The sequence below is a fragment of the Eublepharis macularius genome, chromosome 6 (genome assembly GCF_028583425.1).
Source record: "Eublepharis macularius isolate TG4126 chromosome 6, MPM_Emac_v1.0, whole genome shotgun sequence".
In the NCBI taxonomy this organism is placed as follows: domain Eukaryota; kingdom Metazoa; phylum Chordata; class Lepidosauria; order Squamata; family Eublepharidae; genus Eublepharis; species Eublepharis macularius.
This window is the reverse complement of record NC_072795.1, coordinates 113,759,335-113,830,926: the sequence shown is the minus strand read 5'-3', so window position 1 is coordinate 113,830,926 and position 71,592 is coordinate 113,759,335. Positions and strand designations below refer to the sequence as shown.

General features: G+C 42.3%; 2 protein-coding genes across 7 annotated transcripts; one reads left to right on the top strand and one right to left on the bottom strand.

The window, feature by feature from the left end:
• The first annotated feature begins 17,781 nt into the window (after positions 1-17,781).
• Positions 17,782-36,332, top strand: LOC129332333 (core histone macro-H2A.2). 3 transcript variants are annotated; one of them, XM_054983381.1, is made up of 9 exons: positions 17,782-17,918; positions 20,462-20,700; positions 23,792-23,898; positions 25,585-25,785; positions 27,461-27,571; positions 29,865-29,964; positions 32,387-32,476; positions 33,629-33,803; positions 35,626-36,332. In XM_054983381.1, the coding sequence occupies exons 2-9, from the start codon at positions 20,529-20,531 to the stop codon at positions 35,789-35,791; spliced, it is 1,122 nt and encodes a 373-aa protein (XP_054839356.1). In that variant the 5' UTR covers positions 17,782-17,918; positions 20,462-20,528; the 3' UTR covers positions 35,792-36,332. The 3 variants fall into 3 exon arrangements, with proteins under 3 accessions (XP_054839356.1, XP_054839357.1, XP_054839355.1); XM_054983382.1 differs by having other exon boundaries at positions 17,782-18,090; positions 23,795-23,898; XM_054983380.1 differs by having other exon boundaries at positions 17,782-18,090.
• Positions 36,333-47,267: 10,935 nt separating this feature from the next.
• On the bottom strand, positions 47,268-70,480 carry AIFM2 (apoptosis inducing factor mitochondria associated 2). 4 transcript variants are annotated; one of them, XM_054982058.1, is made up of 9 exons: positions 70,412-70,480; positions 69,658-69,865; positions 65,333-65,448; positions 64,143-64,262; positions 62,800-62,892; positions 61,596-61,704; positions 53,235-53,387; positions 50,118-50,318; positions 47,268-49,144 (listed from the first exon to the last, which is right to left on the bottom strand). In XM_054982058.1, the coding sequence occupies exons 2-9, from the start codon at positions 69,830-69,832 to the stop codon at positions 48,990-48,992; spliced, it is 1,122 nt and encodes a 373-aa protein (XP_054838033.1). In that variant the 5' UTR covers positions 69,833-69,865; positions 70,412-70,480; the 3' UTR covers positions 47,268-48,989. The 4 variants fall into 4 exon arrangements, with proteins under 4 accessions (XP_054838033.1, XP_054838032.1, XP_054838035.1 ...); XM_054982057.1 differs by lacking the exon at positions 70,412-70,480 and adding an exon at positions 70,264-70,396; XM_054982060.1 differs by lacking the exons at positions 53,235-53,387; positions 70,412-70,480 and adding an exon at positions 70,264-70,396.
• Between the last annotated feature and the right edge of the window lie 1,112 nt (positions 70,481-71,592).

Here is a 71,592-nt window from a genome sequence, read left to right as displayed (position 1 = left end):
GGTCCCGCAGGGGCCCGATCTTCAGTGGGAGAGTGTTCCACCAGGCCGAGGCCAGGGCAGAAAAAGCCCTGACCCTGGTTGAGGCCAGACGGATGTCCTTTGGGCTGGGGACCACCAGGAGTTGCTTGTCTACAGAACGCAACACCCTGCAGGGGACGTAATGGAAGAGGCAGTCCAGTAGGTATGCAGGTCCCAGTCCGTGAAGGGCTCTAAACACCAAGGTTAACACCTTGAACCAGATCTGGAACTCCACTGGGAGCCAGTGCAGCTGGCACAGCACAGGATGAATGTGCGCTTGGATTGGCGTTCCGGTAAGGATGCGTGCTGCTGCATTCTGGACCAGCTGTAACTTTTGGGTCAGGCCCAAGGGCAGCCCAGCATAGTGAATTGCAGTAGTCTAGCCTGGAGGTGACCATTGCATGGATTACTGTGGCCAGCTCCCGGGGCAAAAGATAGGGTGCCAGTTGCCTGGCCTGTCAAAGATGAAAAAAGGCAGACCTGGGAATGGTTATGAAATAGAGGAACAGAGAATGTCTGCCCAGATGATCTCAAGGTGGACTGTGTCCACTATTCAAACCTCGTATCAGCAGGCAAAGATTCCCTGTCCCTTGCAGGTGAGGGCACATTCTACTAGGTCCCAAGCCTCATCGTCCGCGCTGTTGAAAGGAGTCCTGGGTGCAAATATATGAAAGGCAGCCACCTGGTCCTCTTCCGATACCTTCATTAAGCATTATGCAATAGATGTCAATGCTTCTCAGGATGTGGCAGTTGCTAGATCTGTGTTACATTCATTATTTATGTAAAAAATAAAATGAAATAAAAAGAGAAGTGGGAAAAGGATACCCAACTGAGGAAATGATACACAGATGTACAGGTGAAATAATATTTTATAGCTATGTTCCTTTTTATGATTCTTATATGGTTTCTTGCCCTGTTCATGTGTTTTTAGATACAAATATATGATGGTCTACGAGGTACCTGTTTCTACCAATAAACGTTGTGGGAGAGTTTCACCTCGCCTCCTGCTATATTTTCGTGTAGCTTGGTAATCTCCCAGTGTGGGGATGGACAGAAGAACTAAAATGAATACAAGGTTGTACATACCTGTAACTGTTGTTCATTGAGTTCTTCTGTGCAGACACACATCCTTCCCTCCTGCCCCGCTGTGAACTCTCAGGTAATATGTTGTAGCAGTTCGTGGTGGCTCAGGAGAACTGAGGGGAGGTGGGGCCGCTCCCAGAAGATCATGAGACTGTTTAGGTGGGAAACAGTCACCCAATGTGATCTGTAGGGGGCGGCCCCTAATGGAGCTCTATAGAAGCTAGAAAGTTTCTCCGTTGGCTGGCCTGCGCTTGCGCAACTCCCAATGTGTGTCTGCACAGAAGAACGAAAATGAACAGTTACAGGTATGTACAACCTTGTAATTGGGCTCAGAATCTACTTCTTTATCTATTTATATTCAAGGTATTACATTTAAAACTTATTCTCATTTTGCTTCTACATTGCAATACATTTATGTACAATTTTTTGAAACTTTTCTCATTCTAAATTTATCTCCTGCTTACATAATACACATTCCATCTCTCCTTAAATTTTGTGATTGATCTGTTTCTCAGATAAATGGTTAATTTTGCCATTGCTGCATATTCAGCAAATTTATTTCCCCAGTTTTCTAAGCTTGGACAAATGTCCAATTTCCATTTTGCTGCATAAATGATTCTGGCTGCTGTCACCATATATTCAAATATTTCTTCCAAAACTTTTTGTAGTTTATTAAGCAATATTCTTAATAACATATTCTTAGCTACCATAGAGAATCTAAATTTTAATATATTCTGCATTTTCCCATGTATTTCCTTCCAATACTTTTTGATTTTTTGCAAGTCTACCACATATGGTAAAAAGCTCCATCTATATATCTTGACGTTTTCAACATTTTCCTTTGTAGCTTTTGTCTACTTTTGCAATATCCTTTGGAGTAATGTACCATCTGACAGTGCAATCCTAAGGTCCCGTTTCACGCCTGTGGGCGCGCATCAATGTACGCGCAACACCACTTGCCTGCTTCCTAAGGACTTTCCCAGGAGAGCTGGGCCAGCCAGCTGAGCACAGTAAGGCGAATTCAGGAGTGAATGAGCCATCATTACCCAGGCAACACCACCAAGATCAACCAATTGCAGGGCAGCAACAGTTGACAGTGCCGTGAGTGGCAGGGGAAGGCATAGACAGTTCCGGACCACATTTCCCATCCCCAGCTGCCATACCCTGCAGCAGTTGGGATCAGTCCCCAGGTCCTGAAGAGGCGGGGGGGGGGGCGGTTCTTCAATAAATGACAGGAATGCCCATTGGAAACCACGTGAGAGGCCAGAAGGCCCACTGGAGGTGATGGGAGCGACAAATTCCCACGGACTTGCTGCAGCACCATTTTAACAGATCACTGCATCACAAAGATGCAAGGTGAACTTGGGTTGGACCTTAAGAGCCATGTTCCGGTCCTGGGGAGATGCCGCCGAGAGTGGACTGATGACCTGCGGGACCAGAGAAACTGCTCCATGGGCCGTTGTCCACCCTGCCCCCCTGTGCCATATTTCCCAAGTCCATCCCTGCCTCCATAAACAGCAAAAAGGAGGGTGGTCCAGCCTCCTGGAGGAGGAGCCCCAGAGATCCCAAGATGTTGCCTCCTGGCAGCCATCCCCTTAATCTCATTCATCTCAGCCCTGAGCCAGGAATCATTCACCATGATGTGTGAAAAGACATCTCTACAGGGAGTTGAAGAAGGCTACTGTCATCTACATGCAAGCAAAAAGACAGTTTGTTATTTTTCAACACATATGTTACGAAACTGGAAAAGGCGAAGAGGTTGTCTGGACATGTGTTTTGCCAATGTCCCTTGGCTGGAAAGGGACCAAAGGCAGTTTGCGCAGCTGTCAGAGCCACAAAATCCATTCCTCATCTTGCCCTTGCCCGGGCAAGGTTGAAATGAGGGCTGCCTTGGGGAACTGCTCCTTGGGCTGGACCTGAATGGCACTCACGGAGGATCACCGGGGGCTGGAACAGCCATGCACCTTGGTCTCCCTGACAAGTTGTGACCTGCCTGCAATGGAAACAGACACATGTGTAGCAAGGGACTCAGCCCAGTCCAAGGCCAAGGCCAGTCTGCAACAGTCAGGGAGGGTATCCATGGTTGGGAGCAGTGGCAGCAGCATCTCCAGTGTCACAGGAGCAGCCCGCAACCAGATGATGCATGACCCTCTAGTGAGAAAGCGCTCTGCATCAGGATGGTCTTATTCTGTGAGTGAGAAAGTCAAGGAGCTGAGCACCCTCCATCAACAGGGACAAATACCCAGTCAACCCAACCTGTGGACACCCTCCTCTGCTGGGAGGGGCCCTGGCTGAGGGAGTCTGAACAGAGCCCCCAAATGGGTAGTGGGTGCCCCCCCCAATGGCTGTGTCAAGAGCAGTTTTCTGGGCAACTGCCTCCATAGCAGGAAGGTGCTGCTGCCCTCCCCCACCAGCGAGCCTCTCCTGCAGAGGCTGGCGTGCGGGAGAGTTCAGGTGAGAGAGGCAGCTGACACAAAGCAGCAAGCTGGAGTAGCCACTGCTCCAGCTCCTTCTTGCATATTAGTGCTCCACCACCCCTTCCTGAGCCAGGACTCCGGAGTCAGATAACCTGCAAGAGGACTTGAGTGGTTGTTGTTAGTCAGACTTTTTGGACTTTGCTCTTCTCCCCTTGAGCGAGTGGAAAGTACTCCCTATTTTCGACTAAATCCCCCAATGCACTCGTGGCCCACCACAGTGAGCATCCACTCTCCCACCTTGTGCTCTAAGTCCCCGCAGCAAAGGGCTGCCTGGCACAGCCTCTGGCTGCCTCCCTACTTAACTTGGCTCATGGGCGGCACAGCCATGGGTTATGTAGGGTGCCTGTGGAGCTGACTGAGTGCACAGAGGGAAGGCTTGTCCACTGCGGGGGCGCATGTGGATTGGTCCCTGCAGTAGTTGCCTTCCTATGCCCTATTGGGCCGCGTGGGTGGAGCTGGGCCCTAGAAGGGGCTCCCTGAATTTTCCCATTCAATTGGTGCCTATGGGCTTTGTCTCTTTTTTTCATGGTGTAACTTTCTGCTGCTGCCGGGGGTGTTCCCAGGCCTGGGGCAGCTTTGGAAACCAACTAACTCATGGCCCATCCCCTTCCCCACCCCCTCCGGTGCCAGCAGTGGCCTGGCAGCAGTAGCATGTCTCGAAAGATAGTATTTCTTGCTCATCTTAATTGCTTTCTTTAACATTAACACTCAGAGGGGGTTAAAAGGGGAGGGGAAAGATGTGGCATATTATCCCCCTCCCCCAACAAGCGGCTGGCTTTCAAATGAATTCTAAGTGTAGAGGCTGACTTTTTTCAACGGAATCTCTGGATAATAAAACACTTAGAAGCACAGAGTTAAACGTTGGATTTAGAAGACTTTAAGTCTGTTATTATACTGAATTTATGTGGAGCATATTATTCTTGGTGACCTGGAAACCGTGGATGTTCACACTATAGACTCTTCTAGATCTGTTTGCTTAACAAGCCCCCACTAGTTTTTGCATTTTTTTTTCTTCTGGAAAGAAATCTACATCCCTTTTTTTGGTTGATTGGAATTTCCTATTTTTTTCTATCTGGATTTAAAATACTTACACACCACATTATCTTCTACTTGACATGAAGTTACCATAAAAGGAACTGTTTTTCCGAAGCAAGACTGGCGAGAGAAGTTAACTCTCTGAGTGCCTGTTTTTGAAAGGAGCCTTAAGCTCCTTTGTCTCTGATCCTTTATTGCCGTCTACTGGACGTTGATATATAAACTTTTAATTAGATGTTAAAAATTGACTAGTATGCTTCTTTGGATTGAAGGGGTGCTTTCATTTTAATTGGTAAGATACTTGTAATAATTGATTATTGATTGTAATCAGGGCTCATTTGGAGGGGGAACGTGGCGAAATGGCATTCTAGAACATCTGAAAAGAGGTCAAATGCGGTTTGGCCCTGCCCATGTGATTCCTTTTCTTCCCCGCTGCCTCCCTGCTGCCCGTATCTTTAGCAGCAGGCAGCAGCGGAAGCAGCAGCAGCAGCTGCAGCACCACTACCACCCTGTCACCACCTCCTGGATTCCCTGGTAGGAACCCAGGGTGGGCGCAGCCGTGCGGAGGGGTGGCCGTGGGGGGGGGAAGGCCACATGGCCCATCCTCTAGGCCTGCAAGCAGTGAGAGCTGTGCAGAGGAGAGTAAGCTGCTTTGAATTCATTCTGCTTTATTTTCATTCATGACTCGTGAGTGAGTGAGAGTGAGTGAGTGCAAGCCGGGCTACTGGGGCCTGGTCTCCAAAGGAGGGTAAGCTGCTTTGAGTTCATTCTGCTTTATTTTCAGGAAATACCTGGAGATTTTGGGGGAAAGGGGCCTGAGGGGTGGGTGTTGCCTTCTGACATGCTTCTGGTGATGTCAGGGGGTGTGGCACATGCTAATGAGATATGCTAATGAGTTATGATGAGCTCCTGCAGTTCTTTTTCTACAAAATGACCCCTGAGTGTAATAATTGATCATTGAGTATTAGTAATTGAATGATTATTGAAATAATTAACAGTTTGTTTTGAAAAGTCACCAGGCTATATAATTTGATTCTGCTTTGAGGTAATGAGTCAATTAGGGAAGAAACCGACCCCCCCCCCTCGGTTCCTTCACCAATGCAATCCAAACCAGTGACAACTATGTTGGCTCAAGAAACGTTAGTAGAACTAGAGTAATCTACAATCTATGTTTCAGACAGGAATGGGTCAAATACAGAATACGTTAACCCAGGTCTCAGATCAAATTAAGAACTTGAATACAGAAGTTTTGGACCTAAAAGGGAAAATAAATGAGTTTCAAGTTCAAGTAGCTGAAAATAAATGCATAACTCAGGATATTGCTGAACAAATTAAAACAGCGGATATGAAGGCTGAAACAGCAATACAAAAACTAGATAAAACAGATTATCAACAAAAAAATTGCCTGGAACACTTTGGTTGAACTTGAAATGGAAAGAGCAGCTTGGATGTGGGAATGCAGTTGCAGCATTGCCTAGTTCTAGGTTTGGTCCAGGTTCAGACAGAATTATCCTAGATGAAGTACAATATAAAGGGGATGAATTTTACCTGTGGGATTGTGAAAACCAGGGATGGGGCATACATAGCTGCACTCATCAACAGGATGCTGGTGTCCTCTGTGAAAGTATGTTTTTTTTTAATCTGCTAAAATAATTGTTATATCCTGGAAATCTTTTTGCTTGTGAGTAAATATGGAAGACCATTGACTGTTTGACACAGTGTGCATACACATGTTAACTGTATTGTTTGGGTAGTTATTAGTAACCATTTCACCATATGTTTGGGCTTCTGATGCATGGTAAAACTTGGAGCATTATCGAGTGTTACATAAGCATTGTATTGTTATTCTCCCACATCTTATTCCCACACAACACTAGTAGTATCTGAATCCAGTAGCACCTTAAAAACTGACAAGATTTTCCAGGATATAAGTTTTCAAGAGTCAAGCTCCCTTCATCAGATACAAGTAGGAATGGAGATCCCCAAGTTCTTATATCCAAATAAGAAGGTTGGAGGGATACTGCAAAGAAGGGAGTCAGATTTTAAAGACACAATGTAAAATGTCACCAGCTTGATTAAAGTAGATTATTTAACTACAGGTGCTAATTTTCTGCATTTCCTCCCCTGCTCAAATTAAGGTGACTGAAGTTTGTATTGTACCTTTACATCCGGAGTCCCTTTTGACTGCAATGATGATAGGGTGGAGAAATGTAAAAGACTATGGATACAGAATTTAGGTAATGATATTGATGCAGTACAGTGGAATAAGATATGGAAAGTAAATGTTAAAATAACTAAATCTGCTGTGTTTAAAGAGAATTTATATAAGATGTTCCATAGATGGTATCTAACGCCAGTTAGACAGGCTAAAATGTTTAAAAATATGTCAAAGAAGTGTTGGAAATGTAAAGAAGGTATAGGGACATTTTTTCACATGTGGTGGTCCTGCAAAGAAGTACATAGATATTGGATAATGGTACATAAGTTATTACAAAATATCTTACAGATAACAATTCCTTTGAAACCAGAATTTTTTTTATTAAACTGTATGTCAGATATAAAGCGAGAGCAAGAACATTTAGTAATCCATATAGTAACAGCGGCTCGAATCTTATTAGCAACCTATTGGAAACAACAAAGAATCCCCCAGCAAGAAGAACTAATAACTAAGGTAATGGAGACGGTGGAAATGCATAAATTAACATTGTTAATGAAAGGGCAAATGGAAGAAGACTTCTCTGTACCATGGGATCCCATCTACAAATGGATGACAAATAACTATAACCGGTAAACATAAATATGATACTAAGATTAACTGTATAATGACATAATAGAACTCACAATTGATGTAATAAGATGGAATATAAGAGATAAAGAAATAGATAATAGATATCGACAAGTAAAATGGTAACTGTCTCATGTTTGTATATATATGTGTGTTGGAAAACAATAACAAAATATTATTTTTTAAAAAATGGAAAGAGCAGCATATATGCTAAGATTCCAAAATGAAGATCAGGCCAATTCTATTAACAAGGATGGTGCCAGGTTGGTGGTCGATCAGAACCACAACAGCGAACATGAGGCAGTAGTCAATCCTACTCACAAGCCTACAAAGAATGGCTGTGTCTTCTTCGATATAAATAAATCCCTGGAACATCTAACAGCGTCAGATTGACTGATAGAGGACCTTCCATCCTCAAACATCAAGATCTTGTCATGGAATATTGCCGGATGGAAGAATAAGTGCCTTTACCCGGAATTTAGATGGTTTCTTAAGGGGTTTGATATAATACTATTACAGGAAACTTGGGCTCAGTGTGCGATTAATCTAGAGGGCTATATAACATTTTCCCTTTTAGTCTACAAATCGAATTTGTATGGACGATATAAAGCAGGCTTAACACTACTCTGCTCATGCAGGTCTGATTTAGAGGTATTACCTCTTAAGGAATGTGGTCATCTGGCTCAAGCTTTCATACTGAAGGGTCTGGAAAAGAATTTAATAATTATTAATGTATATATCCCTCCCAGTACCGATAAACAAACTGATTATTGGGACTCTATCTTAGAGTTCCTTGAGGATCTTGAATGGAGATTTCCAGCCCTGGATATGATTGTAGCTGGTAATTTAAATGCTAGAGTAGGCAAGAATGGATTAGACTTGGCAAAGAGTCTAGGATTAGACCCAGATGAGGCTCTCCCTACCCGTATGTCTATTCCGAGACACTCTAAGGACACCCATATTAATGATGCTGGAATACGTCTAGCATGTTTGTGCATTCAGTTCAATCTGGTAACACTGAATGGTTCTTTCTGTCATGACCTTGTGGGGGAATTTATCTTTGCCGCTAGACAAGGGTGTAGTGTGGTAGATTATATGCTGATCCTCCCATCTCTTATGGGACAGGTGAGTTCATTTAAAATTGGGGAACGCTCAGAAAATGATCATTTCCCCCTGATACTGGCTCTTGGCCAGTTTCTTTCCCCCAGGAGTCAAGACACTGATGGGGATAATTATGGGAAGGAGGAAAACAGGATTCCTAGAATACACTGGTCACAAAAAGTGGCTTGCAAGGCTGTAAGATTTCTTAATTCAAACATTCTAGCAGAATCCATGGCTCTGTCAAGGAAGTCATCCCACACTTCAGAGTTAGTTTATTTATGTAATAGAATCATGAGTCAGCTTGTGGATGCCCGTGGGACGCAATCAGCACAACGGCAAGGTCATAGGGAGTTAGGTACACCAGGGTGATTTGATAATGAATGCTTAAAAATGAAAGCCCAGGTGCGTGCCATATACAAGCAGTATAGAGAATCAAATTTATCAAGACCACCATCAATCTATTTTGAGCTAAAGTATCAATTAAATCAAACCCTGAAAAACAAGCAAAGAGCTTTCATACAGAAATGTTGGGATCTACTTCTTCAAGCCACAATAAATAATGACACACAGAAATTCTGGGCATTAGTCTCAGACTCGCTGGATAAGAAGGTGGCCTTAAATCGGTCCTTTTACTACAAATAAGTGGCATGATTACTTCCTGTCAATCTTCAATAAAAGTGGAGTTAGCTTATCAGAGGAAACTCCTCTCAATCTGGGTGATTGTCCAGAATGGCCTCCGGTACAGGCTGAGGAGGTAGAATCCCTGACTGAGCACCTAACGCCAGGGAAAGCCCCTGGGACTGATGCAATTCCACCTGAATTGTTCAAGGCATTCCCAGAGTGGTGGGCTCCCTTTTTGGCCACTCTGTTCACTGAAATAGACAGGACAGGGTTAATGCCAGATGCCTGGAGAAATGCAATATTTGTGCCAGTATTCAAAAAAGGGAATGAACAACTCCTGAGTAATTACAGACCCATTAGCCTCCTGTCAATTGCAGGGAAACTTTATGCAGGACACTTAGCGAAAAAAACTAAGTGCTTGGGTGTCAGAGCGGAAAATTTTGGGACCAGAACAAGTTGGATTCTGTCATGGGAAATCTACTCTAGATCACTGTGTAGTGCTAAACGATCTTGTGAATAAATATAAGGAAGTAAGGAGCTCCAAACTGTTTGTGGCCTTTCTAGATCTCAAGGGTGCTTTTGATTCTGTTTCAAGAGAACTACTTTGGAAGAAGCTTATAAGTGCTGGGATTGATAAGAGATTGTTATTTTTGATTAAAAAGTTACATCAAAACACTACGTGTCGGGTTAGATGCTCTTGCGAAGGAGATCTAACCCCCCAAATTCCAATAAATACTGGGGTAAAACAAGGCTGTATTTTAGTCTCACTATTATTCAATCTTTTTACAAATGATCTGGCTCCCTTTCTGGAGGATATAGATGGCCACACTCCATGACTCGGGCCAATCCATGTTCCACTGCTTTTATACGCAGACGATGCAGTTTGACAGTGCAATCCTAAGAAGAGTTGCTCCAGTCTAAGCCCATTGAAATCAATGGGCTTAGACTGGAGTAACTCTCCTTAGGATTGCTCAGTTACTTTCTCCCCAATTGGTTTGAAAAGATTATTATCACGCTTTCATGATTTTTGCGAAATATACAAACTGACCCTGAATTTTGAGAAATCAAAAATCATGGTTTTTGCAAAAACATGGAAACCTTTAAAATGGAATATAAGAAGTAACAGGATAGAGCAGGTCAAACGCTTTCGTTACCTAGGAATCTATTTCAATTACAGAGCTAGTTGGGTCCCGCATAGGAGGGAATTGATAAAATCTGTGAACTGCAATGTACTTGCACTCACTCGCTTCTTTTTTACCAAGGGTAATCAATTTGTGCCCGCAGCTATCAGAGTATTCAATCACAAAATTAGTGCAGGACTGTTCTATGGTGTACCGATATGGATTATGGCTTTCAACAAGGAAGTAGAAAGAGTACAATCCACCTTACTACGGAAAATATTGGGCCTTCCCATGTGGGTGTCTTATGCGGCCATCTGCCTTGAAACCAATCAAAGACTCCTTGAGACTAAAGCATGGATCAATACTATCAAATTTTGGTTACATCTACGTTTTAAGAATAATGAGGATAGCCTCATCTTTTACATGCTGATGGAGTCTCAGTCATCCATGTGGCTTAACAACATAGGGGAAAAATTAACTCAATAGGGATTAATATTGAAGATTTGTTTTCCCTCACAGAAAAATCAGTTTATGCACTGATCAGACAAAGACTCCTTGACATCGAGATTCAGAATCTCAGGAGTCTTGCAATAGGCAGATGTTCACCCCTAGGCTTGGGAGTTTTACCCCATGGGTATAGGTCAGAGTATCTCACCTGTTTAGTGGCCCCACATTATCGCAGAGTTTATTTATTAGCTCCGTTTAATGTGCTACCTTCTGCGATACTTTATGGGAGATTCCATAAAACGCCATATGCTAACAGGTTATGCACTTGTGCTCAGCGAGACATAGAAACCCTGGAACATGTCTTTCTGTATTGTACTTATTACTGTGATATACATTCCACACTCATTGGCCCACTGTTGAGAGAGCAAATTGGAAAATCTGATAAATGTAAAGTTATCTTCCTATTGGATACTCGGAACCAAAAAGTTATCAAAACTGTAGCTAATTTTTTGTATCTTGCATCTACGAGGCGAGTTGTGTATTTGTAGACTGAGTTCTGGTTGTGTCAAGTGTTTTTGTTAGCATGGATGTAATGCCAATAAAAGTTGCTGGTTGCTGATTCCAAAATGTACGAGAACAAAAAGGGGAAGACATGGTTACTGAAACGGCAGAAGCCCTAGCAGAATTTCTGGAAGAAGAGCCTGAGGAGATGCAAGAGAAATTGATTTGATAGATAGTTAACTCAGTATATGCAAAAAAGAACAACTTACCAAGAGAAGTCCATGTTAAATTAACAAAACGTGCAATCAGCGACCATATCTTAAGAACAACATGTGACAAACTGTCGTAGACCAGCCTAAGCTGGGCTCTTTACGTGCTGGCGATTCCTCCTCAGAGGATGAGGGGCTGGAAGAGCCAGCGTAGCCAGCAGAACCCGCCCCCCCCCCGCAGTCAATTAAGAGCCATCCAGCGACCAGCAACCAGGTCCCTCGGTGCAAGCTAGAGAGGGAGAGGGGGCGTGCAGAGAGAAGGAACCGGCGTCTCGGAGATCCAAGCCTCTCGAGCCAGCAGCAAGGCAGAGGGCTCGAACGAGGGAGGCTGTTTGGGAACGGCAAAGGAGTGCACACCTGCAGGTGCAGCAGCGGATGAAGCTGGACACCGAGGGCGAGGCAATCAAGTGAAGGACAAACAGCTGGCCCTCGTCCTCTTACGTCATCCTGAGTATATAAGGAGAACGCTGGGCAGGGCTCAGCGTGGGAGCAACATCGTTCACCACTCCTTGCGCCCAGCAGCTCAGCTCCTGGAAGCTTCACCTCTGCCTCATACCCTGCCCTCACTTGGCTAGAGCTCCTGTTTCCTGACTTCAGCTTTGTCCTCGACCACTCCTTACTTGTCTCCATATTTGACTGACGACACGGCTTTCTGACTTTGGCTAGGCTTTCGGATTCCCGTTTGCTCGCTCCTCTGACGGACTGACTTTCTGGCTCTCAACTCCGGTGTGTCTTGGACTGTCGCTCACTCTCTCCCTCTCCCAGCCCTGCTCGTGACATGTTGCTCCCACCCCAACAACAAGCGGCATGGATGAGGGATCTGCTGCTGCACTGGTAGTGAAAAACCAAATGCTGCAGCAGAGGGTCAACCAGTTGACTAATGCAGTGGCCCAACTTCAGCAACAGTTGTAGCAGCAAGCCCAGGCAACACCACCACCCCCGCCGGCCATGCCCAAGTGCCTGGTAAGCCCACTGGAGAAGTTCATGGGTAGTGTGGAGGAATTTCCCACCTTCCTTGCCCACTGTCAGGTGTACATTAGCCTGCGCTCACGAGACTTTCCAGATGAGCGGACCAAGGTGGGCTTCATTCTGAGCTTATTGAAAGGCCAGGCTGCCAAGTGGTCTACCTCCCTGCTCCTTGAGTCATCGCCGCTGTTACAGGTCTACACTGGGTTTGTGAAGTGGCTCCAGCAAGTCTTTGTGAACCCAGTCAAAGCTGAGAGCGCCAACAGGCGTATCCGACACCTCCACCGAGGCAGGGTTCAGTGGCAGCCTACTCCGCAGAGTTCCAGCTTCTGGCCCAGGACCATTTGTGGAATGAGGCGGTGCTAATGGGCCAGTTCATGGAGGGCCTGTCTGATGAAGTCGCAGATAAGCTGGCCTGGACTGAACATCCATCCACCCTCCAAGGCTAGTGGTGCTATGCCAGCGCATCAACCAGCGCCTGGAAGCCCAGAAACAGGTGCCCAGCAAGGTCTTACGGCGGATCGGTCCTCCCAGGCTGGTGCCAGTGAACCCGGGAGTGGTAGAACTCAAGAACCCCATGCAACTGGGAGGCGTCCCACGGAGAAGGGATGGCGACGCACCCAGGGGCTTTGCATGTACTGTGGATGGGCTGGCCATTATGCCAACACCTTCCCAGAGAAGCACCTTCAAGAGGTAGCAGTAAAAGCCAGGCCCCGGCTCACGGCAGCCCAAACAGACCAGGGTGAAACATCTGTACCAATGGGGCCCTCAGCGTTGGGGGGGGGGAGACACACCTCCTTCTCTCCCTAGAGATTCGTTTGCCAGATGGGAGGCGCCTGGAAACGACTGCTATGATTGACTCTAGTGCTTCTCGGAGCTTCGTGGACCAAGAGTTTGCCCGCCAGCACAGTCGATTTTGCCTTTTATCTTTCCCTTACACCCTCTGGGTAGTTTGCTGCCACCAGGAATATTATATTCCAAGATATTTTATTTAAGTTTCCCCTTTTGTAACGTGCCTAAGCATCCGGCTCCTTCATGGTTCTATGTGGCCCTGAGGATAAGAATGCAATATAGCTACTCTGGGATACAATAAAAACAAAATAGACTTTTATTTTTCAAGAAGCGTATCGGTTTCATAAAGTAGTTCTCAGTTCTTAAAGTTACTTCATTTAAACTCATTCACACAGATCTCTTCTAAGGTTTCACACACAGTTAGCCTCTTTCTCTAACTCAATAATTCTCTCACAGAAATGCTTAAAACTCCTCAGGCAGCACACAGCCAGCCTCTCTAACTCCTATTCACAGAATATTAAACCTGCTCAGGCAGCACACAGCTGGCCTCTCTTTCCCTGACTGAGTGTTCTTTCACAAACATGCTCAGTTCAGGTTCCACACAGGTTATATTTCTCTCATAAATACTTCAATATATTCAGGCAGCACACAGCTAGCCTGCTTTCTTCTGACTAAAACTTTTGCTCTCCACTCTCAGTCTAAATGGCATTCACTCCACCCACACTCTCAGTCATCAACCAATCATATCACTCACTCATCCCTCTCTTTCACCCCCACTCTTCACCTATCTCACACCAAGCATTTAAAGATACATGTACACATTTACTTGAAATCATTACAGGGATGAATGGAAGACTGCCTTTGGGACTCACTACGGCCAATTAGAATATCTAGTCATGCCGTTTGGCTTGTGTAATGCGCCCTCGGTCTTCCAGAGGTACATAAATGATGTATTCTGTGATGTTGGACCGCTACGTCATCGTGTACCTTGATGATATCCTGGTGTTCTCCCAGAACCTGGCCAGGCATACTGAGCACATCTGGACCGTACACTGCCAGCTGAGACAACATGGCTTGTACGCCAAGCTCGAGAAGTGTGAGTTCGACCAGACAGGTAAAATTTCTGGGGCACTGTGTCTCTGCCCAGGGCCTCCAGATGGATCCAGCCAAAGTCGACGCTGTGCTCTCCTTGCACGCCCCCAGGAGCCAGAAGGATATCCAGCGGTTCCTGGGGTTCGCAAACCACTACAGGCAGTTCATCCCTGAGTTTGCTGAACTGGCGGTCCCGCTAACCCAGCTCATCCGACCTCGAGTTCCCTTTGCTTGGACTCTGGCGGCCCAGCAGGACTTCCAAGCCCTGAAGAACCGCTTTGCAACTGGCCCCATCCTATGATACCCAGATGTGAACCTGCCTTTTATTGTCAAAGCTGATGCCTCCGACACGGCATTAGGGGCCATCCTAGCACAACAGGACTCCCCTGAAAGTCAGCTCCGCCCCTGTGTGTACTACTCCTGCCAACTCACACCTGCCAAGTGAAATTACACCATTTGGGAGAGAGAGTTGCTAGCCATCAAGGCTGTGTTTGAGACCTGGAGGCACCATCTGGAAGGTGTGTGGCATCCAAACATTGTGCACTCAGACCACCGCAACCTGGAGCACCTCCAGACCGCCCGGAACCTGAACCCTGAACTACTTTGCTCAGTTCCAGTTTACCATCCACTACGTCCCTAGTGCCCAGAACAAACAGGTGGAGGCCTTGTCCCGGAAACCAGTTTGCCTGACAGGATGAGAAAACCCCCACAGCCACCACCATTCTTCCACCTGAGGTCTTTGCGGCAACAGATTTGCCTACCTTCCTGAGACTCTGGGTCCAGCGAGTCCAGCAGGTCGACCCGTGGGCCCAGCGCATCACTCAGCTCCTGTGTGACCTGGCCCAGCTGGACCCACCTGGGTAACAGCTCCAACAGGACCTTCTAACCCACAATGACCAGATCTATATGCCCCCTGGGTCCCTACGTTGGGAGGTGCTGCAACTGGTTCACGATGCTCCTGCTGCGGGGCACTTTGGGCGGTACAAGACCCTACACGTTCTCTCCCGAAAGTTCTGGTGGCCTCAGGTACAGGGTGATATAGCCCAGTATGTACAGTCCTGCGAGGTGTGCCACCGCACCAAAGATGTCCCTGGGAAACCGGCCAGCCTGTTGCAACCCCTGCCAACTCCAACAAGACCGTGGGAGTCAATTTCCTTGGACTTCATCACAGACCTTCCCCCATCACGGGGGCATATCTGCACCACCGTAATAGTGGACCTCTTCACCAAGATGGCACACTTTGTCTCTTGTCCCATGCCACCAACAGCTAAGGAAGCTGCATGCCTCTACCTGTGCCATGTCTTTCGTTTACATAGGATTCCTCAGCATCTAATCTCAGATCGGGGGGTGCAGTTCACCTCCCACTTCTGGCAAGCTCTCCAGGCTCTCCTTGGCACCCGCATCCACTTTGAATCAAATACCTTTATTGGCATAACAGGACATACGTATGCAGTCAGCAAGGAGACAACAACAAAAAATCCCTTGCCCCATCACTTAAACCATTCTTCTCCTTTTCAAAGCACAACAAAGAAATTTAGCCACAGACTCAATGATCCTAGCATTATGTGTGGATAGTAAAAGGCATGTCTTACTGCTGTCCGACTGACTTTCATGATTTTGAAGCAAAGGTTCTAGATAAATGTCACGGATATCACAATACAATAAGCAGTACAGGAGAACATGTTCAGTACTTTCTATATCCCTCAAGCCACAGGCACAGTACCTTGTGGGACCTGCATCCACTTATCCTCCTCGCACCATCCACAGACCGATGGGTAAACCGAAAGAACAAACGCCACCTTAGAGCAGCACCTCTGGTGTTATACCAATTACCAACAAGTGTGATGCAGTGGTAAAAAAGGCAAACTCAGTCTTGGGTTGTATCAAAAGGGTCATTGCATCGAAATCGCAGGTCGTAGTCCCTCTCTATACTGCCCTGGTCAGGCCACACCTGGAGTAGTGTGTGCAGTTCTGGAAGCCTCACTTCAAAAAGGATGTGGACAGAATCAAGAGGGTGCAGAATAGAGTGACCAGGATGTTCAGGGGTCTGGAGACTGAGCCCTACGAGGAAAGGCCTTGGGAATGTTTAGTTTGGAGAAGAGGAAACTGAGGGGGGTCATGATTGCTCTTTAAATATTTGAAAGGCTGTCATTTGGAGGAGGGCAAGGAGCTGTTCCAGTTGGCAACAGAGGTTAGGACCTGAAGCAACGGGCTTAAATTACATGCAGAAAGATACCAGTTGGATAACTTTTTCACGGTTATAGTAGTTCAAAGGTGGAATCAGCTGCCCAGGGAGGTGGTGAGCTCCCCTTCATTGGCAGTTTTCAAGAAGAGGCTGAATATTTGTCAGGGATGCTTTAGACTCATCCTGCATTGGGCAGGGGGTTGGACTAGAAGGTCTGTATGGCCCCTTCCAACTCTGTGATTCTGCAATTCGTATATACCTTGGCTCATTGTTCATGGCCCAATATAAACTCATGTTGTATTGCTGCAGGAATTAACATTTGGTATGTGTTGATTTGTATTGTCTTGACTAGTTTTGTTTTAGTTGTGCACCACCTGGCGTAGGGCTGAAGAGGCATCATCAACTTTTTCTAAATAAACAAACGACACAAAGCAATGATCTTGAGTAACCAAAGTCTCAACTAAAGAATTCAGTTTTACAAGTCCACTAAAACTGTAAGAGATCTAGACATTCTAATTTCCTTTGGGAAGCTATCCTGTAACTTGAGAGCACCCAAAGGGATTGTCTTTGAGCCAGCAGCAGCAGAATATTGGGGAGGATCCTAAATGACCCAAACAGCATGGTTACAGTGAGAGAAGATGCCAGAGACATCAGTAGAGCAATGAAGATTTTCCTACCATTGCAATGTTTAATTATGGGTGAACCAGTTATTCTAGCGATGGTGGAGGAGAACACATAATTCAAAGTACTACTATTTAACTCTAAACAATTAATTCTATGCCTCGTATAAGCATCGGGAAGGAACTCTCTCCCATGCATTCATGTATATATACAATATCGCTCTAACCGCAGCCTATAGAGCAGCGTTTTTGTAACATGCTGGCAGGTAGTCTAAAAAGCATGCACTGCAACAGACCCACCCGCTTTTTTCTAATTATTTAAACAGCCAAGCAGTCCTAGTTTTAACCAGAGTCCACGATTTAAAAAAAAAAAAAACGTTGCGAAATGCCGCACAGCACGCCACAAGGCGCTAAGATCAAAATCCTCGCGTAATTTTGGAGACATGTGTTACAAGATGCCTTGCAACAGTGACGACGAAAGGCCAAAATAAAGCCTATTTTGCTATTCCTCCTCGCTCTTTTCTTCGTATCAGAGACGCTCGCTCTTCCCAAAGGGGCGCAAACAACAGAAGCGCGCCAATGCCAGGACGGGCGGCGGGGGCGCTCGGTGGACCACGCTGCCGTGACTCCTCCTAGAGGTGGTATGTGGAGAAGGAACAGCCCCTCCCTCCCCGTTCCCTACCACCGGCCTCCAGAGCTGCCGCCATTGAAACCATACAATACAAGCGACGAAAGGGAAGGAGGGAGCGCGACACAAACACTGCGGCATTGAAGCGGCAGGCGGAGACGGCGCTTAGCCGGAGAGGTGACCGGGGGCGGGGGAAGAGGACTCAGCTAAAGCACCGCAAGTAGAGAACCAGTTGCGGCGTTTGGTGGAAGAGGCCTCTCGTTGCCCGCCCCCTCCCAATAGCGGCGGAGGCGGCCCGCAGCAGGGGGAGCGCCGCCTCCACCCGCTCTCCTGCACGCAGCTGTGTGGGGTGAGGCGCGTAGTCCTCGGGGCGAGCGAGGGGGGGGGGGGACGTGATGCGGCGGCGAGAAGCGAACCCCTCTGAGGCTTGCTTCGCGGCCTCTACGGCACCGGAAAGGTCAAGAGGGTGCTTCTAAGGAGACCGCCGCTCGCCATACTGTTATTCTATCTCTTCAGCCTCTCGGGGGGTGGGGGAGGCGTGATCTCTCACACCCAGCGCCTCTCTCCAGGGGAAGTGAAGGGAGAGGGCGCTCCGCAGCATTTCCCTTTCCGGGGTGCTCTTTCAGTTAGACCCGTTTAACGGTTCTAACCTCACTTGAGCCAGTTGTGCCAGAAGTACTGGGAGGGGGGTGTCAAGGCAACCGACAAATGAGGGTACTTTTAAAAAAAAACAGGCGGGGCGGTGAAGATAATGAGAATTGCGCGGGAAATGAACGGCGTCGGCTTTCCCATAGTGCCAAGCGCGTACGTCGCTCAGCTTGTATCCTAGGGCGCTTCCCTCTGCAGCTAGCCAGCCGCTGCCGCTCCCCACGCCGGAAATGCCACCCTTTTCAGCAACTGCTTGCGCCCCGCGTTTAAGTATCCAGCCTGTGAGGCGTCCGTCCTCTTCCCCTGTTATAGAGGCTTTGTAGTTTCACGCGCGCGCTCCTTATGCAAATAAGCCTAACGCTTTGGCGGTTTGAATTTGAAAGGTGAAAAAAAAGAATGTTCCCCGCCATAATGAACAGCCAATCCTGTTAAAGGGATAGGTTTTCGTAAAGGAGAGCCAAAGACGCTGCTCGCGCTACTCAGAGAATGTTACGGGTGGGGAAAGGAGAGAAGGAAACCGCGTAGAGCATGCGTGTTGAAATTAATAGACGAAACCGTTGTGTGTGTGTGTGTGTTGTGTTTAATGACGAGCCTGGTTCTAAATTTAGACCGAACAGATCGTTCAGGTTTTTCCAGTGTGGGAGGGGCTGTGAGGCTTAGGTAGAGCATCTGCTTGGAGTCCCTCTCCAGGTTCGACCCCTAGCATCTCCTGTGAAAAATAGGATCCGGTGGGGGGAGGGGTTTGAAGTGAAAGGCTTCTGCATGAGAGCCCTTGCCAGTCAGAGTTGACAGTAATGACCTGTACAGACCGTAGTCTGATTCAGTATCAGACAGCTTCAAGTTTTCAAGTGTCATTCCCCTCAGCAGAAATGGTGTAGTAACCACATGGTATGGGCAAATCTGTGATTGTATTTTAGGACTGTAACTTAAGGCTAGTTCTCAGAGATGATCAGTGTGGTTCAGACTGCAAGTGAGTGCTTGCATGTCTGAATATTCTTCCCTATTCATTTATTGTGGGGTGAAAGCTAAAGGGTGATGCTTTCCCCAAATATTTATTTGTCTGTGTGAGCAGCTTTTATTTGTATGCAGGGGTATTCTTTGTGAACTCCCACATGTAGTCTGAAGTGGTATAGTTCAGACACATTTACTTTCTGTAGGCCTTAAAGCTGGACCTCAGGGAAGCAGTTTTTCAACTGTAATAATACAATCCCCCAGGATATCCATTTCTTTAGGGTTGCCATCTTTATTTTTTTTCTTCTGGCCTGCCTGAAGTCCTGCAATTTAAAGCATGGCAGGAGTAAATTAAACACTTTTGTACATTGTGTGAAAGCTGTATCTTTTATTTTTTTTAAAAAAAGACAGCCTCTGTTAGGAACAAAAAGTGATTACCCTACTTATGTGCAGATAAAACTAGACAAGAAAAATCACACACACATACACACTGCTAAAGAAAAGTTACTGGAAAATGTCTAGTAAAGAGGATCCAAACTTTTCCCACATGGAATTGCTGGCACCCTATCAACGTCACAGAGCTTTGATGTCCAAGGAGAACCATACATAGTCTTAGAGCATGTTTGCACAGTCCCATTCAGCTGTCCTTTTAAAAGCTGCGTAGCAGAAAAAATTTAAGCAGCAGCATATGAAGTACCAGCTAAAATTCTGTCTACTAAATAACTTTTAAAGGTAAAGAAGAATCGTCCTATATTATGTTTGCTCCATTCCCAGAATAATATTAATTCTATTCAGTAGTTACAATTATTTGTAAGGACAAAGACAGTCTTTTTTCCTCTTTAGTTAAATTAATACCTTGTAATGCTGCTAAAAGTGGAAGGGGGGCTACACTCATCAAAGAACTGCCACCGATATTAGGTGTAACTTCCTCTTAAATATATAGTGGATGCTCCCTCTTGCACTATGAACCAGTCTGACTGGTACTGTGTATTTTGTTTTATTGCAATATCAGTCATATTGCCCAGGAACGTTAATATTGTTAATGATACTTACATTCTATTGAACAAGAGTGCCTGTTATATTTCACACGAAACATCAATCCCTGCTTTCGCTTTTTGTAGATTTTGTGTTAGGGCAAGCACAAATAAGAATAATCTGCTAGAAGACTGAAAAACACATAACAGCAACATGTCGGCCAGAGGTGGAAAGAAAAAAATGACCAAAATGTCACGCTCCAGCAGAGCAGGTGTTATTTTTCCAGTGGGAAGAATGATGCGATACTTGAAGAAAGGAACATACAAGTATCGGATAGGAGTGGGAGCTCCTGTCTACATGGCAGCTGTCATAGAATACTTAGCAGGTAATGACATTTTAAAATTAAAATACTAAGTAGAAAGGAAAAGTGTTTGCACAACAACTTTGAAATTTAGGAATGATAATGATCAAGAATGCACAAAAATCACCTGCTGGTCAGATGTTTTGAAGTCCAGTACTTTCCAAAGCAGAGTCAAATGTTAACAGTGGTTATCTAATCCAGTCTGCTTTATTACAAGCAGGGAAATTTATCTTTTAGATCTGAACCAAAAAAGTGAAGATACTCTTCAACAGAGATCCTATCCAGCATTTTTTTTCCAGAGAAGGGACCTAGAAATTTTGGATTCATGATGATAATAGGAAATGAGCCAGTTTAAATACAGTTACAGTATGTCATGGGTACTGTGATATGGGTTTTTTGGGGAAATTTCCCAGAACATATTCTGATGTCCTAAATAGAGATGTTTTGATTTCCTTATTATATAAAATTTAAAGAATGCCTTCTCATGTTAATTTCATGTCCCAATAGCAACCAATACCAGAGAACCAGTTTGGTGTAGTAGTTAAGAGTGCGGGACGCTAATCTGGAGAACCGGGTTTGATTCCCCACTCCTCTACTTGAAGCCAGCTGCTGGGTGACCTTGAGTCAGTCATAGCTCTCTCAGCCCCACCCACTTCACAAGGTGTTTGTTGTGGGGATAATAATAGCATACATTGTAAACTGCTCTGAGTGGGCATTAAGTTATTATTAAATCCGCTTCAGTCAGCGGATTATTGAATGTTATTATTAAATCTGCTTCGATCAGCGGATTATTATTAAATCTGCTTCAATCAGCGGATAAATGTTTACTAGTGGTCCCCGGCCCTAAGGAAGCCCGCCTCACTTCAACCAGGGCCAGGGCCTTTTCAGTCCTGGCCCCAGCCTGATGGAACGCTCTGTCAATGGAGACCCTGGCCCAGCGGGACATATTACCGTTCCGCCGGGCCTGTAAAACAGAGATGTTCTGCCAGGCGTTTGGTGGTTAAAGGGGGTGGTGCCATGTCGGCCTCCCACCTTTGGGGTGGGGGGTTCTCCTCACCATTGCATTTTAATGCACTTGGTTATTTTATTTTATTATTGTTTATTGTATGTTGATTTTAGAATTACTGTTTTCTTGTTTTTATTGATTTTAACTGTTGTTCACTGACCAGAGTCCCTGAGGATGGGCGGTTTATAAATTGAAATAATAAATTAATAAATAAAAAATAAATAAACTGAAATACTTGATAAGGAAAAAATTATGATTTCTAGGGGCTCTCTCAGCCCCACCCACCTCCCAGGGTGTTTTGTTGTGGGGGTAATAATAACATACTTTGTAAACTACTCTAAGTGGGTGTTAAGTCATTCTGAAGGGCAGCATAAGTCGATGATGATGATTGTTGTTGTTATTAAATGTTATTTTTTAAAAAAATTCAAAACTGTATACATTGTCACTCTACAGACAATCACTTGCATTTTCAGATGTGAAGGCCTGTAAAACATTTAGGGGGAAAAGTTTTTTCACCAACTCATGATTGTTTCTCCGTTTTTCTGATAGAAGCAGCATTTCTGGCCTGATGGGTGGGTAGCAAAATAACCAGGTTCCTCTTGGTTGGGAAAGGACTGGGAAGAGGAATGGTTGTAACCTGACAATCCTTCCTGGCCCATTTTTCCTTCGACCACTATACCTCCCTCTATCCACCAGTACCCCAACAATGGCACTACCCCCCCCCCCCACATGCAGATTCACCCACACACGATAGAAAATCTCACCACCAGCATCTGCTGCTGGTGGTTCATGGGAGATAAAGTAGTCTGTCTGTTGCTAGTCTTTGGCCTCCAACAGCTGTTGCATTTTGATGTAATCTGGAGCTTTTTAATTACAGTCCCCAACGGCCACCAATTATAAGGCATGAGCAAGAGTCAAAGAGCTCTTTGGCTCACAGTTTGCACATCTTGCAAGAGCTGGGCTTTAAGTTGGTCCTCTGCTGGCAATTACCTGCAGCACAGGTGGGGCATCAGAGTCAGCTGCCTAGACCTGATCAGATGACTAGCTGGTCCCAGTCCAGTTCCCACATGCCTTCCCCCTACTGTACATACCACCTTTTAAGAAAATGAAGGCATACTCTTAAGTGTCTTAACAAGTAAGCTTTGCTTGTGCAAAGTGTCTAACCCTTTTTTGTGGTAAATGGATCATATGTGTGAGTAAGAGACAGCCTAAAACCCATTCTCACAGCCCACTGTGTTTGACCTTATAAAATCAATATTATGCACAAACTGCTGAAAGTCTTGATGTAAGCTTCATTTAATGTTCTTGTTAATATTTCAAAATTAACTCAGTTGCCTCAGAGTATCAAAAGAAGCGAAAAGAAAATGCAAATAAGGGTGTGTGTGATAAAATTCTTTTAATTTTGTCAAATCTGCACATTTATACCTTTATAGGACTGAGAAAGTTCTGCATAGATCAGCAGTCATTGATTGCTAGCAGGTTTTCAGTCCTGCTCAGTTGTACACAAGGCTTGATGGTAGCATTTATATTTCCATTGCTGTAAGGATATGCTACCTTAATATCTGCTGATATCCTCAAGAAATTTTATTCCAGTTCATAGGATCATTTTGGTAGAATGTTGCCTACAAACATATTAAGCTAAGATTTGAATCCAATTTTTAAATTTTGTTTTTAAAAGCATACTTTATTGCACTCAGTATATAGTGCAGGGGATCTTTTCCCCACTGTCGTCAGAACTGAGGCTGGTGAATATAAGAAGCAGGACCTATTCAGTAGTGGCACATGTTCAGTAGAATTTTTGTTACCTAGGAAGGTTCACCTGGTCCACTCCTCATGGCTTTTAGAGAGATCAATAAAACTAAAAAATGGAGGGTGGGAGATCTACTGCCTCTTTTTAATCTCTATTTTGTTTGCTATTTTTTGCTGCTTCTCAGACATTTTAAATAAGGAATGGTGGTGTGTGTGTGTTTTAAAAATGTAACCCTAACACAGAGCCAAACTGTCACAGAAATATGTATGTTACTAACATGGATCTTACAACATTGTTGCTCTAATTTGATTTACATATTAAATTTCTTGCTACTAAGCTGTATTTCATTGTATTTGTAGCAGAAATACTGGAATTGGCTGGCAATGCAGCAAGGGATAACAAAAAGGGAAGAATTGCCCCAAGACACATTCTTCTGGCAGTTGCTAATGATGAGGAGCTGAACCAGGTACCTTTTCCAGATGATTTTGCAGCAGTTGTCTTTATTGGATTATCTGCTTCTTTCTGCAGGCCAATAGGTTGATTTTATGGTTATTTCTGAGTTGTTGTTCACAGCCACACAAAAAAGTTGAAAACCTAAAGCCCCCAAAGCAGAATTTTGTTATGACTTTGCTCAACAGGTGTTGCATGTTGCAGCCATCCAACTTCTAATCCATATTATTTCCCACTCAGAGCATTCAAGGACATTTTAGTTGTCAGCTGTCAACAAAGGGGGAGAAATATATTAACTAAGCATGGTTGTGCTCAGACTCATCTTGTAATAATAAGCGGCACTGTAATAAACAATATGATGCAATAAATTATATTTGGTGCTGTACGCAAGTATATTGGAACAAATGCATGGCATACCTGTATCAATAACTTGAGCCATAATTTTTGCCTTTCCTTCAGTATTTGAAAGGGGTAGTGTTAACTGTTAATTTTTAAAAAAAAAATCAATATAACTATATTCCTTTTCTGAAAAACCCTCTCATTCTATAGATTGTATTTTAACTAGTATCTTTGAACTGTATTGAAATTATTTATCTAAGATTTAAGTACAAAGACAAGAATAAAATGTAAAATATATTTCTCCATGGATCTCCAGGCATTTCACAAACTATGTGTGATTTTAAGTAAATGTGTTTGTGTGTCTTTAAACGCTTGGTGTGGTATAGAGGAAGAGTGGGGGTGAAAGAGAGGGATGAGTGAGTGATATGATTGGTTGATGACTGAGAGTGTGGGCGGAGTGAATGTAGTTTTAGACTGAGAGTAGAGAAAAAAGATTTAGTCAGGGCAAGAGAGGCAAGTTGTGTGCAGCCTTAGTATTTTTAAGCAGTTCTGAGAGAAATATTTAGGAGAAAGCAGGCAAGCTGTGTGCAGCCTGAGCTTGTGTAAGTTGTCTGAGAGAAATAACCTGTGTGGTAGCCTGAACTGTGTGTTTGTGAAAGAACATTCAGTCAGGAGAAAGCAGGCAAACTTTGTGTGAAGCCTGAGAGAAGATCTGTGTGACTGTGTTTATGAAAAGAAACTTTAAGAACCATCAACCCTCTTTGAAACCATCAAGCTTAAGAAATAATATGAAACCAATACTCTTATAAAAATAAAAGTTTACTTTGTTTTTTTATATCCCAGAGTATCTGTCATTCCTATATCCCATTCTTATCCTCAGGGCCACATAGTACCAAGAAGGAGCCTGATGCACGTTACTAAAGGGGGAAATTCAAATAAAATATCTTGGAATATAATATTCCTGGTGGCAGCAATCTACCTAGAGGGTGTAAGAGAAGGATTAAAGACAAAATCTACCCAAGAGAAAGAAAGGGTCATAACACTATGTAAAACAGAATGACTGAGGAAAGCATTTTTAAAAAGGAAACACAAAAACATCGTACTAGATTGATCCAGGAAAAAGCACTAGGTTTTGTACTTATGTAATACCATGTTCAGCATTGTTTAACATACCATGTTTAATATTTATGTTTTGTTCAGAAATCAGCTTTGATTTCAAATTTTTAAGATTCTAGTTTTATTCATTGCTTATTAGATTATTGTTAATTTACATTGTGCAACACCTTGATTCTCAGTGAGAAAGGCAAACAAATGTAAATAAATAAGTCTAAATGAATTCTTTGTATATTGCCTCTTTCTGCAGTTACTAAAAGGAGTGACCATTGCAAGTGGAGGTGTTCTGCCTAGAATTCACCCTGAGCTTCTTGCCAAAAAACGAGGCATCAAAAGTAAATCTGATACTATCCTTTCACCGTCTCCAGAGAAGAGAGGGAGGAAGTCTTTGGGAGGGATCAAGAAAAGTGGCAAGAAGGCAAAGGCTTCTAAAGCCCGGACACCCAAAAAGGTAAACTGAGCTCAGACCAACTCTTCCAGTTTGGAAAATGAGCTGTCCCTCTTAGGGACAGATTGTTCAATTTTGTTCAGTTTTGAATTTTATCTTTATAGTTTTGTTTGCAGTTAGTTTCTCTTTGGATGTTATATTCATTTAATTACCAAGGAGTCCTGAATAATGCTATTAACATACAAGATACTCTATACAAGAACAAACCAGAACTTCTTGAAAGAGATCAGTTCAAAGTAATTCAGATGAGCCATTCAAGGTTTACTCTAGTGCTGTAACATAGTATTCAAGAGCAGAAAAGGATTCAAATCTAATATCCTACTTGGCAATATAAAAATGGTTTTACAATTCAGCTATTAAAACAATTAAAAACTAGTCCCATTTTGAAAGACATCGTTCTAAAAGGACTGGTAAGTGACGCCTCAACCCCAGGGTATAAAGCTGCCTCCAGCCTCTCCAAACTAAACCTTCAGCTGTGGAACCAAGAGGCAAGTTCCCAGCCCTGCCAGGTTTTAAATAGGAAGTCAGCCCTGCAAGGTAGGCACTCGGTAGGTTGAGTCCAAAAACAAACTAGTAGGTTAGCATGTGGTAGAGTGGCCAAAGAACTGGATTTGGTTTGAAGCCTCAGCTCTTAATAACCACACCAAATTAAGAAAAGATAATTTATTAAAACTGCAAAGGCAAACAAAAATAAACATAGTCGTATGGGGAAAAGCTCAAAACTATTTAAGCTAGGCTACATTTACTAGAAATCCCTAACTCGTTCCAGATGTTACCTTTAGCAAGTTTCAGAGTCCAAATGGGAGCTTTAGCTCTTAAGTCCAGAGGTCCAAAAGATAAAAGCACAAAGATTGCTAGCACGGGAATTTACCAATTGTGTGGCATTCAGGAATCAGAATAGATGCAGGAATGGGTACAGGAACAGGGCCTCCCCCTTCTTGCTTCCTTCCCTGCCTCTGCATTATCACAATTCCCAAGGTGTCTGCAGGTTGGGGACCCCGAATCTAGGCAGATGCATGTCTCAAGACTTCATGTAGCCATTTCTGCATTACAGAGATATACAGAAACAGCTATTTTCATAGTGCAAGTTGGAACACTGATCAGAGAAAACGACCATTTTTATCATGAGAGTGACTTCAGGTGCATATGCAGTACATTACAATGTGTACATTCTGCACCATACTCCTGCAAGCTGAAATGTTCAGGCAAAGCACTGGTTTTCGTAGTGTCCGTGAACACTTGAATCATACATTTATTGGGGGTAGTAAATAGTCTCATGGTGACTTCAATGCCTCATTTTCACCTGTAAAGACCATTATGTCAAATAGTCCACATATTGAATACTAAAAAGTGACTAGCTGTGAAGCGTCTTTTATTGCCTGTTCAGTGTCTGCACAGAATTTCTTTATATAAAACAGCTTCGAAACATGAAAATAAGGTGAAGTAAAGTCACTGCATGGGGACCTTTCTTCATTAAAAAAAATTAATGAAGTGGCTTTGAATGTTCCCCTTGTGGGGTGTTTACAGAACATTCCTCAGCTTCAAAAAGAGTAATCTGTAGTCAAACTATGGTAAGGCACTATTTGTTTGCATATTTTAAAGAATTTACAAACAATATAGTTGATCTTCTGAACAGCTGTTATAATTAGCTTTACTGAATATCTTTGTTTTCCAATAGAACAAACAGAAGGACAGTGAAAAAGATGGGGCATCAAATTCAGCAACTGATGATGGACCTGGAGATGGATTTACCATACTTTCCTCCAAGAGCCTTGTTCCAGGACAGAAGGTAGTAAGTCAGAGAAGAGAAGAGGGTACAATAAAATTTTAATGTTTTTACTAGTTAGCAGAAATGCTCATCTCATCTTAGCGTGTTTTGTACATTAGTCAATGTTTCATAAAGAGTCAGTAAGCCTTTTATTTTCACAATAACTAGAGTCTCATAAATAGTTTACTATACAATTTGGTAACTTACTCAACAAGGACTAGAAGGTCTGTTTTGATTACTGTATATGCAACAACAAAAGGTCTGCATGGGTCCCAGTGCTCTTGGACTACAACAGCATTGTCAAACGTAATCTTGACATCTCCTGCCATTGTGTTGTGATTTTATTATAGTAGGAAGATGAAGACTTGTAAAACTCAATGATGGTGCTTGTGTAAGTTGGAAGCAGTGAGGGTATTCTGGAGAAAGTGGTTTGGTGGAATCTAAGAGCATGCATAGATATTTGTGTACAGGAAATACAAAACTCAAGCACAGAGAGGCAGAAGCTGTTGCCTTTCAATATATCCTTCCTTGGATGAGGAAGTGCACCTGCAAATAGTACTGCCAGTCTGTTGACTGGAAGATGAGGGCTGGATCTGATTAGGTGCTACCACCTTTTATCTTGCTGTGCACACACGTGCCTAGCTGCCCCTGTGCACATATGGATTGGGGGATGGGATAAAATATTAAATAGATTATGAAGTTAACAAAGATTGACACTCCAAGGATATTCTTCACACAGATTTAATTCTTCTGTCACCTTATTCATTTCTTAAAATGAATGAGATAGGGGTCCTGAGAGGGAAAGGGGGAGCATGTTGTCATCATTTAAATTTTTTGTGAAATCTGAAAAGTGAGCTCCTAGTTTGAAAAAAGATCATAGCAGCCTGACAGCAATTTAGCAGCAATAAAAAAAGAAAATGCTGTTTATCTGGTTTAATAGTTTAAATTCAAGCGGGGGACTTGCAAAGGGCATCTCATTTTCCCCTTCAGCACCATGGTCCTTTTCCCCTTCCTTGCCCCTCATAGCCTCTCCCTCTTTTCCTGCTTCTTCCTTCTTCCCACCTTTACCTGCTCCTGGCTCCCCCCCCCCCCCCGGAAGCCTCTCCTCAATGACGATTGCTTGGTACTGGCTGTGTCAGGCTCAATTAAATGGTAGGGAACCTGCAAGGACTTGCATGCAGGTGGTACTCCGCTTTTCCCTGTATCTCCTTCCCCACACTATTTCCTCTTTCCTCCTGTCAGCCTACATACGCTCAGCTTTCCTTATGCCCTTCTCTTGTTCAAACCCACTAAATAACTTACCTTTTATCTGCCTCCCATATTCATCTATATTTAGCAATTTACTTCATTTATAATGCCTTTCTCCACAATGGGGACCCAAAACAGCTTGCATCATTCTCCTTGCCTCTATATTATCCTTACAACAACTCTGAGAGGTAAGCTAGGCTGAAAGTGTGTGATTGGATCAAAGTCACCCAGTGAACTTTCACAGCAGAGTAGCGATTCGAATCTGGGTCTCCCAAATCCTCCCCTGAAACTCTAACCACTACACTATACTGGCTTGGGGGGGAGGGGCTGCTGTTGAACAGTAGCAAGCAGCCAGGCCCGGGTGTGTCATGGTAAGTCATGTGATTGCTTCTGGCCCTGGCCCCAATAATTCTTCCCTCAAAGGCCAGAATAGCCCTGGAAAAGGGCCCTGCCCCCTCCCCCTGCCTCTTCCTGACAGCAGCCACCCTGGAATACTGGCTAAAGTATTATGGTTGGCTACAGACATACACACTTGTGGTTACCCCATGGGGTTTTCAAGCAAGAGACATTCAGAGGAGATTTGCCATTGCCTGCCTCTGCGTAGCAAACCTAGACTTTCTTGGTTATCTCACATGGTGGAGGCTTATAAAATCATGAATAGAGTAGAGAAAGTGGATTGAAAATAATATTCTCCCTATTTTAATGCTAAAGTTTAGGGAATCACTTAATAAAATGAACTAGCAGGACTATTCACACAGCATGAAATTAACATAGAATTCACTGTTAGAAGATAAAGTGATGGTTGCTAACTTAAGATAGCTTGTTAAAAGAATTAGATGAATTCATGGAGAATAATGTATCAATGGCTCCTGTTCATAATAACTAAATAGTTCCAGGTGCTAGGGATATATAGTTGGGCAGTGCTATTGCCTTTATGTAGGCTTCCTGTAGCCATCAGGTGGCCATTTTTGAAAATAAAATGTTAAACCTAGATAGACTCAGTCTAATTTAGCAGTAATCTTATATTTTCATGAATTCTTTTTCTTCCCACATTGATATCTTGTAGCTGTCTCTGACGCAGAGTGACATCAGCCATATTGGTTCTATGAAAGTAGAAGGCATTGTGCACCCAACTACTGGTGAAATAGATCTCAAGGAGGAAGTTGGTAAGACTTTATTGAAATAGGCAGGGTGAGGAGGTTAAGTTGTATGTAAAAAAAAACTCTTCAGTGGACAACAGTTATATATTATTAGCAACTATTCTGTTTATTTACAGACATACGCACAGTGCTTTTAACAACATTCTAAATCATCAAACAATAATACAGTAAAGTCAAAACTGTGATAAAAAGGGGGGGAAACAGCAGGAAGAGGAACTACAGTTAAAGACCAGGGCATTGATTAAAGCCTGTTGAAAGAAGAGCCTGGCTCTGGGGCAGCTACAAAGAAGGTCCTGCTCTGTGGCATTTTATCTGAGTGACAGTATCAAAAACTGAACTTTGAATACAGAAATTTTTGCTTTATAATTATATTATTCTCTTACATTGCCATTATAAGTTTGGTCACTGTTTCAAAACTTCATTTTGAAGTTATCTCCATCCACCCTCCTTTTCTTTCTTCCTTGTTGCATCCTGTTTCCTGATATTTGAATGTTGAATTTCATCATGTTTGACACTTAGCAGATGCCTAGAATTCTTTCCCTAGTTTAATTAATGGTTTACTGAGTGTGGGTTGGATCCCAAATTAATTTTCCAGTGACAGAGGGGGTGGAGTAGTTTCCTCCAATTCCCTCCTCCTGCTGCAGACCCTCAGTTTGCCTCTTATATTGTTCCGAAGTGTCCCTGACCCCCAGGGGCAGCATTTTGGGGGGATCAGTGAGCTGGAGGAGGGAGGCAGGAACATTCTGTCCCTCTGACAAAAGAGCCTTGTATTAACGCAATACTTAGTCTGGATTAGACATGTAAAATTTCTGGAAATTTGAAGCTACAAAAAACGGGGTTTTCCAGTTTTGTTGTTGGGGGGAAAAGCAGAAATCTGGGGGAAATTGATATACATGCAGTTCTTATGACCTGTAAAACCTAAAGTTTTGTTTGTTGATATAACAACATAAAAAGCATCATTAGTAATTTAGGTAACATATGAAATGTTACTATTCAGCACATCTATGGAATTTAAAAGTATAAATATCTTCATTTTCTATAAGAAAAACTGCAAATATAGCAAAAACTTAGAGTGACAAGCTGCTGTACCCTATAGTACAATTCCAAATGTATTTTAATTTTTACCATTTGAGAGGTAGGAAAAAATTATGAAATGCTTTTTAAAACAAGGCTTTTCTCACTCAAAAAGAGAAACTATTTCAAAGGAGTTTTTTCAGTGCTCCCATTGTAAAAACTGAAGAAGTTCTCACACTTTTTTATACAAGAGAAAAGTCTTGCTTTAAGAAGTATTTCACTCATTCTCAAAAAGAATATTTCAGTGCTCAGAATTTTCAGGGCTTTTTTCAGTGCTCAGAATTTTCAGGGCTTTTTTCAGTGCTCAGAATTTTCCAATTTTTCCATTGGAAATTAAGTTATTTGAAAACTATGGGGGGAGGTGCATTTCCAGCTGTCTTGCAAGCAAGAACTAGGGAGATGAGTAGAGCTGAGAGTAAGCTGTTTGCTAGGAATGCTTGATGCTCTCTAGGAAGTCAGCATGGCTGAAGTCACGGTCCAGCTTAGAAAATGCATGGCTTAGATCATGATCTGAAAGAGGTCTGAATGCAGAACTCTTTGTAAATTAGCTGAAATTTACATGAGGGTATATATCTGGCACCAGGCCATCATAGAAATATCTATATTTTTTATTTTTATCTTCTCTCTGCCATTTTTAGAAGTTTTCTGCTTGCTGCATTTTTAATGCCATGTAAATTTCTGATTTCCTTTTTTAGCATTTTTTTTACATCAACCTGTGCTTTCATTCTTTGCCGACCTATGCTACGCTTTAGCTATTCTTACTAGATTTTTTCAAGCGGGAGAGGGGGACTCTTTTTATAAACATATTTAAGGGGTACTTTTAGTAGTCTTTAATAGCCAAAAGGCTAAAACTTTCAGGTGTCTTAAGTCTTCTGTTTATATGCTGTGATGGTGGTAGCATTTTTGTTAAAGTTTTGGACCTGTGACTGAATACAAGAGCATTTGCCTGCTTGAGATTTTGATTTGATTGCTGGAGTCAATCAATTCTTTGTGCTTCTGGTGGTTGGCCTTCCATCATATGTGATTAAATATAGTTCTATTTAGTTTTAATACATTTGATTGCTCTATTTCTGTAACTGCCCTTTAGGAACACCACTAATGCTTTTCATTACACTGTCCAAAAATAGATTTTGCCAATGTTTTAAGACACAATAATACCATTATCATCCATATTCTAAGCAGAAACCAGAGGAACTAGAAGGAAGATCAGTTCCACTTTTATCAGTAGTAAAATAATGTTTGGTTACAGATAAGTTGTTGAGACATGACTGTTTTTCTTAAAAGGCTGGATCTGTACTTTTTTTTTAAAGCTCTTCTCAGCATTTCAGTTAAAGAACTTGTGTCGCTTTTTCAGGTAAAGCACTGGAAAAGGCTGGAGGTAAGGAGTTCTTAGAAACAGTGAAGGAACTGCGCAAGTCACAGGGACCTCTGGAAGTCACAGAAGGTAACATCTTTATTTTCTGTAGCATTTTTATTAATCACACAACATTTCTTCCTCCCAAATTCTCAGCCCTTCTGACACTGTAACTTATCCTTGCATTAATTTTCTTTATTGGCATTTTCAAGATTAAAAATAGCTAAAAGAAATGGTGGTGTGTTCAGGGCTGGTAAAGCAATGCAAGAACTGTTTTGTGTTTTTTGAGTACAGGCACAGATTAAAACATAATTTCTGTGACCTTTTCTACAGATTCCTACTTCTGGATAATTTTGGCATGTTCTGCACAAGCAGCAGAAAAAAATAGAATTCTTGGGCTTTCATGCTGCAGGTAGAGAGATCACATTCTTAATGAATCCCTATGTAAAAATTTCCTGCAAATGAAAATCAAACTCATGAGGGAGGTGGGTTTTAGATCAGCCTTTCACATGTTGCACTAGTTTTCCACTTACAGGGAAATTAATGTAGGAGAATGTTGGAAAAAGTAACTCCTTCCATGCAGTGGTACAGAACTGAGGTGCAGCCCCTTGGTACTCTGCCAACTCGTTGCCACCTTATACTGCTGCATGTCTAGACCAGGCCTCTGACAAGCCCTATTCAAGAACAGACAGAAGTAAGATAAAGAATCCTCATATCAAATCACGAGAGACAGATAGACAGCTCTTTGAAACAAGCACTTTCATAATTTCATATGATTATAAAATGCTAAATTACTTTAAATAAATTGCAGGTCTTCTATGGTATTCCATTCTACAGGTGACTGTGGTGTAACAAGAAAAGGCTATCCTTAAGATTATGAGTAAAGTTAATAGAATCATGTAAATGTAGGTGTGTTGGTTGGCTGCAGCTGTTTTTCTCCCACAAACTAGGATTCTAAGCTTTGATATAACTCTGGTTTAGAATGCAGGTTAGTGGAAGAACTGTCTCCAGTTGGTCCAGGCACCTGCATTTGTCTGTTAAGGATAACCGGAGTGAGTTTATCCACAAAAGAAAGGGCCTTTGTGCATATTTTTTTCTTCTGATGCCTAGTTCTCATCATATACATGAATTTTGTTTTCCGTTTCAGTAATAAAGAACTAATTCCAAACAGTAAAAAAAAAGTTCTTCATAAAGCTTACCTTTAGTCTCTCCCCCTCCCCTTTTGTTGTTTGTTTACCATAGCTGCTCTCAGCCAGTCCACGGGACTAGCAGCAAAGTTTGTCATTCACTGTCATATCCCACAGTGGGGTTCAGATAAATGTGAAGAACAATTGGAGGAGTCTATAAAGAACTGTTTAACTGCAGCTGAAGACAAAAAGCTGAAGTCTGTGGCATTCCCGCCTCTCCCCAGTGGCAGGTATGTGTTTTCTTTGTCAAGCCTTCCCATTTAAGTCATATGGAAAATCTGACAAACTATTAATGTTTCAACATTTGCATATAAATGAAATAGTAGGGCAGTTTTATTGTGTGACTGATTTAACAAGTTGCCAAGATTTTTTTTAAAAAAGGCTTGTGTATTATTAACAAGCTGCATGGCAGGTAGCAATTTAACTGAAGCTTTCCCAGTCATTGTATCTCCATTGTGCATGTTGTTATTCTGATCATAATTCTGGTATAATAGTTTTTATTTGATTATAAACTGCTTTGCAGATTTTTTTTTCATTAGAATTTTTCAATGACAATAATAAAAGCTATGCCAGAAAAAAGTTAACTATCCTAGTGACTTCTTTGGCTGACCTAACAGTTCCGTTTCTATGAAATTTATCAAGACTGTTTACAAGAAATCTGGTTATCACACCCAATCAACTCACAAGTTATAAGTACCAAATTACAATCATACAAAATAATTCACCGATGGTATCTTACGCCGCAGAAACACTCAAAAATAACATCGAATATCTCAGCTTTATGCTGGAAAAACTGTGGGGAACTGGGCTCCTTTATTCATTGCTGGTGGCAATGCATCAAGGAATTCTGCTTAAAGATTCAGCAACAGATAAACAATATAACTAATTATGTTATCCCCCTGAAACCCGAATTAATATTTCTAGATATGTGGCAATATTCTCCAATTCCACAGATTAGACAGGAATTGATTTCTTCATTATTGGTGGTAGCAAAGTCGACATCTTGGAAAACCCCACATGCACCTACTCTAAATGGGTGGTATAGTAAAGTTTGGGAACATATGGCTATGGAGAAAGTGGCAGCTAGATTACAGCAATCCTTACAATATCCAAAGGTATCAAACTTTGTGGAAAAATGGTATCCATTTATGGAATATCTCACCAAGAGTAATTTACAATCAGTATCTTCTTACTATAGATTCTTTATTGTGGGAACTTGATATGATATAGCATTAGCAAAGCATTCTATGAACAACTTTGATATTTAGGCTATTTAAGTTAGGGTAGTATAATTTCATACTGGTTAGATTTAGCAGGAGTAATTATATGTACACATTTTGTTTTGGATTTAATAGCAAATTGGTACAGGTTAAATTTCTTTTTTGTATATTGTTCACTTTTCAAGTTTCAATAAAAATTTGTAAAAAAAAAAAGACTGTTTTCAAGGATTGTAGCATACTTGGTGAAGTATTAAAATACTTTATCAGTTTGGAGCTTCAGGGTCTGGTAGCCTTTCTTCATGTATATTCCTGGCCTGTCTTCTTGAGCCTGAACAGGCCTAATTTTTTTGTCCTTCATTCCACTTCCACAGTACAGCAAACTAGCTGCTCCTTATCTTGGTCTTCCTTAGCCTTCCCTCTCATTTCCATGACCTTTAATAAGATCTGTCATCTCAGTGTTGGAACTGGATGCAGTTGCTAATCTAGTCATAATCTAACTGTGACCAACTATATTTTATCTTTTTTCAGGTCTGACCTAGACCCCTTGCCTCTTAGATAATCTGGTTTTGACCAGAATCCAATGTATGTGCTTTGTCCGTCCTGTACTGATGTGCTTGGGCAGCAGGGAAAATTGCTTTCACCTTGTGCTTCAGAAAAAGTAAAGATCAGGCAAAGTGTTGCTGCAAAATGGGGTTGCCTAATGGTGAAGCCTGCAGTTATCGACTCTGGTTAATATATGGGTTAAATACTATGTGGCATAGCTTTTACTCAAAACATTTCAGGTTGATGCTGTACTTTCAAGCTTTAACACTGATCTTTTTCTTCTGTCCAGAAATTGCTTTCCAAAACAGACTGCTGCCCAGGTGACTCTCAAAGCCATTTCTTCCCATTTTGATGACTCCAGCCCTTCGTCCTTGAAGAACATTTATTTCCTGCTTTTTGACAGCGAGAGCATTGGCATCTATGTGCAAGAGATGGCAAAACTAGATGCCAAGTAGCAACGGAAGCCAAATGAAATTTTATTTTTCAACATAAATTTGAGTAGGATTGAGAATTAGAAGTGGGTTTTATTTTTAAAATATTGTGAGGAAGGAGTATGTGAGTAGCTTCGAAGTTCTGTGATGGGTGGAGGGCTTTTGTTATGGGAAAAAGAGGGGAAATGTTTGAACTGCAATTTTACCATGCTTTAGACAACCTAACATTTTGTTTCATCCCTAAGAGATTAAGTTGCCAGCTCTCTCTACTGTTTAATATGTCTCAAGTTATTTTAGTTTAGATCTTTAAAAACGGATTTCATTTTAGAGTAGCAAACAATTCAATGCATACAAATATTGAAAAAAGTGAATTGTTTGCTCCCCTTTCTTTTCCCAGTGGTAGGTAGAAATCATTATGTTGTGTCTACATTCCATGTTGGAGAACGTAATTTCAGATAGTTCACTTGGTGCTTTACTGTTTTACCCCAGAATGATCTGTAATTGCTGAGAATACTTCATCTTATTTGTTTTTATTAAAAAACACAGCATTGTGCTTTTTTAAAAACTTTATCTTTATTTCACCAATGCACATTTCCATATACATCTTGCTTCAGGTGTAAAATGTCACCAGGAGCCAATAGATGGCTCCACTTAATGGTGTCAGACTCAACACTGATGTCACTTGCCATTGGGAGATATTTAGACTTAGAGAATTAAACTGAGACTGAAGCAGGGGTATTTACCTTCTGGGGTGCATTTCAAAAAAGTGGTAATTGTAATGGAACAGATCACTGTGATGGACCTTCTGCTGTTTTGAAAGAGTAATCCTCTTTCATTTATTTTAGTTATTTATGTTACTTATATCGTCCACCTTTCTCATTGAGGCTAAAGGTGGATTATCTGGTGTGAATTAGTACAGTCAGTTTCAAGGACATTTAGTAAACAATGTAATCAGGTATTTAATGCCAATACGCAACGATTTAAACCCAGCAGAAATCCAGTAGAGTTGAAGGAACGCTGAAACTGTATAAACAGTTGTGGTTGTGGTAGAAAGTGCCATTAAGTCATAGCTGATTTATGGTTACCCTGTTGAGGTTTTCAAAGCAAGAGAATAAGAGATGGTTTACTGTTGTCTGCCTCTATATAGCATTTCTGGTTTTCTTTGGAGGTTACCCATCCAGTTACTAACCAAGGCTTAGTTGGTTACCAGTTACTTAGTTTCTGAGATCGGGCTTGCCTGCACTATCCAGGTCAGGGAATAAGCAATTCTAAGACTGACCTATTAAACAACATAGAACTAGAGAGACCGTCCCATAAATTTGCCAGACCTAGACAATGAAGAGCCTTGTATGTGATAGCCAATACCTTAAATTGAGTCTGATAACTGATAGGTAGCCAGTGGAGAGACTGAAAAGTGGAAGTAATACATGTTTTTCTCCTAGTTCCTGATGATAACCAAGCTGCAGCGTTCTGCTCCAACTGGAGTCTCTTGAGTTAACTTAGAGGGAGACCGATGTACGGTGCATCATAGTAGTCAAGTCTCAATGTTACCATGGCATGAATCCAGGTGGCCAGATCAGCAGTATTGAGGTAGGGGGCCATCTTCCATGCAAGACTGAGGTTATAGAAAGCATTTTGGCAGCTGTTCTCTTGCTTTTCTAGCTGTTTGCATCCAGTATAACCACTAGGCTCTTAATTGAGTCTGCAAGGGTCAGATGAAGTCCATCAAAAGTGGAAAGTACAACATCTTTAAATGTGTCTGCCTTCCTAATGAGCGTCACTTCTGTCTTGTCTGGGTTCCATTTCAATTTGTTAGCCTTTCGCCATTTGACAACAAGTGCCAGGCAGCGACCCGAGATTTCTACTGTATCTTGTGGTGATATGGATAGTGAGGTACAGAGTTGGGTGTCATCTGCATATAGCATTCAGTTCCATGACTACAAATTAGTTCTCTTAAAGGTTTATATAGAGGTTGAATAACATGGGGAATAAGATTGTGGACCCCACAAGATAATTTCCACTCTGGAGACAGCTGACAGCAACCCTTTAAATCTATTCCATGAGAAATGATTTAAACTAGTCCAAGGCACATCCTTCATTATCCACTCCTGCCTCCAAAAGCCTCAACAAGATAGCATGGTCTACTGTATCAGAGGCTGCAGATAGATCCAGGAGCATTAATAACAAGGTATGATTTTTATCTATATTTAGATGGAGATCATCCACTAAAGTTACTACAGCCATCTCCTTAGTCTGGCCTGAATAATAATAATAATAGCTGCCCTTATATACCACTCTTCTAGACAGATTAGTGCCTTACCCAGAGCTGAACAAGCTGGGGCTGAGAGGAATGGCTTACCCAAGGCCTCCTACTGAGCTCATAACAATAGTGGGATTCGAACCAGCAGAGTGATGATTTACAGCTGAACCACTTACCCACTGCTACAGCAGCTCTCTGACTGAAAAGGGTTCAAAACACCAGAGTTAACCTGGAGTTGGTCAGCTCCTGCTCTCAACCAGTTTGCCCAGAAAGGGAAGATTAGAGACTGGGCAAAAGTTGGCCACGTCTCTTTCTAAGTTGTGTTTTTACAGTGGTCTATAAGAAATGAAGCAAAACATCATTGATGGTTTCCATCCTGTTTCCCTCCTCTCCTGTCTTTATCATACTTTTCAAATAAGGATGCAAAATGAGTCACCAGAGCAATACATGTCCACAAATATTCAGGCTTGTGTTGTAATGCATTATGTATCACCCTGTTTCCTTCCATGATTTAAAATAATCTGGCAAGTCCTTAGTAGTAGTAAGTAAATTTATTGTCTATTGTCATAGGCTATCACATGTTTACAAAACCTTACATCATGTCAGTCCTAAGCATATTTACTCTAACTTAAGTCTCACTGAGTTGTGTGGGACTTACTACCTAGTAAGGCTACTAAGAATTGCAGGCAAAGATACGATTTGGTTGTACCTTTTCCTGTAAGTGTTGCCTGTTTTATTCTTTGAAAACAAGTATTGCTGCTCAGCATTGCCAACATATGCAGTATTTCCTGCTTTATTTTAGTTTCTTCCACATAGCCGATTTAAACACTTTACCTGTCCAAGTCCCCCAGCATCAGTTATCCGTTCTATTCTTCCAAGCCACTGCTGCTATTTCAAGATGCGGAAGGAAGAGAAAAACAGGTTGCCTTACCGTAACTGTTGTTCGTCTAGGTCTTCGTGCAGGCACACATTGGGACTGCGCAGCCGCAGGCCAGCCATCGGAAAGGATTTTTCAAGCTCTCAAACAGTAGAGGGCGCTCTCACACCGCAACGCGCATGCGCGACCATTCCCGCCACGTGCCGTGTTGCTGGGCGAAGCTATCCCTCTTCCCTCAGTTCCTCCAAAGCCGCCGCGAGCCAGCCTCGTGCTCTGACTCACAGCGGGGTAGGAGGGAGGGAATGTGTGCCTGCACGAAGACCTAGACGAACAACAGTTACGGTAAGGCAACCTGTTTTTCGTCTGCGGTCTTCGATGCAGTCCCACATTGGGAATATAGCAAGCTACTCACCAATGGAGGAGAGTGTGAGTCCATCAGGAAAACAGTGAATGCAGAACCGCCGTTCCCACAGCTGCATCCTTCCTGGCATTCACATCAACTGAGTAGTGTCGGATAAATGTGTCTGGATGACCATGTAGCTGCTTGGAAGATATCTCGGAGAGGGGTTCCCTGCAAGAAGGCTGCCGAAGAAGATCGTGCTCTGGTCAAGTGTGCTCGGATAGATACAGGACACGGAACCTTGGCTGAAGCATAGCATTGTCGGATGGCCGTCACAATCCACCTAGACAGGGATTAACTAGAGGCCTTAGAACCCTTACGGGGGCCCAAGTAACAAATGAATAACACCCTAGATTTCCGGAAGGGCCTTGTCCTACCAATATAATATAATAAAGCCCTTTTTACAGCCAATTTGTGTAGTGTGCGTTCTGACTCACTAGTAGCATCTGGGAAAAATACTGGAAGGGTGACCTTTTGTTGTAGATGGAACCTGGAGACCACCTTAGGGAGGAATTCCATACTCGGGTAGAGGAGCACCTTCTCTGTAAAGACTTGTAAAAAGGGGGGGTCTATGCGGAGTGCCGTGAGCTCCCCCACCCACCTTAGAGACGTGGCCGCAACCAGGAGGACCACCTTCCAAGAAAGCAGATTGAGGTCACAGTTGGCCAACAGTTCAAAGGGGTCCAGCATGAGCTGACTTAACACCAAGGAAAGACTCCGCTGAGGTAAGGGTGGGGCCCTAGGAGGGAAGGTATTTTTGACTCCCTTTAAAAATTGTTTAGCAGCCTGGTGAGAAAAGAGCGTTTTACCATCTACTGGTTCATGGAAAGCCGAAATGGCTGCCAGGTGTACCTTAATAGAAGAGGCCGATAGGCCCTGCTTCAAGAGAGATAACAGGTACTCAAGGACCAGTGCAAGTGGGCAGGAGAACGGGGAGAACCCTTTGCCTGATAGCCATGCAGAGAACCTCGACCATTTATAACTGTAAGCCATACGTGTGGATGGTTTGCGGGCATTTAACATAACATCCAATACTCCCTGGGAGAATGGACGGTCGGAGGAAATAGGAGCCAAACCGTAAACTTTAGATTGGTCGAGTCGTGGTGAAAAAAACCCTCCCTGTGGAGGAGGTCTGGTGCGTCTGGGAGGCAAATATGCATCCCCCTGGACATTTCCCAAAAGGTTGGGAACCAATCCCTGCGTGGCCATAGCGGGGCAACTAGAATGCAGCGCGTTCTGAAATGTTTGATACGTCCCAACACCCTGGGTATCAGGGGAAGTGGAGGGAAAGCATAAAAGAGACCCTTGGACCATTGAATTTGAAATGCGTCCCCCAAGAATAGGGGGTCCAAACCCCCCCCCCAGGGAGCAGAAGGCTGTGCCCTTTGTGTTGTTTGCTGTTGCAAAAAGGTCCACATCCAGCATCCCCCATAATTGAAACACTGCATGGAGGTAAACAGGGTTGATGGACCATTCGCGATGAGGTTTGAAAACCCTGCTTAGATTGTCCGCTCTTTCGTTCCTGGTGCCTGTGATATGGATCGCCTGGGGAAATACTTTGTGTTCTATGGACCAGTGCCATAGCTGTGATGCCTCTGAACAAAGTGTCAAGGAAGCCGTTCCCCCTTGTTTGTTGACATAATAGAGAGCGGCCGTGTTGTCCGGTTGGACCTGGACCCTCTTGTTGCGAAGCAGACCTGCGAAGGAAATAAGGGCATAACGGATTGCTTTGAGCTCCAATACATTAATATGCATCCCCTTCTCTACCTCAGACCATTCCCCCTGAGTAGAAAAGTCTCCACAGTGTGCCCCCCACCCTGTGAGGGAAGCATCTGTGGTAACCATGACCTCCGGCAGCTGAAGTCCAAACCGCTCTCCCCTAAGGAGATTGTCCTCAGACTGCCACCATGTAAGGGACTTGATGATCGACCTAGGGATAGATAAACTCTTATGCTGTTGATCCCTCAGTGGGTCAAAATGTCTAATAAACCAATTTTGCAACGGTCTCATGAAGAGGCGGGCAAAAGGTACGACACCCGTAGTGGAGGCCATATATACCAGGAGCCTCTGGATCCTTATAGCAGGTTGGAACCTATTCCTATGCATCCTGGCAACCAGTGACTGAATTGTGCTGGCCCTGGATTGGGGTAGAAAGGCCTTGCCCTGGGTGGCGTCTAAAGTAGCACCAATGAATTGAATGACTTGGGTGGGAAATAGAGAAGATTTCTTCCAATTAACCACTAGACCCAGAGAAGATACCATCTGAACCGTCAGTGAAATTTGGTCTAGGAGAGAATCCCTCGAATGTGCTACTAAGAGCCAATCATCAAGATGGGGATAGATACAACATCCCTTAGTTCTAAGATGAGCTACTACTACAGCCATGCACTTCGTAAAAGTACGCGGGGCAGAAGACAGGCCAAAAGGGAGTACAGTATATTGAAAGATCTCTCCCTTAAAAGAGAACCTGGGATACTTCCTGTGGTCAGCGTGTATGGCTATGTGGAAGTAAGCGTCTTTTAAATCCATCACAGCGAACCAGGTGTCTGGTTCTAAATATTGTAAAATACCAACAAGAGTCAGCATTCTGAATTTCTCAACTTTAATGAAAACATTCAAATTACGCAAATCCAAAATGGGGCGAAGGCCACCATCCTTTTTCTCAACAATGAAATATCTGGAATAAAAACCAAACGAGTTCCCAGAGGGTAATTGTTGTATCGCCCCTTTAGAAAACAGTTCCTGAATAACTGGAGTGAGAACTTCTACTGAACAAGTCGGAATGTTAGGGGGCAGGGACAACGCGGGTAACTCCGTGAACCTCAAATGATAACCCTGTTGAACAATTCTGAGGACCCAAGAGTCCACACAAATCGCAGCCCAGACCTGATAAAAGGAGACTAATCTACTCCCAAAACGAGGTGAGGCCTGTAAGGGGGCGGTCAGTCAGAAAAGTTGCTTTTGTCCCTGTGTCGCTTTAGGGGGCTGAGCACGCTGTTGGCAAGGTCTAGGCTTATAAGGCCTCTTGGTGTTTGCACGAGAATAATTAGAGTAAGTGCGCTGTTGGTAGTGCTGGTAAGGGTACCTCTGGCGGTAGTTAAAGTTAGCTCTGTTCTGGTAACGGAACTTTGGAGCATAGTGCTGTTGTTGTTGCTGAGGTGCAATCACTCCCAGCGAGCGTGCAGTTTGCTGATTCTACTTCATCTGCTGCAACGACTCATCTGTACGTTCTGAAAAGAGGGATCCCCCTTCAAAGGGGAAGTCCTCTATCTTGCTCCTCTTCTCCTGTGGCAAGGCAGTAGAGTGGAGCCAAGAGTGACATCGGAGGATTATTGCTGAGGCCATCGCTCGTGCCGAACAGTCAGCCGAATGTTGCCCAGCCGACATCTGTTGTTTGGCCAACTTGGTGGCTTCTCCTTGGAGGGCTCTTACCAGTGACCTCCGAGAGGTCCGCAGTATAGTTGGAAAGCTGCTCCCACAGAAAAAGGCCATACGAGCCCAAAATGGCCTGATAGTTGGCAATTCTAAACTCCAGCGCTGCTGAAGAATAAATCTTCCGGCCCAAGGTGTCTAGTTTACGTCCTTCCTTATTAACAGGGGAAGAGTGGGAGCCATAACGGTGTTTGGCCTGCACCTCCTCTGTGACAAGAGAAGAGGGGCGTGGATGAGTAAAAAGAAAACCACAATCTTTTTGTTGGAGCTTATAGCTGGCCTCAATCTTTCCGGACGTGGCAGGGGAGGAGGCAGGTTTCTCCCAGACAACCTGTGCAATATCCAGAAGGTCCTCCACGACTGGAAAAGCTACCGACGTCGGTGAGGTATTGTAGAGTGCTTGGAGCAACTTGCTCTTGGGTTTCGGAGTCTCTGATGCAATGTCAAGGTCAAGAGCTTTGGCCATTCTTTGCATTTGTTCCAAGAACAGGCGAGCATCCTCCGTTGGAGGGGCTGAAGTAGTATCTCCCACTGTCTCCTCAGGGGAGGGGTCTGAAACCAGTTCAAGAGACACATTCGAATGGGAGTGTACTTCCTCCTCACCCTCGGATTCAGCAAATTGAGAGGACCGTGCATCGAAACGATGGGATGAGACGGATGGCACAGCAGATGTGTTAAGGTGTGGAACGGTCTGCATAGGAACCGATAGCCTTGACGAAGATGGAACCGGAGGTACCGGAACCGACTGAAGGCCAGAAGTCGATGGAACCTGGTATAGTGGAACCGAGGGCAGCATCAGAGCCGACTGGATCCATGATAGAAACTCCTGCCAGCTTGGGGCTTGTGTATGTGAAGACGGTAAGGGCCATGAAGCCGACGTGCTAGGCGCTTGGGCATAGGAACCCAACTGAACTGGCACCAGTTCCGAACATAGTGTATTATTTGGAACCACCGTCGGGGGAAATGGGTCCTGAACCGGTTACGGTGAGAAATGTTGGAACTCCTCAGATGGGCTGAAGTCCTCCATCTCCTGTTGTACTAATGGGGTAGGCGGTGGAGACGGTGTACGAGGGTCCTGAAGGATCTCCTCCTCCACAACCAGAGAGGGAGTGGAACTAATGGACCAGTGACGGTGGTGATGCTTGGTTTTCGACTTTGACTTCTTCCCGGAAGGTTCCCCCAAATGCCCTCCCTCAGCGGAGTGGCGTTTCTTAGAGAGGGATCCCTGCTCCTTATATTTCAGAGAGCGGTGTTTCTTCGCCTCCAAAGCAGGTTCCAATGGTCTTGATGGAACCGGTGCACTAAAGGAGGGGCTGGATGGAACCGGTGGTAGGTTCCGAGATGGATCCGGAGTACTCACCCTCGAGGTGGAAGGAACTGCATCGGAGCGTTGCATGGACTCCCTGTCCGAGGGTTTTGCAGACAGTTTAGTCGAACCAGTGAGGGATTGTTCCCAAAGTGCTGCCTTCAAACGTGCAGCACAGTCATTTCTGGCCTTTGGAGTGAAACTCTTACAATGTTGGCAGGCTCCGACATTGTGTCCTTCCCCCAAACAAAGTAGGCAAAGTTGATGCCCATCGGAGTGCGGCATTCTAGTGTCACATTGTAGGCACTTTTTGAAAATCGCTTTTTGAGACATGTTGTCGTCGACGAAACGGAGAGCAAGAGAAAAGAACCTTTCACAGCGGCGGCAAGAAAGGAACTGAGGGAAGAGGGATCGCTCCGCCAAGCAACACAGCACGCAGCGGGAACGGTCGCGCATGCGCGTTGCGGTGTGAGAGCACCCTCTACTGTTTGAGAGCTTGAAAAATCCTTTCCGATGGCTGGCCTGCGGCTGCGCAGTCCCAATGTGGGACTGCATCGAAGACCGTAGACGAACCATTGTATATTCAGTCCCACATTGATCCAGGCAGAACCAGTGATGCTCCCAGTTCCCAAACAGAAAAGGCCTGCTGAGAAAGCATCCGGCAGTTTGCTACAAGTCAAAGCTTTGCATTTCTCAATTTGGCCCATTTAGAAGCAAATGAACCTTTTTGAATCTATCTAGAAGATAACGATAGAAGCTAAGAAATCTTTTATAAGAAAGGGTTTCTACCTCTATTAAGGTGCACTTGGAACAACTGCTGCATTTTACCTGCCCTTTAAATAAGTTTTCACTCAAAATAAACTGTCCTTTTAGAAAGGATGACTTAGGATCACAAACACACACCATGAAACACCCTGCCCTTCAGCAGTCTCTTGCATTATCAAATGATACTAAAATCATTTGAAACATAGCTACTTCTTCTCTGCTACTTCTGACACTTAAGACAGTATTTTCAGGGGTCATTTCGTAGAAAAAGAGCTGGAGAACTCATTAACATGATTCATTAGCATATGCCACGCCCCTTGCCATCACTGGAAGTATGTTATTAGCATAACTGATTTGCGTATACCACACCCCTTGACATCACCTATTCGGGCTGTTTTGGACCCAATCCTGGCAATTCAGGGCCGAAATTGGGCCCAAAATGGCAAAAAGGGCCTGAAAATGGATGAAAAGGGGCCCAAAATGGTCAGGATTGGGCTGCTGCTGAGTGGGAGAGTGATCTACCACACGTCAGAGGCCAGATCCAGGCCGTTTTGGCCCCAATCCAGGCTGAAACAGGCCCAAAATGGCCAAGTCAGGTGGGCGGGGCCAACTGACATGTGACCTCTTTGGGCAACTGCCGGAACTGCGTTCCTGCGCGTTCCCCCTCGAAATGAGCCCTGAGTATTTTGACAGATAATACTTTCACATAAAGTTAGTGAACTAAATATTTGAATACAACCCTCAATTTCTGAAATTTCATCACGGTAGAAGTAGTTTTGAGAGAGAGCTTAGAATTTTTTACCTAGGGTGGTTTCTTATTTTCATCTTAATCAAGATATGCTACTCCTACTCTTTTGTGAAGTTAAAGACAAAGCTTTACATTCTTAATATATTAGATTATTGCCAGATTTACAAAGGACTAGTGCACGGGTCCCCAACATGGTGTATGTGGGCGTTTGCCAACTTTTTTTAGGACGTCAGTGGAGCTTTTGCCCTGCACAGCTTTGATTGGCTGTAGATTTTTTTAAAACATTGTTTCCACAGCAGCTTCTGCCACAGCACAATGATCTTCACTGCATAACTGAAGCTGTGTGCTTGCAAGAAAATATTTTAAACGGTATGTTTTTTAAAAGGCATGTTAAACAGTGCTTCTGCCTGAAATGCCAAGTTAATATTATGCATAACCTCACATTTTGCGATTAGTTCCACCTGTGGCAACCATTTTATGATTGCACCTACCAACTTGTGTCAGAATTCCAAGTGCTCACAGGCTCAAAAAAGGTTGGGAATCCTGGATTAGCGAGTACGTAAAAGACCCACAAATGTATGTTAGGGAGAGGGGGAGGCAATGAAAGTACGTGAGCTTTCTGTACAGTTCATCACTCACTGGATTGTTTTCCATATAAAAATATGAGAGCAGGGATGGAGTATTCATGATAGATCCATACCAACCTGACAAAAGCACCGTCATCTTAAGCCACTTCCTCACGCTATAGAAGCTGCATGTAATAATAGTAATTGTGCTTATGTACTGCTCTTCTAGACAGATTAATGCCCCGCTCAGAGCGGTGAACAAAGTGTTATCCCAGCTGAGCAGCAGGAGCTGAGAGGAGTGGCTTACCCAAGGCTACCTGCTGAGCTCATGGCAGTAGTGGGATTCAAACCAGTAGAGTGCTGACTTGCAACCCAGCCACTTAACTACTATGTAAAGTGGTTTTCTACCCCTAGCATTATCAAGCATAGCATTATCAAGCATTACTCAGCAGGTGTCAACACAAGAAAAGAAGAAGTGGGCAAAGCTGTGCTACATATCCTGTTCAACTGTCAGCTTCCCACCCACCATCCTATTTGGTAAATTAGCTTGCTCATCTTCCATGTTGTACTGCACAGAGATCATGAAGATGAAAACAGGGTTGCAGTTAGTTGCAACTGACATTCATCTGTACACTCACACATCTGTTCTAAGACTACTGTGGGCTCTTTAACAGACATAACTTACAGGCTATTGTGGCTCTGAAAAACTAAGGGGTGAGGTTTTAGTCTCCTGTTTTCTATCTCATATTAAAACCATCATATAAGAGGCTCATCTTCTGCAATCTGATCCAAAAGTTATTTCATAGAAAGGGCCATAAAAAAGAAGTCACACATAGTCATGTGTAATTCCTCCCTCCCTTGTTCAAAGCCAAAATCAGCTTGGTAGCTGCAAGTTTAAGCAATGTAATGAATGTGGAAGGGGTTACTTTTCCCTACCAGCCATGCTCTTTCCCCTGCTCAGAACCACTCCCCTCAAGCTGCTTTTCCATCTGGAGGATAAAAATACAGAGAAATGGCTGTCTGGTGATGTCACCCAATCACCCATGTATTGTCAGATTAGCACTATTTCACATTACAGCCAGAGTGGTAGGAAGTTTTAGCACAGCTTTGTAGGATCAGTTTCATTAAGAGAGTATTTTGGAAATGTGATTTGTGATTTCTGTTTATTTAGAAACAATAAGCTGAACAGATGGGAAACAATCAGGCAAACATGAAGGCAGTCTTAATCCTAAGAATCAGCATTACCAACAGCATCATAGAACCCCATTTCTAAAAAGTTAGAACTGTCTTCTTTCTTAAGCTTCCTTGGCATGCTCATGCATACATACTCTCGTTTTTTTCCCCAAGTATGCAAAGTGTTGTGGGTGACATTCCAAATTGAATTTTTACATCAGAGCAGAACTAATCTCTACACTAAGAATCTCCTAATGCTTAATTAGTCTGTATTAAGCGTTTACCTATGTTCAAGAGCATAAATAGAATGTTGTTGGATCAAGTCAGCCATACTAGTTCAGTATTCTTTGCAAGATTCTCAGCAACCAACAAGCTGTTGACGCTCCTCTGGAAACTGCCTGGTCATCTATCATGGTATTTTCCTAACATTTGCAATTATCATTCTCCTCAACCTTTCTTAAAACCTTTAGACAAAATGACCTATTCCTCCCAACACATACACACATAATTAGGACTTAGACCTCAAACCCATACACAAAATGTGTTGCTTGTGAAAGACAATGTTTTGGTTTTAAATGTTTGCATTTTGGCAAAAAGGAAGAATACAAGTTGTCTTATGATGAATGGAGAACCCTGAGTACAAAACATCCCACTACCTACATCTACTTGGAAGTCAGAAACATTGGCTCAATCTGGCTAAAACCAATCGTGACCACCTCCTAATAAAACCAATGCAACAAGTTGGTTACAACCAGCGATTATTTTTAGTGACCAAGTTTAAACTGGATTGGGGCCATTGCTTTCCTTGGAACTTACTTTCAAGTAAGAATTTGTCAGCACTGTTACAAGGTTCCCTGTCTCATTTTAGAGTACAGTCTGTAATATGCTTGCTTACAGACAATTTCTCCTAAAAGTTTGGCATTATTGTTTTAGATGTTTAGCAGAACAATGACAAATACAAAGGTTGTAAAATAAGATTCTTAGTATTACGCCCATTTCTTGACTGATGGGTAGAGTGAGTGGGGGGCACTAAATCTGTGCCTATATTTGATCTGCTCTACCCCATAATTTCTGGGAATATTTCATCATGCTTTTTGTTTTTAAACAAAAAGGGACGATAATCTTTTACCATAAGGTTTAAAACTTCTGTCAGTAACAACTTCCCCCTAAAAAGAAAGCATCAACAGCTACAAGTTCTTAACATCACAGGGATATAGAAAAACTGGACTATTTTTTAAAAATGGGCTGTTGCATATATTATAGAAATTAGCTCAGAAATTCATTCTATCATGGCAAACCATTTCCTTTGAGAAGAGCAAGGCCAACAAAGAAAATGGGGAACAGAATACAAATGTGTCACAAAACAAAACATTAAACACACACTCTATGTGATGACTATCACTCTCACATAGCACACTGCTTGTGCTGCTTTTAATTCACAAAAAAAAATTCAATCCACTTTTACAAAATTCATGTTGGCTCATTAACTATACAGTAAAAATGAAACCCAGAGTCTAGAGGAAAATATAGCTTCTAATAGCTATCAAACATAATATAGAAATATACTAGAGAGATAATTGTTTCCTTTTTAAAAACAATACTCTGGCCTCATCCCATTGTTGGTTTATCAATCCCCTCAATGATGGATTATTAATTCTTCTTTTGGCAGCTTCTGTCTTCTTTCAACGGTGCCCATTAGCAAGGCATTCTTTGTCCCATTTCCTTCCAACTCTTTGAAACGAAAAGATCCCTGCTTTTGACTGTAGTCACTATTACGCATCCCACATAATAGCCATTAATCTGGCCAACTCCATCATTTCTTCCCATTGACAGCAGGTAGGTAAGTGATCCTAAAGGGGAGACGCAAAGATTATTTACAAAAAACACTAAGATCGTCCGGGTTTGGTAAAAAAAAGCTGGAGAATAATGTAAGCTGCTTTGGATCCCCACTGGGGAGGAAGGCATTGTACAAATGAAGCGTGTGTTATGTGCCGCGTGCCATCAAGCTGCCACCGACCTACGGCGACCCTGTGAACGAAAGACCTCCAAAACATCCTCTCTTTGACAGACTTGCTCAGATCTTGTAAACTGGAGGGCATGGCTTTTACTAAGTCCAACCATCTTTTTTTTTAAAGATTTTATTGAATGGGTTAACATACAACACAATACATAGTCATTTACCCTTATAATTAAAGTATATGTCCTCCCATCCCTTCCCCCTCCCCCTTTTCCCTATTTGACTTCCAACAGCACTAAACCCCCTTAATTTCTTGTCCTTATCTCTAGTTACAACCATCTTCTTTTGGGCCTTCCTCTTTTCCTACTGCCTTCTGCTTTTCCTAGCATTATTGACTTTTCCAGGGAATCTTCTCATGATGTGACCAAAGTATGATAGCCTCAGTTTTGTCAATTTACCTTCTAGAGAATTCAGGCTTGATGAAAAAAATATAAACATTCATTCTAAGCTCATATTTCCTGCTTATATAATCAATCTAGAACTGTTACACAGTTTTTTAAATAGTTTTTATCCTGGCAACTGAACTATTACCAGATAAGGGATCATGTCAAGAAAGTACTGTATGAAGCAACAGTCCAAAAGCTGTAGGGAAATGCTTGCCATTATAGCAGCCACAAAATAACTTTGATGTAATTTTGGAAACTGCTGCAGACTATATATAGTCAAGTGCAAATCTGGCAAGGATTTCCTAAAGAAGCTAAGAAGCTAAACATGGCTACATCAAAATCATGTCAATTTATTCTTTACACTTTGTAACTGTTATAAAACATCAGAGATTTGATACATGCCTTTGCAGCTAATTTTACCTGGCTTGTAGGTTTTCAGAGGTTTCTGTGTCAGGCTGTTGATGATATTGGTCACCACAACGTTTGCGTGAAGACTGGCATGGTATGCCATCTTTGGTTCCTTGACATGAGCACAGTCGCCAATGGCATAGATGTTATCATATCCTACCACCTGGAGGTGTTCATTCACTTTCAAAGCACCATCACTTGCAAGCTTATCAACTGAGAAGGAAAAGGAGTAAACGCAGTGAGAATGCCACAAGACAAAAAGCCCAAAACAATACTATTGTCAGTTATTTATGATAGTCTTCTATTATTTTAATTTGTGGAACAAATAATTCAACTACTTGTGACTATAAGTGACGGTATTCAGGGTGCACATAAATCAGTCCTGTAAATGCCAACTTCAGACACCGTCCTCTTATCAGGCGCTCTGTATACTTTCAAAATAGATTTAATAACACTGGTGGTGAATCACTCTTACTACTTCTTACCAATCAGAATGTTGGTAAGGAACTTAAACAGAAAAGCACATTTCAAGCATCTCCACGGTTTGAGGGAAAGAATTCCAAAATATTTCACTGCTTTTTTCTAGGGCTCATAATGACATTTTTAGAAGACAAGTTTCAGCAACTAAACATCCCCACAGAAAAACAATATGGTCAAATTTTGCTAAGTTTGTAATCTATCATTTTTGGCAAGGAAATTACGGAAGCAGTGGCAGACCCACTCCTGATCTTCATAATTAGTCTGCTCTGGACCCTTTTCAGTCTAGTTTCAGGCAGGGCTATGGGATAGAGATGACACTGGTGGGTTTAGTTTATGATCTCTGAATGTAGACAAAGGCAAGCCTCTTTGTTGCTCCTACGGGATCTGTCTGCAGCCTTTGACACAGTGAGCTACCATCTTGTTGAGACATTTAGAGGCAGAAGCAGCTATCGGGATGTGCTTTGGATTGGTTTAAATTATTCTTTTTGGACTGGACTCAAAAGGTTGCCATTGGAGACCAGCTGTCATAAGCGTGGCACTTACCCTGTGGAGTTCCACAGGACACAGTCCTATCCCCCTTGGTACTCGAAATCATTCATATTTTGTAACTGGAGGCCATCAGTGCAAACAACAGCCAGCTCTATATCACTCTATCCAAATCTCCTGGTAATTGAGTAGATCTTCATCCACTGCCTAACTGCTGTGATGAAATGGCTATAAGTGAACAAGTTGAAACTGAATCCTGACAAGATGGAGGTGATGCAGCTTGAGAACGTTGAGGTCTTGAAAGACATCATGCTTCCTACCTTCAGTGGGGTTCAGCTGACCCTTGCTGACTTGGTTGATGATGATGATGATGATATCTGATTTAGATACCACCCTTCAGGACAACTTAACACCCACTCAGAGTGGTTTACAAAGTATGCTATTATTATCCCCACAACAATAATCACCATGTGAGGTGGGTGGGGCTGAGAGAGCTCCTAGAAACTGTGACTGACCCAAGGTCACTCAGCTGGCTTCAAGTGGAGGAGTGGGGAATCAAACCTGGTTCTCCAGATTAGAGTCCCGTGCTTTTATCCACTACACCAAACTGGTTTAAGAGCTTAGGAGTTATACTGGATCCAGCATTACTGCTGGAGAAGCAAGTTAATGCAGCTGAAAAAAATAATTTCTTCCAACTTCACTTAGCCCAGAAGATGGGCCCCCTACTTTGACTCAGCTGATCTGGCCACCTGGATGCTTGCCACAGTAACATCACGACTAAACTATTATAATGCACTTTTCATGAAATGCATTCTTGAAGTCAGCTTGGAGACTCCAACTTGTACAGAAAAGTGTTATTCAGACCAGTTTATACTCATTCTGCAGTCACTGACTGCCCATCAGTTACTGGGTTATTAGTTACAACACCCTTCTTGACCTTGGACCCTCATATCTGCAGGGCTGCCTCTTCTGTTATGTTCTGCCATGACAGGTTTGCTCATCCGAGCAGGGCCTTCTGTGGGTGCCACCTTGCAAATGGGCAAGATTAACATACATGCGCCTTCTCTGTTGTAGACCCCACCTTGTAGAATGGCCTGCATCAGGGGATCAGGAAGGCTCCCAAACTATGGGCAAACTATGTAAAACTGGATTGTTCAGTAGGTCATTTTTATAAAGGCAATAGGGCTATATCATAATGAAATGATTCAGGATGGCACTTTTATAAAGAGAACAGGACTGTGAACTATACTACTGGGTACAACTTTGTATTATCTGTATGTCTTGCCTTGCTTTCACTGCATTGTTTTATACTTTCGTAATACCATTTTCTGCACTGTTTAACATATCATGTCTAATATTTTATGCTTTGTTTCAGATATTTTATAATCCTAGTCTTATTACATTGTTCATTAGATGTTTCATCCTTTGATTGCATTTGCTTATACTGTGTAATCTACCTTGAGTCTCAGTGAGAAAGGTGGCCTATAAATAAATTTTAGCTTTTCTAGTTTTATCATATTTCTATACCACCTCTGATCAAACAGCTTGAGGCAGTATATGTGCCATTTTCACTGTATCATCACAGCATCCTGTTTAAGTTGCACCCTGGTGCCATAAAAAAAAAGTTCCAGTGGCCTATGTGCTATCTGTACTGAACAACATCAACACCAATGTTGACAACTGCAAAAGAAAGAACCAACTTCTTCAGTGTTATAAAATCCTGGTTACAATGAGGTAATTTAACTCAGTACCAAGTTAGCGGCAATGTATACAAGCTACTACTGGCGGTTCACCCAAATGATATATTATGATGTGCCAATTTCAGCACTTTCATTTTGAAAAGAAAAATTAAATCTCAAAAAAGTGCACAAGATATTCCCTCTACTTTCACAGAAAAACTTAGTACACAAAAGAGAGGGGGAGAGAGGAGTTTTAGTTGAATACATCCCCAAACCACTTCAACACACCCCAAGATCAACATAATCTTCTCACAAAAGGTAAATTTAGGAAGGCAATCACACTAACCAGTGAAATCTCTCTCTGTTTAAACAATCCTGCACAATTGATACACAGCGCCAAGTAAGAATCCAAGTGTGAGTCATGGAGCAGCAGGAAATAACATTTGTGTCCCCAAGCTGGAAAGGATGGTGGGAAATAACTTACAGAAGACACTGCTATACGCTGAGGAATTGATCTCTATTCCAGTGCAGAGAATTACCATGTCAGTAGCAATTTCTGTGCCTTTATCAGTCTTCACTGCCATATTCTCACTGAATTGGTTTAAAGTCAGCATAGGAAGATTGGAAACTTTCTCACCTGTTAAAGTCAGACAACCAAAACAAAACATCATACCTCAGTGTACTTCTGAGACCATGAGGTTTATGAATCTACTAGGCTCCCATATCCTAAGATACTATGCCAAATGATATTCACGGAGTCTAAATTGTTTGAAGAGATGTCACTTTTTAAAGCAGCTACAGTACAACTCTAAACAGAGTTGCATTCTTCTGAGGCCATTGACTTAAATGGCCGTAGAAGGGTGTAAGTCTGTTTAGGAAGCACTGTAATACTCTGACTTTCGTGCACTAAATCTTAGCTACTGGTCATCCTGATAATATAGAATATTTTAAATATATATTAATGAACACACAGTTTAAATATATATTAATGAACACACAGTTTAGAAACCATAGTGGAGTTTTGTGGGGTTTCCACACACAGTGCACAGCTCTTGAGAAATCTTTCAAGTCAAAATAAATACACTTTGCTCTCTTAGTAAGCAACTGGAAATAAAGAGTAAAGCAGGATGAATTAAACTTCCCATTACATCTAACCTCTGCCACGGAAGGCATCTTCAAACAGGACTTTTTTGTATTCTTTTTTTTTTATTGGTGAGTTTGTATTTCATTTAATACATACATTCCCATCATATCTAATTTACTCTAACCCCCACCCTTTCCTCCCACCTCCTTATCGACTTCCAACAGCTTTCCAACCCTTAACCCTTCTTATTACTTAACTTGACTTCACTTATATTCTTCTATAACACATATATCGTAATATCTCTTACTCTAAGCATATTCAAATTGTTTTATATATATACTATATTAAAATCACTAATCCACCAATGTATCCATTTTACTCTTCCTTGATTAAACTCTATATTCTACGTAAGATTTGCTTAAACATAATACTAGCTTAGATTGTAATAATTAAATTCCCCCTTAATGGTAAAGTCGCTTATCTCTTCTGTTTACAACATCACATTTTAATAGTTCTCAAACTGCCACAGTTCTCCCTTCACATCCCATTTTTTTTCCTAAATACTGTTTCAATTTCCCCCAATCAGCAATAAATTGTCCTGGATCAAGATCTTTAAGTTTTCTTGTCATTTTGTCCATCTCCGCCATGTACAGCAATTTATAAATCCAATCTTCTATAGTTGGTATTTCTTGTATTTTCCATTTCTGCGCATACAAAAGTCTTGCCGCTGTGGTCATATAAAATAACAATGTTCTGTACTGCACTGGAACACCTTCCATTCCCAAGTTCAGTAGCAACAATTCTGGGTTCTTATTTATTTGGATTTGTAAAATTTCATTAATTGCTTCAATTATATCTCCCCAGTATTGCTTAGCTACCTCACAAGTCCACCACATATGATATAGTGACCCTTCCTGCTTTTTACATTTCCAACATTTGTCTGACATGTTAGTGTTTCCTAGCGCAATCTTCTTTGGTGTTAGATACCATCTATAGATCATTTTGTATTCATTCTCTTTAATGTTCGTACAAGTTGAAATCTTCAATGTGTTTTTCCACAGGTGCTCCCACGCCTCCATTGTTATTTCTTTATTGAAATTTACTGCCCACTTCACCATCTGGACTTTTACTATTTCATTCTCCGTATGCCATTTTAGAAGTACTTTATAAATCTTTGAAATTTCTTTTTTGCCTTCTTGTAATATCACTTCTTCTAATTCTGAGTTTTCCATTCTTATTCCTCCTTTTAAACAGTCCGAATTGAAAAGATCTCTGATCTGTCTGTATTGAAACCATCCATAACAAGGAGACAGCTCTTCTTCTGTCTTTATTCTTATTGTTGAATATTGTATTTGTGTTATCTCCTTGTAGGTCAAACGTTGCTGTTCATTGTCAACAGTTCTCAGATCTATTACTTCATACGGAACCACCCATGAAGGAATTCCATCTTCCAAATAAACCTTATACTTCTTCCAGATTGTGAAGAGGCTTCTTCAAATATAGTGGTGCAAAAACATAGAGTCTGCTTTAACTTTATTGTACCACAGATAGGCATGCCATCCAAACAACTTTTTGTGTCCCTCCAAAGCCAGCAATTTACGGTTTTTTAATGTTATCCAATCTTTTAACCATGCCAGACAAATTGCTTCATAGTATAGTCTTATATTGGGCAGTTGCAAACCACCTCTTTCCTTCGCATCCTGTAATACTTTCATTTTCACACATGGTTTTTTACCTGCCCACACAAAGTCTGAAATTTTCCTTTGCCATTTGTCAAATTGTTTAGAGTCTCGGATAATTGGGATTGTTTGCAGCAAGAACATCACACGTGGTAGAACATTCATCTTTACTGCTGCTATTCTTCCCAACCATGATAAATTCAGTTTGTTCCATTTTATCAAGTCTCTCTCTATTTGTATCCACAATTTCTCATAGTTATTTTTAAATAGATCTATGTTTTTCGCAGTCAGTTCAATACCAAGATATTTTACTTTATTAGTTACCTCACAATCCATTATCTCCATTAGTTCTTGCTGCTTCTGCTTGGTCATGTTTTTACATAGTATCTTCGACTTCTTTTTATTCACATAAAATCCAGCCAAATCTCCGAACTCCTTTATTTTGTCTATTATTTTAGGCATATTCTCAATTGGATCGTCTACTATTAACATTATATCATCCGCAAATGCTCTGACCTTGTAGGAAAATTCCTTTATTTTTATGCCTCGAATTGTATCATCCTCTCGTATTTGAATCATCAGTATTTTCAAGATCAAAATGAACAACAATGGAGACAGAGGGCAGCCCTGTCTTGTACCTTTGCTTATTTTCAACTTTTTAGTTAAGTCGTCATTCACTACAATCGCTGCACTTTGGTCTCTATAAATTTCTTTAACTGCTTGTATGAACTTTGCTCCCATTTGCAGCTTTTCCATAGTGGCAAACAAAGTCCCAGTTCAGATTGTCAAATGCTTTTTCTGCGTCCACGAAAAAGAAACCAACCTCCCTATCACAGTGCTTATCATAGTATTCAATAGAGTTTATTACTGTCCTTAAATTGTCTTTAATTTGTCTATTAGGTAAAAATCCGGCCTGTTCTTCTGCAATAAATTCCAACAGCCATCCCTTTATGCTTTCCGCCAAAACTTTTGCAAATATTTTATAGTCATTGTTCAGCAACGAAATTGGCCGATAATTTTTAACATTGGTCAGATCCTGTCCATCTTTCGGAATCAGTGATATGTTAGCTTCGTTCCATGAATCGGGAATCTTATGGCCTTGCATAACTTCATTCATTACCTCTCTCAAAAAAGGTGCCAATTCGCTAGCCATCATTTTGTAGAACTTTGCCGTCAGTCCATCCGGTCCCGATACTTTCCCTAATTTCGTGGATTGGATGGCCTCTTTTATTTCTTCCTCTGTCACTTCCCTATTTAATTTTTCTTTCCATTCCTCTGACATCGTTGGAAGTTTCATTCTTTCCAAATACTCCGCTATTGAATCTCTATTCACTTATTTTTTCTGGTACAGTTTTGCATAAAATTTATAGAAAGCTCTACTAATAGCTGGTTGGTCCAATAATGTTCTGTCTTCCTCTCGTATTTTAATTATGGTTTTCTTCTCTTTTTTCTTTTTTAATTGCCAAGCTAGATATTTGCCAGGTTTATTTGCACCTTCAAATGTTTTTTGATTCATTTTTTTCAAGTTCCACTCCAGCTCTTTGTTATCATTGCTGTCAATTGCTCCTGCAATATTTTTATATCCTGATATATACGTTTCTTCCCTGGTCTTTTCTTAAGTTGTATCACTTTGGCTTTAATTTTTTCGGTTATTTCCTTTCTTTTTTCTTCTTTTCTCCTTCTGTCCCCTGCATTCAAGTCCATCAATATTCCCCTTATTACAGCTTTGTAAGTGTCCCATACCTTATGAGTTGACACATCCTTATTTAAATTGTATTGTATAAAGAACTTGGTCTCCTTTCGTAGCAACGCCATGTTATCTTCTGTCTGCAGCAAATCTTCATTTATTCTCCATCCTCCTTTTAGTATTTTTTCCAAATCTCCACATGAAAAGATTGTGATCTGAGCCTACCTTAGGCATTATCTCCACATCTCTAGTCCACAACATTAGTTCTTTGGAAGCCCAGATCATATCAATTCTTGATAGAGTAGCATGCCTCACAGAATAAAAGGTATATTGTCTGTTTTTTTTTATTTTGTCTCCTCCATACATCTTCCAGACTTTCCTGTTCCTTAATCGCAAAAAACGACTTTGGCAAAAGTCCTCTTTTTTTTGTGCAATTTTAGATTTCTTATCTTCTTCCAAATTTGTAACTTCATTGAAGTCGCCTGCCAGAATTATTTGATCATAGGTCAGCTCATCGAGTTGTTTTTGTAAATCCTTGAAAAAGTTTTCTTTCGCGCCATTGGGTGCATAAATTCCAATCACCAAGGTCTTCTTCGAGTTCCAAATTATTTCCACTGCTAAATATCTAGCTTCTGCATCACTTAAAATTAATTTTGGCTGCAGTTCCTCCTTTATATACAATGCAACTCCTCTCTTCTTCTTTTTGGAGGCTGCAGCAAATTCATTTCCAAGCTTTACAAATTTCAAATACTTTAAATCCTGCTTTCTGATATGTGTCTCTTGGAGACATACTATATTACATTTTTGTTTTAAAAGCCAATGGAAAATAGCCTTACGTTTACAAGGTGAATTTAGTCCATTTACATTCCAAGATATTATTTTACACTCCATGATCACATTCTTGTACTTTTTGGTAAGTCCTTTTCATTGTCCCTAATAAAGTTTTCCATCTCGTGACCCGACCTGATATTTCTCGTTACTCCACCAAATTCAAATGCCAGTCCTTCTGGTATTTCCCATCTGTACCTAATTTTCAAATCCTTTAACATCTGGACCAGCTCTCTGTATTTTTTCCGCTCCAACAACACCGCTCTGGGCAGTTCTTTCATAACTCTCACCACCTTCCCGTCGACTTCTAATGGTTCCTGAAACTGTTTGCTTACAATTGACTCTCTTGTATTTCTGGTCGTAAATTGCACGATCATATCCCTTGGTAACTTCTTCTGAGCTGCAAATTTTGAGTTAATTCTGTATGCCACGTCCAGAAGAGCTGCAACCTCCTCTTCTTCTTTCCCCACGTAGCCCGCCAAAATTTCTGTGATCTGCTCTTGGGCTGTTTTTTCCACAATCTCCGGAATCCCGCGAAATCTGAGTTGCTTTTCCATTTGTTTACATTCAGCTATGGCCATTCTTCCCTTCATTCCTCGCATCTCCGTTCTCTGCACGTCTGTTAAGGTGTCAACCGCGTTCTCTACTACATTAACTCTCTGCTGTGTAGCTTGCAAGTCATTTTGTACTTGATCCATTTTTTTTGTGAGTTCTGCCATCTCCGATTTTAATGCCGCTTTAAAGTCCTTAAAATTCTCCTGCATCATTTCTTTAAGCTCTTTATTTCCTTCTGAAACTTTTTTATCCAAATTCTCCAGCGCGGTTTGCCACTCCTCCTTCGACATCGTGGGGCTAGCTCTACTTCACTCCCACGTGTCCGCTCTTTTCCTCAACTCCGTGGTGCTAGTTTGTTGCTTTCTGTTATTTTTAAAAGTCCAGATTCAGTTTATTTTTTAGAGAAAAGAGTTTGCATAGTTCAAAATGTCGGGCGTTTTTTCTCTATGGTTTTGTATTGAAGCAATTGCCCTTACCTTCACCAAAGATGGCCTACTTCCATTTTCCTTGAAGTCACAGCTTTGCCCTGTTTCAAAATGGCGACCTTCCGCTTCCGTTGTTAACAAGCCGCTTCTTGCCAGTCTCTTTATGATTCTGACGCACTTCCTGTTCCTCTTCTTTTCACAGCAGTTCTCACGATATTAAAACTTTCTCACAGTCTGCTATCTCTTCCTAGCCACAGGTATGTAAACAATAGTTAATTTTCCGCATTAACTTCTCTTTACAGTGTCACTTTTTAAAATTTAATTTGCCGGAACTTCCTCCTTTACATAACAAGTCTCTTGCAGTTTTTAGATTCTCTTTATCACTTTATTCCTTTTTATAATCTGTCCCGTATTAAGAGATAGCAATCTTTACCTTCTTAGACGTTTCTCTTGGGTTGTAATCGCTGCTTCAAGTATCCAATTAGTTCTTATTCCCTTTTCGGTTTACTGAAGCTCGGGTATGTAGGTCTTATGCCAGAAACTGACTCCAGAGCCGCTGCAGAGATTTTAGCAACCTTTCTTCGGGTGGGACCTCAAGAGTGGACGGGGGCTCGTTGCGTAGAACCCCCCTCACACCCAAGATCAACGTGCCCTCAGGTTCTTAAGTGTACTTGCCTGTTCTCCGCCTGAGAACAGGGGGCTGCGGGCAGTTGGCGCCCCTCCAGCCTCCACAAACAGCGGCACAGACAGCCCAGCTCCCTGAGCTGCGTTAGACCTCCATGAATCCCAAACCGGAAGTCTGACTTTTTTGTATTCTGATATCATCCCATTAAAGACCTCAGAAACTCAAATGGGTGTGTAAAGCTGCAGTCTGATTACTATGAGACAATAAGCAGAACAGGCATGTCACACGCATTCTATAAATACTCCAGTGGTTACTGATCAGTTTCCAAGTTCAATTCAAGGTTCTGGTTATCACCTCCAAGCCCTTAATGGCTTTGGGCCCATATACCTGCAGGGCTACCTCTTCCGCTATACTCTGCTGTCAGAAGCTTCACTCATTTGAGTAAAGCCTTCTAAAGGTACCACCCTGCAACTGGGTTAGATTGGCAGTTGCCTATTCACATGCATTCTTTGTTGTGGCTCCCACCTTGTGGAACAGCCTGCCCGAAAGCTCCAACAACTCTGTCATTTCACAGAATGTGCAAGAGGGCATTTTTAAAAAGAACTTAGAAATGTAGTAGAAGGAACTGCCCAAGAGGACACCTTCATAAAGGAACAAGATTGTAGTCCACTATAATTACTGCTGTAGGTCTCGTGTGCTTTTTCTGCATTGTCTTATTCCCTGGTATTTTTTATAGTATACCTTTGCATTAGTTTGTTGTTCACGAATAGCCAAGTTGTCATCTCCCCTCACCAAGGATTCTTAAATGTGTGGATTGGGGCAACTAGCTAGAAACCAGATGCTTCTACAACCTTAGGGAACCACATACAGTTGAAAAAAAATCTGAACCATAAAAAAAAAAATTGAGGTTGTGCCACAGCCAGAGAAGTGGAGAACCATCCCACATGCTGGCCCATGCCTGTCCCAGGCCTTACAGAGGAACCAAGCCACTGCAGTTAAAGCCATGCCCACACAGCACTAGGCTATAGGAAACACCAGAATGCCCACCCTGTGCTGGGCCTCAGGAAGTGCCGGTGTGCCCACCCTGTGCTGCAGAATAGTGAGACCCTGCAGGCCCAGGGAGGGCCAGCTCTGAGTTAATAGGAAAAAGGGATAGGATTTCAAGGAGTGATGGGGTGAAAGCCAAAGGGTGTTGGCAGGAGGGACAGGAGAATGGTAAGAGTGTTCGGGAGAGAGCCAAGGAGTGGGGGGTAAGGGTATCTGCCTGGAACGGAGGGGTAGGGTAAGGGGATTTGCCAGAGTGGTGGGTAGAGGTAAGGGGGGAGAGAAAAAGGGAACAATCTTTGTGAAAGGGGGAACAGGGAGAGATTGTTGAGAGGGGTGGGAGAAAAGGGAAGGATCACTGAGAAAGCAGGGGGAGGGGATAGAGAAAGATCCACTGTCTGTCCCTCCCTGTCAGCCTGTCACAATTTTGTTGCAGGCCCCCACTTCTTGTTCTTTAATTCTGTAATTGTTCATTGATTGTTGGTTGTTGTGGGTTTTCCGGGCTGTATTGCCGTGGTCTTGGCATTGTAGTTCCTGACGTTTCACCAGCAGCTGTGGCTGGCATCTTCAGAGGTGTAGCACCAAAAGACAGAGATCTCTCAGTGTCACCTGAGGAACTACAATGCCAAGACCACGGCAATACAGCCCAGAAAACCCACAACAACCATCGTTCTCCGGCCGTGAAAGCCTTCGACAATACATTGTTCATTGATTGTCTTATGCTGTCAGATTTCCACTGTTTTATATTCTGTAATCCGCCTTGAAACTCAATGAGAAAGGCAGACTATAAATGAGGTAAATAAGTAAAATAAAAATTAGTACATGAAAATGCCCTGGAAAAGCTCTCTTCAGCTACAAGAGAACCTGAAATACCCAGCAGAGAACTACATACATATAACAAACCCACTATGTACCTACTCAGCAAGATATGTACTCCCTTCTGGATAAGAATCTCCTTCACCTTCTGCCGGACACTGGGGAGGAGCTCTACATCTGCCAATGCAATTTTTGAATGAATGAGTGTGACCTGGAGGCAGAAACACCAAGCAAAATATGTTCAGCTGGTGAAAAATCATCAATTAAGATCTTCCATATTATAAGGGGGGTGGTGGTAGAAAGTGTCATTAAGTTGCAGCCTACGTATGGCAACCCATTGCTGGGGTTTTCAAGGCAGGAGACTAACAGAAGTGGTTTGCTATTGCCTACCTCTGCATAATGACATTGGTCTTCCCTGGAGGTCACCCATTCAATAACTAACCAAGGCTGACCCTGCTTAGCTTCCGAGTTCTGATGAGATTGGGTTTGCCTGGGCTATCCACGTCAGGGTGCACATGATAACAACAGCCCTTAAAAATGCATTTATTACAACATGGGGACCTGTACATTTCTAGAGCTCACAACCCATGCTACTTTTTAGATTAACATCGCCTCAACTAGTACATTAAGTAAATTAAATGAAAGCGACCAGAATGAAAGAAAGCTTCTGTTTCTCTGGAGACTAGATCCAGATGTCCTCAAGATACAGTAAAGCCTTAGTACACAGAAGAACTAATAAATGTTCTAGGGTGGGATTCCTTATAGTCATAGAGAGAATGGAGTCCAGTCTGATGCATTCCATGTGAATCGGCATAGGATAATTGGATTAAAATCTTTTCATAAAAGCAAGATAAATTATAATTTTTCCTCCTATTAATAACGTCAAAAAAGAAATTAGGGAAAGTTGTGGCATTCATCATACATGTATAAACAAATGAATAGAGGGAAACCATGAGCTGTGAACACTGAACTGATTCACTTTTTGTGGTATAACATTGAAAGCGGAGGGTAGGAGAGGTTATGAGAACAAAAGGGCATATCTACACTTTCAAGTGACATTGCCCATCCCCAGAGAACTACTGTTTTGATGAGGAGCGCTAACAAAATCCCAAACATCTTTACCAAGTGAATATTCCCAGGATTCTTTGGGGAAGACTATATAATGGATATAATAGATATAACCCCGTAGTGTAGATACTCCAAAAATACAGCCACTTTAGTCCCTCCTTGGGAAACAACTGTGAATTTAAGAAAAATAACAAAAAAGAATGGGTGAATAGATGGTCATGCAACCTAAGCCTTATACCTGTTTGGCAGGAAACTCCGTCTTAACCTCTGCTGCCATCTCAACTCCAGCAGCACCACCACCCACAACAACTACGCGGGGAGCTTTCTGAATCTTTCACAAAGAGAGAAAGAAGATTGAATTACAGCACTGATGCACAGGACTATGCTTCAGATGGAGCCAAAGAATTTCAGTCTTCAGCAGCCCACTTTTCACCTCTCTCAAAGTCTGAAGGGAACCAGTTTCCCTATTAGAAGAGGCTGGAGGTAGTAAGCCATCCTCCCTCTTAAATGAGGACTGAGAGCCAAGCTACAAGTGACGCCTGACACAGGTTGGACACTTGTCAGCTTCCCTCAAGTTTTGATGGGAAATGTAGGCATCCTGGTCTTACAGCTTGGCTCTCCATTTAATTGAAGTTTACAGAAACCCACACACACACACCCAGCGGAGGGGGGCGCCCAGCGAGAGCCCGACGCCTGCAATCCTCTCCCAACCGCATGTTCTCCCTCCCACAGACTGCAGCTCTGTAAACTTCAATTAAATGGAGAGCCAAGCTGCAAGACCATGACGCCTACATTTCCCATCAAAACTTGAGGGAAGCTGACAAGTGTCCAACCTGTGTCAGGTGTCACTTGTAGCCTGGCTCTGACACATAAAGAAAGCAAATTCCCAGGCTGTTTGGACCAGCCAGTATTTTTTCTGAACAGTACTGCATCTATTTATTTTTGCTGTATCTTTAGGGGTAATTTAATACCAGTTCTCCCTTAATATTTGACATTCAGTAAACTTAATTTCTTTAGTCCATAGATTTTCCCACTGATGTGTAGATTTACTCCAAAATGTTGTATCCATTTTTTTCATATAGTTTTTTTAATTGCTCTGTTTCAGTGTCATATTGCAATAACATTTTATAAGTTTTTCCTAATAGGTGTTTTAAATCTCCTGTTCAAAAATCGTTTTCTTTCTTAATCATCCCCCTTCTTTAGCTATTTGATCTTTCTATTTAGATATCATTTGATGATATAATAACCATGGCATGTTTTTTTCCCCTTAATCATGAACTACTTGCCAGGATTTTATTTTTCCTTGTTTATCCATCATATTCTCATCGGTTGTATGGTCAAATTTCTTTCTTGTACTATTGTCACAATAAATGTCAATTAGGGATGTCAGTGGTGAAGTTGACAGACATTGTATTTCTGCATCCTCAAATGAACATTTTAATTCATCCAATTACTATCTTGGCACAAACCAGTCCTAAGTGGCCCTTTATTGGGCCCTTTATTGGACCAGTCCTAAGTGGCCCATTATTGGACATATCTAGGACAATACGAAAGCACAAGCAAAGCTATTTTGAGTCTTACCTCCTTGACCATATCCTCATAGGTCTGAATAGCTGACTGCCTGCAAACAATATGGTTAAATTTCCCAGGGAAAGGTCCATCACTCCCTGTGGCAAGGATAAGATGAGAAAAGGCGAGTTCCTAAAGGGAATATTTAAAAACAGGTTCACATCTTTGCAATCCTGAGCAGAGTTTACATTCTTCTAAGCCTACTGACTTCAATGGATTTAGAAGCATACAAGTGGGGACCGCAGGAACTTGTTGGGGCATCTCATTTTCCCCTTCCTTCCTCCCCTCTTTCCCTTCCCTGCTCCCCATAGCCTCTCTCCCTTTTCCTGAGTCCTTCTCTCCTTAAAACCCACATTTGTTGCCCCTCTGTCTTCACCTTTCCATCCCTTCCCCTCCCCAGCAGCCTCTCCCCTATGGCCCAGTCATGTGGTGCTGGGTGAGTTGGGCCCAGCTGCATGGTGGGGAACCTGCAAGGACTCATGATGGCAGGGCACTTCGCTTTTCCCTGTATCTCCTTCCCCACACTATTCTTCTTTCCCTCCTCCTGGCAGCCTCCATATGCTCACCTTTCCTTACGTCCTTCTCTCCTGCAAACCAACTAAACAGCTTACCTTTTATCTGCCCTCCTCTTCATTTTTATTAATTTATTCCATTTATATACTGCCTTTCTTCACAGTGGGGCCCAACACAGCTTATATCATTCTCCTTGCCTCCATATTATCCTCACAACAAACCTGAGAGGGAGGTTAGGCTGAGAGTGTCTGACTAGATCAAAGTCACCCCATGAGCTTCCACAGCAGAGTGGTGATTTGAACCTGGATCTCTCACATCCTACTCTGAAACACTACACTGGCTTTTGGAGGGGTCTGTGTTGAAGAGTAGCAAGCAGCCAGGCCTGGGTGAGTTATGGTTGCCTAGCAACAGACACTGAGGACATCTGGTTAAAGCTGCAGGTGCTCCTTTTACCATTTTGGTTTTTTTTAAAAAACCCAGTGTATTTTTTTTAGATTTCATATTTTTCTGCAAATCTAGGCATTTTTCAGGTGTGTAGGAAGCTCTATCTTGTCCATTCATGGTTCCAGTCTCCAGATTTAAGTATCTATAGATCAGGAGCGCTTGGCATTTAGTATATAAAATAACTCTGCTTAGGATTGCAGTTGCTCTCTCAGGCAAAGAGCGCTCACACGTTACCACTGACTCACTTCACCATCATGCAACACAACGTGCTGTTTTTCCACATCAATGCTAATCACTTTGGCTTGCCGGAAACTGTCTTCAAATGTTACTGAATAGGAGATGAAAGTTTTTTGCGCAAATCCTGTGAAATAAAACATTTAAGCAATTAATGGTACTTTTGGGGTAAAAATACATGGAATTACTTTTGGGGTAAGAATACACGGAATACATGTCAAGAAATGAATACGTGTGTAAGTTATAGTTTTATTGATAACCCCAACCCAACCCTCAAGCTCATAAAACCACACCTGAACTGTACAAAATTAGGACTGCAATAAAAAGGAGTGAAGGTGGAGTTTACCTGCTTGGATTTCTCAGATGTTATATCACAATGTACTGAACTGGTTTAATACAAAATGGCTGAAATCATTCTACTATCAAGGGAGGTCTGCGTAAGTTAAGACTCACCTACCTGAATGCTGAATACCAGTGGTTCAATAAGTATTTTGCTGCCTGCCTAGGATTGCAAAAATGGGGGATGGAGGGGATATCAAGTACATGGCAAATGTACACGGTTCAGTTCAGTGAGGTATATGGTTATTTGCATAAAGATACACATGACTTTTTTAAAAATAGTTTCCCAGTACACGATTCTGTGAGACGAGAGAGGTTGGAAGCTGGGGGCAAGCTGGCCAAAACATATGCAGTGAAAGAAATGGGGGTGCACTGCACAGGTGCTACCTAAATAGTTTTCTTTCCACAGGGCTACCTAAGCTCAATGAATGAAACTCTTAAGCTCTCAGTCTGGCACATCTCAGTGTTCTTCCATCCAGTTTATTAGAAGATATCGTGGCAGACTGTTAATGCCCTTGTCCTCCAGGAAAATGGTCACAGTTCGACATATGCTGTTATATTACCCCATTCTATGACGACGTTAGATATACATTTATCACGTCTGTCCTCCAAAAACTCCCAGGAAGATCGGAGGAATGGTACACTTCCTCTCTGCTAACAGAACTTGAGCCTGGAACCTCAGATAGAGTTGCTGGATTCTGTGCAGCTGTCAGAGTCTACTGAGGTACAATGCTGATTTAGTGACATATTCGTTATTTTTTAATACTTATATAATGATTGTATATGTATTCATATAATTATTGTGTTAATGTATGTTTTACTCTGATGATCTTGGACTGTAATAAATGACTAAAACCTTCTTTTCTTATAAACTCATTCTTGACCTAGGCATCACGTTCTGTGACCTGCAATGACTGGTATACTATACAATGACTTATATAGTACTTGCTGGTCTAGAGACCATGCCCTTTCCATACCCCTTTATCATGAAGAGTCATCTATTCCAGAGCCAACTTCTAATGCTGGAAGTAGGATAAAATGCTACCAAGCCCTAAAAGTAGAAAAGAGCAAGAGTCCAGTAGCACCTCTAAGACTAACAAAATTTGTGATAAGGTATGAGCTTTCGTGAGACACAGCTCACTTCTTCAGATACTTAGTATTTAAAGAAGTGATACCACTTCTTTGTATCTGAAGAAGTGAGCTGTGACTCACGAAAGCTCATACCCTACCATAAATTTTGTTAGTCTTATGGGTGCTACTGGACTGTTGCTCTTTTCTACTTCTACAGATAGACTAACATTGCTGTAGCACAGTGGTTAAGTGGTTTGGCTGCGAATCAGCACTCTACTGGTTTGAATCCCACTACTGCCATGAGCTCAGTAGGTTGCCTTGGGTAAGCCACTCCTCTCAGCCCCAGCTGCATTGTGGGGATAATAACACTAACTTGTTCACCATTCTGGGAGGGGCACTAATCTGTCTAGAAAAGTGGTATATAAGTGCAGTTATTACTATTACTACTACTACCACCACCACCCATCTTGATCAAACCCTAGAAGGTAACAGCTCATGTTAACATCGGAGCAGGGCTTGTGTCTTGTCAGGCTATATGGCTGTGGCTTAATAGTCCAGATACCTTCCCTCTCATGGCTTTCTGACAATGCTAGTTTCATCCCCTCCCACAAAGATGCTGCTCACTCTCTACCTCTCCCCCGCCCCTTTTCCTTCTGTTCCTCTATCATACCTCCATCCCAAGCAGTAAGCACATGACATCATTGCCTAGCAACGCTGTGCCCCGGAAGGCTGAAAGAGGCTTCCCTTTGTTTTCTCATGTGCACCTTTCTTCCCCTTCTTGAACTCCTTCCCCCTGTTCCTGCCACTATAAGGCATAGCAAGGAGCCAGAGGCATGCCATCATTCACAGGAGGGTGAGTAAGGTGGCATTTATGGGTAAGACGGGAGGGGAATTCTCCCCTCATCTTGCCACCTTCATTTCTGTCACTCTTCTCATTTCTGCCAGGTTCACACACTAACAGAATGAGATGGAAGAGAACCGAGGGGGCAGAATGGACGCTATCAGACTGCAGATGAAGAAATCACATTTTGTAATGCTCTATTATTTTAAAAAGAACTCCCTGCAAACAGAAATAGAACCTTGCTCCCTGCTTTTCTAGTTTTTTGACTTCTACTTTTAAAATGTAAAAATGCATTAAAAGCTGGGACCCACCACCTGCAGCCTGAAGTAGTACAATCCCATTTTACAACCGCTGACTGACACTTTATTGCTGCCTGCTGGTTAGCAAACACACCTGAGGAGCTAGATCTGGAAACAGCTACTCAGTCTCAACCCTTATTCTAGGTCTTGGATTTATGCCACCCATATGGAAAGACAGAAGAATAAATATGTGTTGGGTTATAGGTATCGTACAGATGGGTAAGGGCTGAATTGCTTTTCAGTGAGGTGAGACTGATGTCAAATGACAATGTAATGTACTTTGTAAGTGCTTGCTGAAAGTGCTAGGTGCAAAACACAGTATACTAATGGTTGTAACAGAAATAAACATGTTTACCAGATTGCTCTTAATGCATTGCTTCCTGGATAAGAATGAAAGAATGAACAGACTGAGTTATAATTAATGAATCTTTTATTATTCATTATTGTCACCTAAAAGAGCAGATGTTGTTCTTAATATTACTATTTTTATAGTTTATGGAATGAGTGAAGCTGACTGCATCTCTTGAGGAAGAGGACAAAACAAAGCTCAAACTGGCACTTTTGAGCTGCACGGCTTCCACAACTTGATTTGTTCTATTGACTGGCCCTTGAAGGGGTCTTTCTGAACTGTTCCAACAGCCTGTTAAGACTTATAAGAAATAAGTAACACGAACACTTTACAATAATCTATGGACTAAAATGAGTTTACCTACATGTAATCATCGGACTGAGGCTGTGGAACTGTAATACATTTAACCAGGAAACAGAGTGGTGAAAGAAATGTTTTGTACTGTGTTGCTGTTATATTTAAAATGGATAGAATGACATGTTTATTATAACCATTAGTATACTGTGAATTTTGCACCTAGCACTTTCAGTAAGCGCTTCTAAAGGACATTACATTGTCATTTGACGGCAGTCTTATTGTGGAGGGGTTTCGCTTTGTATTGTAGATTTTGTTCCAGTGAGGTAAGGCAGCATACCCTTTTACCGGAGAGGGGGAACTCTGGCTGAGAATTCTAGAGTAATGTGGGACCTGTTTGACACAGAAAGGTTACTTACTCCACCCCAAAGGGCCCTGATTATGGGCAAAAGCACAATCGTAGAGCAGCAAGGCCAGTCTGGAACTGCTCTCACCATAACCGAGCCAAACATTCCTATTCCTTTCCAGAGATGGGTTCTGGTTTAAAAAAAAAATCCACAAATCTCAAGGAGAAACAGGTTGTGCACAGCTGTCTTTGGCTGCCCTCCATGATGCCACCAATGAAAACTTCTCTTCAATCCTTGGAAAGATTTTATACTTTTTTTAAAAAAGCTTGTATACTTTTAAAAATCCCTTGTATTGTAAAAATTAGCAAGACAACACATGAAAAGATAAATACAAAAACGTCTATGATATTCTAAAAGCATGTGTGGGGGGTGGGGTGGACAATAAAGCCAGCATTTATTTTGCTAGCTGGTGCATCTTATCATTTAAATTGCAAAACTGGGCTTGCCAGGCAGGTGAGGAATTTACCGTGAACTTCCATTTTTATACTATTCGTTCTAAATTTCAGACCTCCAAGCAAGGTGGCAGAGAGCCTAGTCGAGGTTTCCTTCAGAAATACACACAAAATGCTTGTTGATCAGTCCCAGCAGCATCGTGTTCATTTCCATAACTCGGGCCAAATGGAATTTTGTTGTTCCCCCTCCCCTCCCCCATCCCTGCTTGACAGTCCAAGTTTATACCAAGGACTGAATCACTGGGTGGCCAGATAGGCTTAAAGAAGATCGAATGAGAAATTACCGCTGCTTACGGAGGCCCGGAGGGCAGCGACATTGTGGTGGAAAGCATCTTTCATGTCTACAAGGATAAAAGGGATCCCCCAGGATTTTAGGTGGTTGGCAGCTGCAATGCCACCAAACCCCCCTCCAACTATCACGACGCGAACGGAATCATCCACAGAGAGCCTGGACCCCATCACAAACTGCAAAGCTTCTCCAGCAGAGCACAGCTGAGGAAGAGGAGGAAAAAAGTGAATGTTGCAAATTGCTCAACCGGAGGAGAAATGGGATTATTTATTGCTACCTACTTATGACTGTTCACACAGTTTATTGTAGTTAAGCTTATTAGGTAGGCCCTACCATGCACCACAGCAAGAGTTAAGCCCAAGCCTTTAAAAGGTAGCGAAATTTGCTTGGTCCAATCCTGCGATTCTTAACACAGTGCCTTCTTTATTTAGATACTGTGGTGAAGTTTGTTATCCACAGTGCCTTCCCTCAGAAAACCAAGAACTGGATTCCCCACACCCTTATCTGAAGCTGACTCAAAACTGAGCGAAGTTTGCCAATGTCTAGACTTAAAGGGCTGCTCTAAAGGAGACAAATCCAAAAGCACCACGCTTTTACTTACCGGCAGTTAATGACTCGCCGTTCGCCTCGCTAGCAGGCAATTGCTCAGTAGGAAAACTCCAGCTTCTCTTATAATGTCCCGGGAATTTGGTGCAGGCTTGTTCACTTCTATGCTATCAACACCCTAAAGCAATGTTAATGGCACTTACCCGCTACTGACTCAGCAAATAAATTTCCAGGACTTTTACATTCCGGAAGAAATCGAAACAGCTCAGAAAAGCACAAGAGACCCGCTTCGCTTGTGCTCTTCCCTGCCACCTAGCGAGGTGTTGTGGACACAGCAGGCTGCCCCCCGGTGTTGGCGCCAGAGGCTTCCACAGACTGCAGGATTTACCACATAAAAGAGGTTGATATTTATCGCAGAAAAGGTGCCTGATTTATTCAACGCTAATTGCAGTTGGTTATTCTCAGATAAAAATGAAAAGGAGTCTTCTGGCACTTTAAAGGCTTGAAGTACTACAGCACAAGTTGTTGTGGTCTAAAGGAAGCCCACAGGCTAACTAAAATCTGCTCATATTTCTTGAGGAAAGTCAGGATATCGTTTTAGTTGAAGCATTTCTGAATATCAATTGTTTTTGTTGTTTTGGGGAGAGCTCTCTTGGAAAAGTCACCTATTAGAAGGAACTACAAAACAATTTTGACTCAACAGACAAAAGCAGGCATGCAGCACATCCTGGTTTTATATGCCTGGGGAGGGGGAGGGAATCAAAATTTAAATTCCGATTGTACTCTGAAGCTCATTAGTTAGATGAATTGGGGCCAGTACAATTTGAAAAGCAAAACCTACCCCACATAGTTATTGAGAGGATAAAATGAAGAGGAGAAGGAGAAACCGTGTGTGCTGAGCTCCTTTGGGGCAGGATAAAAATTAAATGAATTATACAAATTTGAAATGAATTATGCAAATTTGAATAAAAATTCGAATACAAATTATATATATATATATATATATATATATATATATATATATATATATATATATATATATATATATATATATATATATATATATATATATATATATATGTTGCATACATTGTTTTTCTTTTGCAAATCAGGTATCCACAAAAAGTTTATGCATAGCACAGAAACCCTGACTATTGAGAAATATGTTCAACTCAATTTGGCTTCTGAAACTTCACCAGGTATTTGTCCATTTTTTTAAATTGAAATAATCATTTGGTGATCTGTTACCAATTTGTGACCCAGGAGTGCTATTTTTTGAAAAACTAAACATACAGCTGTGCCTATAATTGCAGTCTGGTTCATGAAAATTCAAGAACTGCCGTTTTTCTTCCCTTAGAGATAAGTGGTGGGACAATTTAATCTC

Bases quoted from the DNA above. Each gene is read 5' to 3' on its own strand.
- LOC129332333 (XM_054983381.1), top strand. From the start codon at position 20,529: ATGTCGGCCAGAGGTGGAAAGAAAAAAATGACCAAAATGTCACGCTCC. The intron at 32,477-33,628 runs GTAACATCTTTA...TGTTTACCATAG, and splicing joins ACCTCTGGAAGTCACAGAAG to CTGCTCTCAGCCAGTCCACG. The intron at 33,804-35,625 runs GTATGTGTTTTC...TCTTCTGTCCAG, and splicing joins CCGCCTCTCCCCAGTGGCAG to AAATTGCTTTCCAAAACAGA.
- AIFM2 (XM_054982058.1), bottom strand. From the start codon at position 69,832: ATGGGGTCCAGGCTCTCTGTGGATGATTCCGTTCGCGTCGTGATAGTT. The intron at 64,263-65,332 runs GTGAGTCAGTGG...TATTCCCTTTAG, and splicing joins TTGTGTTGCATGATGGTGAA to GAACTCGCCTTTTCTCATCT. The intron at 49,145-50,117 runs GTAAAATTAGCT...TCTCCCCTTTAG, and splicing joins TCTGAAAACCTACAAGCCAG to GATCACTTACCTACCTGCTG.